Source organism: Panicum virgatum, chromosome 1N (genome assembly GCF_016808335.1).
Source record: "Panicum virgatum strain AP13 chromosome 1N, P.virgatum_v5, whole genome shotgun sequence".
Classification (NCBI taxonomy): Eukaryota; Viridiplantae; Streptophyta; class Magnoliopsida; order Poales; family Poaceae; genus Panicum; species Panicum virgatum.
This window is the reverse complement of record NC_053145.1, coordinates 51,958,018-52,029,222: the sequence shown is the minus strand read 5'-3', so window position 1 is coordinate 52,029,222 and position 71,205 is coordinate 51,958,018. Positions and strand designations below refer to the sequence as shown.

Sequence of the window (71,205 nt, the reverse complement as noted above, 5' to 3'; positions counted from 1 at the left end):
CTGAAAGGTAGTCAAGATGCTGTCCTTACTGTTCTCTAGGGGCAGCAAAGCACAACGTGTTGCAGCAAGAGCATCTGCTCTTGTGCAGCCCCACAAAGACCAAGTATACCCACAAAAACCAAGTACACATACTTATCCATCACAGAGAATGTCATCCACAAATGCATTACTTTGACGAAGAGATAATGAGAATGTCATCATGAAATTCTTTTGTTGTAGATTGGCAGTCCGGATATTGTCAGTCCTGGCAACAGAGAGTGGCCTTAATCGTGGACAGTAACAGAACATGATTAGAGGGAGGGCACGCAGCAAAAGAAGCTAATTTGCAGGAATCGAAAGTGGAAATATGCAGCACTCGTTGGTCCTGTCAGCACCGACGACTGGAGTGGGGGCGACGGCATGCACATGGCCGCACGAGGCGATCGAGATTCGAGCGGGTGCGACGGCGTCGGTGAGGACACCAGCGAGCGGAGCGCCCTCCGTTTCGATCGATCGAGATGGCTCGACATGGGCGGCGACGGGACAACAGATCCTCATCTCCTCCAGAGATCCTGCTAAGGATCCTCCTCGCCCTCCTCCTTGCCCTGCCGTCTCCAAAACCAGCGCGTGATGCACCTCATCTCTGCGCCCCTTCTCAAGTTTGGGCCTGCGGTGCGTGGATTAGGGCGGCAGCGGTGGCGGAACGATCTGGAGAGGAGAGCAGTCGGGATCAGGAGGGGACGGGAGCGGATGGGCAGGAGGCTGGGGGGAGGGCGGGGTCGCGGTTGGGCGGTGGAGACGCAGTCGCGTTCGAGCAGATCGATCGGGCGTGACGGCGTCGGCAAGGGCGCCGGCGGGCGGAGCGACTACAGATTGATGGAGGCAGGGTCGCAGGAGCGGTCGAGTTCGAGCAGATCGGCGCGACGGTGTCGGCAAGGGCGCTCTGGTGGTCGTGGGGAAGGCAGTGTCGCGTGTGACGGCCTGGGACGGGGGAGTCGAGGTCGCGTGCGAGCGACGACAGGGAGCTGGTTAGGATGTGGGTGATGGACGGACGTACGGGATCGAAGTGTTTGGACTGAAGGGTGCAGATCATCGCACGACAGAGCCACCACGGGGAGGGGTCTAGGGTCGCAACAAAATTTTTTCTCCCAATTATTCTTTTTAGTAGTAGAGATTAACATTTACAAATATACGCATAACACATCGAATTGGTTAAAGCATCAACAATCAGATTGGATTTGCTGTTCCCAGATCTTGGAGGGGTCTAGGGTCGCAACAAAATTTTTTCTCCCAATTATTCTTTTTAGTAGTAGAGATTAACATTTACAAATATACACATAACACATCGAATTGGTTAAAGCATCAACAATCAGATTGGATTTGCTGTTCCCAGATCTTGGCATTGCCCTGATCGGATGCGCTTGTCTGGCTGGGCTGGAGCTGATTCCGTCCGCGCCTCCCAACGTCGCTCATCTTCTGTTAACGGAAAAGAGAGAATTATTTTTTTTTGTCTCCTCCATCCTCTCCCATCCCCTCTGCCCCTCTCTCCCCCTCCCCTGTCGCGCCCCAGCAACAACCCAAGCACGCGGCTCCGCCGGGTACGTCGCCGGCGGGGAGGAGGCACTCGTGCGGTTCCCCGGGGGCGAGGCGCTCACGGTCGCCGCCATCCTCGAGGCACCCAGGGAGGTCGTCGCCAAGTCGGCGCACAGCACGCTGTACCGTGCCGGACTCAGCGCCGGGGAGGCCGTCGCGCTGCTCCGCTTCGTGCGCCCCGCCTGCGCCGAGGAGGCCACCGCCACCGCGCGGGTGCTCGCAGCCGCGCGCCACCCGAACCTCGTGCAACACGGCCCCTCCCTCCCTCCCCCGGCACTGGTGGTGGCGAGGCACGGGCAGCCACGCGCGGCGCTGTGCGAGGCGAGGGAGGGTGGGCCGAGTGGCGCTGGCGGCGGCGCGAGCGGCCTACGCGGGCGGTGGCCCGCCCCGCTCCTCTGGGGCCGGGCTGCGGGGGCAGAGCAGAGAGCAGAGGACGACCGGGGGGAGCAGAGAGGGCGGGTGGGGGGGGGGCGGAAGTAGTAAGTAGCGGCCGCCGGCGAGGGCGCGCGCGTCGGAGGAGCAAGGGGGCTGCACGGCAGGGCTGGCGGCCGCGAGCGGCCTACGCGCGGCGGTGGCCCGCCCCCGCTCCCTCTGGCGGCCGGGCTGCGGCGGGGCAGAGCAGAGCAGAGGCCACGACCGGGGCGGAGCAGAGCGGCCGTGTCGGGGGCGGGGCGGAGTAGCGGCCGCCGGCGAGGGCGCGCGCGTCGGAGGAGCAAGGGGGCTGCACGGCAGGGAGCAGGGGGCGGCGTGGCTCCTTGCGACGCTCCCGGCGGCGGCGTACGGGATGTGGCCGGCGAGCGCGCGGCGGGATGGAGGTCGATGGCGGAGCTCGGTGGATCCCGGGTGGTTGGGAGGAGCGCAGATGCACGCATCCCACGCGTGAGCAGATGTTCGCTACCTAACGGCGTTGATTTTCAGTTCGACGGAACCAGCGCCGGCTAGCTCCAGCCCAGCCAGACAAGCGCAGCCGAACAGGTCTGGTAGGCTGGCCGCAGAAATGAATAGCGGAGGATGCTTGCCTGCTTGGTGCAGGCGCCTTTGCGTGGACTCAAGATGGCAACGGGTAGAAAAAACCCGCAAATCCGCGGACACTGAACCCGTTGGACGCGGATTCGGGTATGGGTTCGTACCCGCGGGCGCGGGTACGAATTCAAACCCGACGGGTATTTACTAACGGATTTCAAAATTTAATACCCGAACCCGCAAACCCGCATACCCGCTGACATGTGGGTCGAAATACATGAGTATATTGTATATATCAGAGTTTCTAGGGTTTCCCAGGCTCCCAGCCGCCACTCGTGACTCACCCACCCCGACTCCCCGAGTCCCCGACTCCCGGTCCCAGGCTCCCAGCCGCAAACCCCATCGCCCCCTCGGGCGCTCCGCGCTCGGCCTCCAGGGCCGCCGGCTCCCCTCCGGCTGCCGCTCTCCCCTCCGGTCGGCGTCTCCCTCTCCGGCCGGCGCTCTCCCTGGCGGGCTCGGCGTCTCGGCGGCCAGCAGTGTGTGTTCGACTCGGCGTCTCGGCGGCCAGCAGATCCCCTCCGGTCTGCGCTCCCCCTCCGGCCGGTGCTCCGCCAGGTTCTCCTCCAGCCACCGCTCCGCAAGTTTCCCTCCGGTCTGCGCTCCCCCTTTGGCCGCTGCTCCCCAGGCCCCAACGCCAGAAGCTTCTGCTCCTACACAGGCACAGCTCCGCCAGGCCCCGACGCCAGGACCAGAAGCTCCTGCACGTCCACAGGTACGTCCGTCACTCGCCCTCATGTATGTACTGCAGTGACAGCCGCATGCACTGATCTACTCTTGTGTACGCTAGATCTGCTCTTGTATATGCTTGATCTGCTCTTGTATATGCTTGATCTGCTCTTGTATATGCACTGATGTATGTATCTGCTCTTGTATATGCTTGATCTGCTCTTGACAACCGCATGCACTGATCTGCTCTTGTATATGCTTGATCTATTCGTATTGGCATGATCTGAACATGTTAATTGTTCTGCAGTTGTAATGGATAGTACACCTAGTAGCTCCCAAGTTCCAGGCTCCTAAGCATCAGGTGCTGTAGCAGCTGCAACTGATACAACAGAAGAAAATGTTGTGCACTGATACAACTGTAGCTTGCTGTTCAGAATTATATTTTCTATAAATTATGAACTTTACAACTGAACTATGCTTTGTTATGTGCAGGTTTATGTATGTGCCATACCCCCATACTGCATAAGCTATTTGTGATGCATTGCACAAGTGCCTCCAAAGCTGGGATATTGATCGGAGGGTATCAACTGTCACTCTTGACAATTGCAGCACCAATGATAGCATGATTGGGTTAATGGAGACAAGGCTTGGTGCAACTAATATGCTTTTGAGAGGAAAATGGCTGCATATGCGGTGCTGCGCACACATTCTCAACCTCATCGTCAAAGATGGCATGGAAGTCATTGCAAGTGCAGTTTCAAACATTCGAGACAGTATTGCTTACTGGGTTGCTACACCAAAGATGTATGAAAAGTTTGAGAAAACAGCACTAGATGAAAAGGTTGAATTGGTCAAAAAGTTGCAACTAGATTGTAAAACTAGATGGAACTCAACTTATATCATGCTTAAGATTGCTATACCCTATAGGAAGGTTTTCGAACGCTTGGGTGAGCTTGATAGGAACTATGTTTGTCCACCACCAAATGACTGGATATTTGCTAGTACAGTTTGTGATAAATTAGGATTATTCTATGACCTCACTGAGCTATTTTCCGGTACTAAATATGTGACAGCCAACCTTTTTTCCCTAAATTATGTGAGATCAAACTTAAAATCAAATCTTGGGAGCATGATGGGCATGAAAAATTAGGGAAATGTCTGCTGCCATGATAGAAAAATATGACAAGTATTGGACTGATATACATGGTCTTATGGCTGTTGCTGTCATTCTTGATCCACGTCTTAAGATGACAATGCTACATGCTTGCTATATTGCCCTTTTTGGTGAAGAAAATGCTGAAATTTATGTGGAAGAGGCTCATGAATTGCTATCTGATTTGATGAAACACTACCAAGTTAAAGAACATGATTATGTGGGTACATCATCTAGTGGTGCTAGTTCTTCAGTTGATGCAGCTGCTGTGTTATCAATTTTTAAAACTCTTGCTGCAAATAAGAAGACTAATAGCTATGTTCGAAGTAAGAATGAGCTAGATCGCTATTTGGATGAAGAAGCCCTGCCTCATGATGATAATTATTTTGATATCCTTGGTTGGTGGAAGTTGGAGGGAACCCGTTATCCTACTTTGAGGCAAATTGCTCGGGACATCCTAGCTATTCCAATCACAACAGTAGCTTCTGAATCAGCTTTTAGCACTAGTGGAAGGGTTTTGAGTGAGCATCGCAGCCGTCTTACTCCTAGGATATTGGAAGCTTTGATGTGTGGGCAAAGTTAGCTTCGTCACACTCTCCTAGGATATTGCATTGTATTTTTCATATTAGAACTATAAACTGCAGCTACTAATGTATTTGAAACTTGATTGTAGATGATGGTGATAGGGTCAATAGCTTTTGGTCTTGCCTTGAAGACATTCAGGAAGAAATGAAAGAAGATTCTTGCATCACTACTGCTGATTCCGACTGATATGATTTCCATTTGCTTGGTTCAACAGAACTTTTTATGTAATAATGGTGTTGAACAATAACTCTTGTATGGTTGTATGTTTTTCTTTGTGCATCAGACTATTTATTTGTTGGCTTGTACTTGTACTAGACTATTTATTTGTGGGCTTCTACTTGTATCAGACTATTACTTGTTGGCTTCTACTCTTCTATTTATTTGTTATTTTTTGCTGGCTGTTATATATTTGATTTTCCATAGTTTGCGGGTTCATGGGTGTGCCCGCGGGCATGCGGATATCCGCGGACAGCGGGTACGGGTATTGTTTTATGCCCGTAGCGGGTTGCGGGCGCGGGTGCGGGCGCGAGTTTTGGCTTGCGGGTGCGGGTTTATCAAACTCATATCCGCGCGGATTTTACCCGTTGCCATCTTGAGCGTGGACCGAAACGAAGCAACCTCTTGCGCTTCGCCCAACCAGCCCCTCCGTCCTTGTACTTGGGCACTTGCCTTGCGTCCAGTTGGCGGACCCAGCTTTTTGTCAATACTAGGGCCAAAATTCAACGGCCAAAACTAACCCATACGCATCACATATAAAATAACAGCTACAGTAAAAAGTCCAGATCGAAAAAAAACTTAAAATTAAAAGTTTGATAGTTTGATACAATACCTAGTCAAATAGCCAAGATTTGGTGCGTTCATTCGGTCACATCTTCCATTTCCTCATCGCTATCGGCACCTCCTGCACATGGACAAGATGAAAATATAAATTAAAATGTAATGAAATAACTAGAATTCCATAGTTCTTTTTTAATGTAAAAAAGTAATATACCAGAAATAGTGCTTAGTCTAGATAATTTCTTCATTTCTTGAAAATGATGTAAGATACCATCTTTTAGCTTCAGAAATACCAATTGGCAATTGCTCATGTCAGTGCAAATAATTTTTATATGTATTTGGGAATTGGGATTTCGGAGAGAAATTACCTGTCGAGCTGGCGGCTGCCTGACTCGGCAGTGGTGCAGCCCGCAGCCCAGCAGCGGCGCGCAGCGCAGCGGCGGCCGGTGGCCGCCGAGGCAGCGACCGACAGCGGCTGCTGCCTGCAGGCCCCACAGCGGAGCGCGAGACGGGAAGAGGGCGCGAGGGCCGCGGGGGACAACGCCGATGGTCGACGGGGGAGACGCGACGCCGATGGGGGACGACGGGTCGACGACGACGCATGCGTGCGGCGGCACGAGATCCAGGCGAGGGCGCGAGCGCGAGGCAGCGGCGCAGTGATGCGACTACGATTGCGGCAGCGTCGTGCTGCGTGCATCTTCTGGCCGCGTGTGCCCTGCTCACCTTGTTTTGTTGGGCCACTGGGCCAAAGATTGAGGAGGTTGCTATTTTTTTTGCCCACGACTAGGGCCATGGCACTTAGGGTTGGGCATTTTTTAACCGGAAAAACCAAACCGAACCGACCCGAACCGAACCAAATTGTTGGTTTTTCGGTTTATTCGGTTCGGTGTCTGTTTTTATTTTTGTCAGATTCGGTGGTCGGCTTCGGCTTCGGTTTTCAGGTTCCACCGAACCGAATCAACCGGACAACCGATTTGGGGGAGCGCAAAGCAAGCAACTACGCTGCGCGAGCGAGCAGCCGGCGCGGTGCGTGCGCGAGCGTCCGAGCGCAGCACAGGCGTCACGTGGGCCAGCAGCGGCAGCGGCTAGCAGGTGCACGGCCGCATGGGCCAGCAGGTGCCTGACTTCCTCCCGCATGCAGGCCAACAGCAGGAACGGAGGGCAACACATGGGCCGCATGCAGGCCAACAGCAGGAGCGGAGGGCAGCACATGGGCCAACGGCAGGAGCACAGCACGCGGTCCAGCGGCTGCCAGCAAGTAGAGAAGCATGCACGCAGCGACCAGCGAGAGGGATATACGTTCATGTGCTGTTCGGTGCCACCGATAAACCGAACCGAACAAATCGACAATTTCGGTTTCGGTTTTTGATATTTTGAAGCACCGAACGGTTTTCAGTTTTTTAGAACCGAATTTTTAGAAGACCGAAAAAACCGAACCGAACACAACCAAAAAACCGAATGCCCACCCCTAATGGCACTAGTGGCCTGGGTCGCAGGCCCGCCCCTGCTTGCGTCGCATTGTGCAGTCCAGCACTCGCACCTCCGGCAGGCCTTTTTTTATTTTTATATTTTTTAAATTTTTTTTACATAAATATAATTTTGGTTTCACAATTTACAGTTTTATACCCTTACCGCCCGGTAGGGGTAGGGACCTATATGTAATTAAAATTTAAGTGCTATCGCATGGAGGCCCCTACCGCCCGGTGGAGGGGCGGCAGGCTCCCCCCCCAATATAAAAGCTGAGGTCCCCCCACACCTGCATGTGCAGCAAACAACATCCATATAGGGAAAAAGGAGAGACGTGGAGTGAGGGAGGGAGTTACAACAACGAAGCCCTGCCGGATTCCGCACTTGTGATCTACAGGTAAGTTACGTATGAATCCATTAATATTGTAAAACAATTTAATTTAATTAACTTGAAACATAATGATCTTGAAATGCTAACTTGCTCGACATATCTGGCCATCCAAAGACTTAATTTTAATTAAACCAGTTTCTAAAACCATGGTACGGCTTCAATTATAACCACTAATCCGAACCCTAAGCGGTTACAATTATAAAAAACACTAATTATAGAATTAAAAATACAAAAAATTTAGAATGACAAAGTTGAGAAATATTGATTAACTGCGGTTCGGATCCAAAATCCGGCAGGGCTTTGCTGTTGCAATTCTCTCCCTCACCCCACGTCTCTCCTTTTTCCCTCTATGGATGTTGTTTGCTGCAAATGCATGTGTGGGGGGCTCTGCTTTTATATTGGGAGGGAGCCTGCTGCCCTCCTGCCGGGCGGTCGGCCTGCCTGCCGCCCCTCCACCGGGCGGTAGGAGCCTCCATGCGATAGAACTCAAATTTTAATTACATATAGGTCCCTACCGTCCGGCAGACGGGCAGTAGGCCCCCTGCCGCCCTCCTGCCGGGCGGTAGGGGTATAAAACTGTAAATTGTGGAACCAAAATTATATTTCTGTAAAAAATATTTTTAAAAAATATAAAAATAGAAAAAACGCCCTCCGGCAGTCATGCGAGGGTGCACGGTTAGAGTGAATCACGGAGAGAAGAGAGGAAGGGTGGGTGCGGCGGCCGCCACTCGCGTGTGGGTGAGGGAAAGTAAATTAGGGTTACTGCTCTTGTCTCATGAGTTTATATATGCACACGAGAGGGTAACGGGCTCTGTTGGGCCGTGTTATTGTTGCTGGGTCTAATGCGACGAAATTGATTTCGGGTCCCCACAAACACCCGCGAGGGGAAATTCATCCCCGCTCGAACCTGGTAAGAATTCGGGGCCTCGCCCCGTTGTCCCCGTGGGGCAATTTGATCCCCATCCCCGCCCCGTTCGGGTCGGGTCCCCGCGGGGATCCGCCCTCGTGGAGAAAATTGGCTGGATCCTATATATCTTCCGGAAGTTTTTTTCTTAGTCATCTTCCAATGTTTGAGATTCGTGCAAACCAATTATAATCCTTGGATCCCACTAAAACCCTAATCCCCACCTCCCACTTCCTTCTCCCTCCTCCCTCCCACTGCCCGCCGCCCCATGCCCCTGCCCGCCACCACCCACCGCCACCCACCGCCGGTTGCCGCGCCGCCGTGTCCCGCTGCCCCGACAACCGCACGTCGCCGTCCCGCGGCCGTGCGCCGCCGTCCCCACACTGTTGTGCGCCGTGCGCCGCTGCCGGTGCTGCGCCGCACTGGGCCGCCGCATGCGTCGCCGTCCCCAGCGCCGCCGCACCATATGCGCCGCCGTCTTCGGCCCCGCCGCCGGTGCTGCGCCGTACCGAGCCGCGCGCGCCGCCCAGTGCTGCGCTGGAGAAAATCCCGCCGGGGAAGACGTTCGCCGGAGAAGAAGTAGCTGCGAAGAAGAAGTTCTACATTTCGATTTTACCATTTCGACATTTTGTTATTCTAGTTTCAACAATTTGTCTTCACAGTTTCATCATTTTGATGTCAAATGTTGAACCTATTTAAGAAAAAATGTTGACTTAATTCTATTAAAATATTGAATATATTTGCAGTAGCTAATTGGGCCAAATGGGCTTTAAAGATGGATGGCTTACCTACCTTCCACAAGATGTATAAGAGCCCCCAGAAAATTGCCACCCTGACTGGCGTCGCCTCGTGAGGCGACGGCGTGGGCTCGTTGCCCCAGGTCATATCGACGGCCGCTCCCCCGTTGTATGACCTGGGTTCACCTTCCCGACCGGTCCGGCCAAACGGGAGGAGTCCGGTTCCGATATACCAGTCCGGTTTGCCCGGTAACCGATCGGAACCGGTCAAATTCAAATTTGAATTCAAAAGTCGCCGTGCAATTGGTTCGGACCGGTATACCGGTCGGTTTGATCGGTTTACCGGCCGGATTGACTGGTAACCGGTCGGTTTGACTGGTAACTGGCCAAATTCAATTTTTTATTTTTTGTTTAAATTCAAATGACTGCAAAATATACTAAATGAATGTTTGTATAACATGTTTTAGTCTAAATGAACCCTCCAATCCTTTTTTTACTATTTTTACATTGTATTTGTATAATTTTGTATGCACGCTTTTTTTTTATTTAACTTCAAATCCCCGCAATCTATACTAAATGAACAAATTTTTGAGAAAATTTGACACCATTAGATTCGTCTCACCTTGAAGTATTTTTATGAATTTTTTTAGAATTTTTCATTTTTTTGAATTTAAATTTAAATTTGAGCCGGTTTGGTACTGCTCCAAACCGGAACCGAGTCGGACCGTTTTGACGGGTAACGGGTTTGGTGAACCCTGTGTATGACTCGCTTCGACGCATCGATGACGTCTTCAGATCTCGTGTGGGCGGGAGGCTTTTTTTTGGCGCGCATGACTCTGCCGTCCTTCACCAGAGGACCACCAGGCTTCGACGCCGCCCAACCGGCCCCCCAGCGCTACCTCCTGGGGACAACCGACCGAGAGCCGGCCGGCCGGCCGCCACCGCGCCTTGGCCGCCGCCGACGACCGTCCTCTGAGCCGGCCACCTCCTGCGCCGGCCACCTTGCTGCCTCCCCGCATCCTCATGCTATGGCGGCGGCGGCCTGCAGCCATGCCCTCGCAGAGACGAGATCTTCAAGGGATGTCAAACCGCGGCGGCGGCCTGTGAACAGCAAGGAAACGAAGGGGAAGAGAGATGCGTGCGTTGGGCAAGGAAGCTGGAAAAGGATAAGTGAGACAGGTGAACTTCTCCACTCGGTGGGGATTTTTTTTTGTCTCCGTTTGGGGGATGGAAACGTGTGGACCAGAAACATTCCGGTTACCTGACAGCCTGAATAGTATTTTTATGTGAGCGCAAGTAGCAGCAGCGAGAGCAGTATAAATCGTGCGAATTATTTGAAGGTATTGTTCATCCTCTAATCTATGTAATAAAAGGCTACAAACATCAACTATGTACTAGATCACCATGAGTTTGTGTGTCAAAGGATGAATTAATCACCCTACAGACAGCTAAACAAATATTTCGTCCGTTTCAAATTATAAGTCATTCTAAGAATCTTGGAGAGTCAAACCATCTCAAAGTTTGATCAAAATTATAGAAAGAAACACAAAGTTTATGATATCAAATAGATATACTGCGAAAATATAGCTAACAAAAAATCTAAAATAATTAATTGGTATCATAAATATTATTGTCTTGTTATATAATTTTAGTCAAACTTGAAAAACTTTGACTCTCGAAGATTCTTGAAACAACTTATAATTTGGAACGGAGGGAGTAGCTCATTGTACAAGCTGTCTGTTTAGCTGTTAGTTTCTCTATCTTTGCTACTAAAAAGTTTGTGCTGTCCTCACCGAGTGTTTCTGCCGGCAGAACCACCGTGGGCCCCTCCTTGCTGACCCTGCCTCCCACCCCCGCGCCTCTCGCGTCCGATCGCCCGGCCTCCACCCTCCACCTTGCTGTAGCGAGCCGTGCCGCTTCGATGCCCTCCCCCTCCCCGTCGCTCCCACCGACGCCGACTCCCGCCGAGGCCGCGGAGACCGCGGATCCGAGGAGCCGATGCTCGAACAGGAGACCTGATGAATCCGGCCCAGGTGGGATTGGATGAAAAGCTCGACACACCGATCCGGATTCCTCGAATCCCACAATCTTAGCACCAGCATCCGAAATTACGAGGCACCGATCCGGCCTACAACGCCATTAGGGCCTCTTGTTGTGCCTCAGCAATCTTAGCACTGCACTCCGGCGCACCCACTCAGGAAAAGGCTCAATCGCCCCAAAAGACTAGTCCAATTGGGGAAGGGTGGCTCTCCCTTTTAAGGTGGCTTCCTCCTCCCAAGTTAAGTAAGGTGGGATTATGCGGCTCACACGGTCGCCGCCCGACTACAACTGGGCCACTTTTGGCCCATTTTTGTTGCGTCTTTGCCAGCGGGTAATAGTGGAGGATGTCCTCATCATTCCCACCCCCTTAACAAGGGACCAGCTCTGATACCAAATGATGAGTCCGGCCCAGGTGGGATTGGATGAAAAGCCCAACATACCGATTCGGATTCCTCGAATCCCGTAATCTTAGCACCAGCATCCGAAATTACGACGCACCGATCCGGCCTACAACGCCACTAGGGCCTCTTGTTGTGCCTCAGCAATCTTAGCACTGTACTCCGGCGCACCCACTCAGGAAAAGGCTCAATCGCCCCAAAAGACTAGTCCAATAGGGGAAGGGTGGCTCTCCCTTTTTAAGGTGGCTTCCTCATCCCAAGCTAAGCAAGGTGGAATTATGCGGCTCACACGGTCGGCGCCCGACTACAACTAGGCCACTTTTGGCCCATTTTTGTTGCATCTTTGCCAGCGGGTAATAGTGGAGGATGTCCTCATCAAGACCGCCCCATCCCGCCCTCGCGCCGTGCTTGGAAAGCACGGCGGCCCCGCGCCCGCTCCGCCGCGGCTCATCGGCAGAGGGAGCATGGTGTTAAGTATATGAAGGCCCATCACTATTGTAGGCCCATATGGCCCATGAGGACCCTATATATATGTCTTGTCCCTAATGGACAGATCATCTCATTTCACCCAAATCTCCAAGGTTAGTAACATGGGATCAGAGCAAGGATTAGGGTTAGGGTTAGACTAATCTAATCCCCCAAGATCCAAATTTTTCCCCTGCCTTGGGTTCTTTTCCACCGCGGCCGCCGTTTGCGGCTCACGGCCCGTCCGCTGCCAGTCGCGGCCTTCTACCGCGGCCGCCCATCCGCTGCACGTCGCGGCCATCCGCAGCGGCCGCTCGTCCACCGCCCGTCGCGGCCGTCCGCCGCGGCCGCCCGTCCGCCGCCCGTTGCAGCTCGTCCCGCCGCCGATTTGTCGCCGTCCGCGCCATCTGCGCGACTCCCGTCGGCGCCGTCCGCGCCATCTGTGCTCCGTCCGCGCCGTCCGCGGGCCTCCATCTGCCCGTCCGTCGTCCATCCGTCGCGGGCGTATGCCGCGCCTGTCGCGGCCTTTCTCCGCCCGCCCAGGACGCGCCTGGCGCCGCCTGTCACTGTCTCCTCCGCTGGTCGCGGACGCTGCGCCCCATCGCGCCCCGTCTCCATCTGCTCCGGCTGCAGCCTCTTCCTTTGTAGCTGCGGAGTTGCTTGTGGTGTTCGTCGCCTGTCTCCAACCTCCTCCAGTCGTGAGTCTGTTGTTCTACTGCTGTACACGTGTGGTCAGCTCTACTGCTCTGTTTTGCTGGTGATTTGCGCAGTTCCTGCTCTCTGTTCTTTCTGTTGCTGAAATTGATAACAGTAGCAAGTAATCCACTATGTCGGTCAGTGCAATTGTCATCAATATCACCCTAGATGGTCAGAATTATCCAGAGTAGGCTTTTTGTGTAGAGACTGCATTATGGGGCCATGGTTTGCTCTTTCATTTGACTGATGAACCTGTTGTGCTTAAGACTGATAACACTAATGCAGCAGAAGTAAAACAATGGCAGATTAATGATGGGAAAGTTATGGCTGCTATGGTCAATAGTGTTAAGCAATCTATGATTATGAGTCTCTCTAAGTTCCAAACAGCCAAAGCAATATGGTCTTCTCTGAAACAGCATTATGTTCAGGATAGTGGTGCTCTTTTACATAGTCTTATGCAGCAAACTCATGTTATTGAGTAGAATGATATGTCTATTGATGAGTACTTCACTGCTTTTGATCGTTTGATGGGCTCATTGACTTCCATGGTGCCTACCTGTACATCAGATTCATGTCCAACACACAATTTTATTGCCAAGTTCCTTACATATCATTTTGTCATGGGTGTACGAGAAGAATTTGACTCCATTCGTAAACGGTTACTCAATGATAGTTCTGATCTTACCATGGCTAAGGCGTTGTCTGATTTACTTGCTGAAGAGACTCGCCTTAAGTCTATGTCTGCTGCGCCTGTACCAGTATCTCATAGTGTGTTGGCAGCTTCTCAAAAGTACAACACTTCTAGAGGCACCTCTTCAGAGCCATGTAAGCATTGTGGCAAGACTACTCATACGGCAGAGAATTGTTTTTCTGCGCATCCAGAGAAGTTGGCTGATTTTCATGCACGTCGGGCTGCTCGTCTTGCTCGTGGTCGTGGTACAACACCTACTTCTAAAGGTTCAATGTCTGCTGCTGCTGCTTCACCTGTCAGTGCTGCTCCATCATCTTGGGTACTTGATTCAGGGGCATCTTTTCATGTGACATCAGATCGGACTCAGCTTACTAATTGCACACCAGTTGCTGATGGTGCTTCTATTCAGACAGCAGATGGTACATCTTGTTGCATCACTCATGAGGGTTCTCTTTGCACCTCTCACTTTTCTATACCTGATGTATCTTTTGTACCTCAGTTGTCTATGAACCTTCTTTCAGTTGGTTAAGTAGCAGATAATAATTGTTTTGCTAGATTTGATGACTCATCTTGCTTTATTCAGGATCATCGCACCGGGACAGTGATTGGGACTGGCCATCGCCGTAGAGGTTCTCCTAGCCTCTACGTTCTCGACACCCTGCGCCTTCCTCCGTCTTCCACTCAGTCTTCTGCTCGTGTGTCAGCCGCTGCATCATCCTCCACGTTGTCCTTCGCCAAGTGGCATCATCGTCTTGGTCATCTTTGTGGGTCTCGGTTGTCTACATTAATAAATAAAGGTTGTTTAGGTCATACATCTGTTGAGTCTAGTTTTCATTGTAAGGGATGCAAGCTTGGAAAACAGATACAACTTCCATATTTCTCTAGTGTTTCTCATTCAGCTAGACCTTTTGATCTTATTCACTCAGATGTATGGGGTCCTGCGCCTTTTGCTACAAAGGGCGGTCACAAATACTATGTCATTTTTATTGATGATTGTTGACGCTCCTTAGCGCCCCAATTTAGATACCGCAAGCACACGGATCGTGGTAGCTTTTCCTTAGAGTACTCCCCAAAGGTTTATCAATTCGTGGATCAACAAAGAACTACCTAAGGTTTTCCATCTAATCTAACGGATCTATTCTAACATGAAGCATGAATTGCACATATAGAGTAAACCTTTGATAGATATGAGTGTTGTGTAAAGGTTGATCTCATCCATGAACATAGGCGTAACCATAGCAAAACCAAAGACATGACTAGGCCTATCGTCATCTAGTTGTAGTTCAAGCTAACGAGCAAATAAATCATGCATATCAATCAATAGCATCCTTAAATCAAAACCTCCAATCCAACCCCTCGGGAACCCCTCTACTCAGGCCATGCCCAGTCACGACGCTCCCTTTGGACAAAAGCATCCCGAAGCACGCTAGACGTGTCGAACCCCCTTGGGTAGATCCGGTATGAACTCCTAGCCACCATAGCTACAAGAACACCCCATGCAATCTATCTCGAGAATAGATCTAGGAATAAGCGCACCCAAGGTAAGAACGAAATAAAAAAGGAGAGACATGATCGCTAATAGATTTGGAAGACATGATTATCATTACTCACATAATAGATGTGTTTGGATCATCACCGCCGTGTGCACACCATCGATGAATCGAACTAGCTCATGAACTCCGCCATGGCACAACCACGCAGGGAGGCCATGGCGGCTAGGGGCGGCCTAAGCCATCTCCTAGACAACTTCGAAGACTTGCGGTGGCCGTCGTCTCCCTCCGGTCTTGGCCCTAGGTTTTCGTCGAGTTCTGGGTGGATGGATGCCGCGAGTTGAATAAGGTGCGAGCTATTTATGGGAGCGCATTATCGCGCGACCTGTCGCGCGCTTTGGGACCGCGCGACCCCCCGCGCCCGCCCCTTTCCACCAGCGCGCAATCCCCAGGTCAGACATTTCCTTTCCCTTTCTGGTCCCGCCGCCGCAATACCAGGCCCGCGCGCTGGAAGGAGGGAGGCGCCCGCAGTAGCCACGGCGCGCCGCATCCCCCCATCGCCCCATCCACCGCGACTCGCCGCATCTCGCATCCATCCATCCAGCCCCCATCGCCGCATCTCGCCGACACGCACGGGAGGGCATCCGCAGCCGCAGCAGGACCCTCGCGACTTGTGTCCTCCCTCCCCGATATGCAACTCCTTCCTTGCAGGTTTGCAACTTTTTTTCGTGCTCTTTCCTTCTCATCTGCTCGATCTAATCCTTCTAAATCTGCGTAAATCTTCCCTATGATCTTCGAATTGTAGATAATTTTTTATGTCCATCTATATATTAGTGCAAATTTGTTGCAATCCACACAAGTTGCTAGCAGTTTTGGATGGTGCCTCTTGACTAATGATCAGTAAATAAACTATTAGGACATAATTTCATCTAATAGATCAACAGGATGGGTGCCCCCTTACAAGACTCTTCTGAACATATAGGTTTATGGATTGTAGTCCTGAGATGGCAACTTGTGTACATTTTTTTGTGGCAACTTGTGTTTCCTGAGACTGCAGCTTATGTAAATTTTGAGTTTTTTTGTATGGCAATTTGTGTTCATTTTTTGTGGCTACAAAAAGAAACTTGTATTGTGCTAATTAGTATTTGTGTGCCTTCCTATATACATTATGAGTTTCCTTGCATGACAACTTATACTTAATATTTGTGTTTTTTAGATGCAATATGACTTGTAGTGGGGTTTTTTATCTAAATTCTGCACCACTACAAGAGCATGATTTCCTTACAGCCCCTTCAGATCTTGAGTTGCAGCAAGTTTCTGGTGCAGATTTCCTACCGATGTGTGTTGCAGGTGGTGCAGGTGCACATGTGTCAAGCAGCAACTTGACTCTCCCTGTAATATCCAATGAAACCCTTCATCTGCCAAGCAACTCAGCTCCTCCTGAACTGGCAACTCAGCAGCTTAGCAACTCAGCATCAAAGGTGCTCCCGGCTGAATCTGGTGGTGTGACAGTTCCCACGGCTGAGACAACCGCAGATGGAGTTGATGTTGAGGATGGTGTTGAGGTTTTATCCACTCCGCAGGAACCTTTTGTAGGCATGTCTTTTAATACTTCTGATGCTGCCAAAGACTATTACAATTCCTATGCCTGTCATACTGGTTTCTCTATAAGAATCGACACATCCCGTGAGTCAAAGAAGGCCAATGAAAAGACAAAGTATATCTATGTTTGCCAGAAGGCTGGGGTCAACAAAAAAGAGAAGGTTGCTGATGATGGGCCAATAACTGAGAAAAAGATTGTGAGGCAAAGGCAGAGGGATTATGTAGACAGGACGCACTGCCCAGCTCGCATGATTGTGAGGAAGACATCCCCTAGATACTGGGAGGTTGTGAACTTTGAAAGGGAGCACAACCATGAGCGTTTAAGAAAATTCTCGCTCACAAAATACTTGAAGACCCACAGAGACATACCAGCTGAAGAGAAAGAGCTCATCAAGTTGCTCCATGGATGCTGCATCACGACAACTCGTGCTTACCAGATAATGGCTGAGTTGTATGGAGGTATTGAAAACTGTCCATACACCGAAGTTGATGCTAAAAATTTGCGTGTTGAGTACCGCGCTGAATATAGAGGTAAAGATGTGAAGGCGACGCTTGAGTACTTTGAAGAATTGAAGAAGGAAGATCCGGAATTCTATTATAGTTACACTCTTGATGAGTTTGACAGGGTTGAGAATCTGTTTTGGGTGGATGGTGCAGCAAGGAGAACTTATGAGCTATATAGTGATTGTTTGTCCTTTGACACTACTTATTTGACCAATGCCTACAACATGTCATGTGCTCCTTTCATAGGTATGTATGTCCAGCAAAAAAATGCTAGTTTGCCCATTGATGGTTTTCATTGATTGTTATTTATTGGAGTCCAGAAAAAATACTGGTTATCACACTGACTATAATGATGTCTTTGAATAATTTGCTACTTTGAGAAAGCACAAGTTGACACACTAGTTGCACATAAGTTGCCATCTTTATTCTGCACCAGTTGATAGTCTTCAGCTATGAAAAAAATACTAATAATTTGTATTGTGTTAACAGGGATTGACAGGAATGGCATAACAATCCAGCTGGGTTGCGGCTTTCTGAGGAATGAGAAGACTGAGGGTTTTGTCTGGCTGTTTACTGAATTCAAGAAAGCAATGGGCGGCAAGGATCCTGCAAATATAATAACTGATCAAGATATTGTGATGAAGGCTGCTATCGCAGAGGTATTTGTCAGTTCAGTTCATAGGAATTGCCGTTGGCACATTATGGAAAATGCTAGGAAGACAATGGGTGCTTTCTTGGATAGCAAGGGGGATGGTAAGCAAGAGTTGGCGGATGACTTCAAGGATTGTATTGACAATAGCTTCACGTCGGCAGAGTTTGAGCAGAAGTGGCAGGCTTTTCTGGATAAATATGAGCTCAACAATGATGAGAGGTTCCAACATTTGTATGACATGAGACATTGTTGGATCCCTGCGTATTTCATGCATTGTTTCTTCCCCTTCCTCCAAACAACAGCATGGAGTGAAGGCTTCAATGCTGTCCTGAAGCGCTATGTCAACCCAAAGAACTCGATACTCAACTTTGTGCAGCAATATAAGAAGATACAACAAAGGATTTTCAGCAAGCAAGATTTGCAAGAGGCGCCACAGCCACGAAGGTCCCACGCTACTTGACGGGGCACCCTATGGAGAATCAGATGAAGAAAGCGTATACAAGGAGGTTGTTCAATGTGTTTCTACACGAGCTGCAGCTAAGTTCGAGCTACTATGTTGTTCGTGTTGAAGGGGATGACTTGATAGATGTTGTTCCGTACAGGCGTTGCCCCGATCTGTTGTATGGGACACGGACATTCAGGGTCACGTCGTCCAGGGTGGAGGGCTTGTATAGCTGCACTTGTTGCAAGTTTGAGAGAGATGGAGTGCTTTGCTGCCACATATTGAAGGTTTTTGACGCCCTTGCAGTCCGCGAGGTGCCTGATCGGTACATTCTCCCTTGATGGTCAGTTGAGCCAGTGATTGATAGTGGGGTGGAAGTTGCCGCTAACGAGCCTCTTCAAGAAGCCCAAATTACAGACCACGGGAAGCATGTTATACGTTACAGCAGGATGTGCACAAAATTTAATAAGATTGTGAGACCTTTTATGGCTGATGACGAGGGGTATGGCATGGTATCAAAACAAGTGAGTGCTCTACAATCTAAGCTTGTTGCTTTGGGGAAAAGGAGAACGTCAAGTGTTCTTCCGGGGCTGGAGTGTGAACAAGTTGATATTGAACAACCCGCTGCGCCAAGGCCGCAGAACAAATCGCGCAAAAAAACAAGCTCATCAACCGGAGGGGGCGGGGATCCAAATCTGTCACAACATATACAAGTTTTCCATTGATGGTCAGAGGCAGATCCTGCGAAGATAAAATAATAAAGAACCCTTGAGATTTCCATTGATCTTTGTTGGCGCTCCTTAAGTACCCATTTTTTTATACAATTAAGAGATGTTTTGGTAAATTCTTCGGGATGATTCATGTACTAACCCGCCACTTGGCACCCGAACTTGACTGTTTTCGATTTTGTCCTAGATTTTGGAGCATGTTGTATTTTGGCAGGAAATTGGACATTTTCGGAGATGTTTCGACGAGACCCATGATCACGCAATAACACGAAGGAAGACGAAGGCCAAAGCCCAAGCAAAGGACCAAAGGCCATGACGACTAGAAGCCCGTTCATGCACATCCACCCTCCAATGAAGCCCAAAGGACAAAGCCCACAAGATGAGATCGAGATACTTCGGGGCTAAGCAAAGTAAATAGAGATTTAAGGAAGGATTCTCCGTCCTATCCTTTCCCTCGAAGAAATCTCGAAGATAACGACGTCCAACGGGGTGCAATCGTGAAAGGTATAAACTCCAGATGACTCCAGAAGACTTGGGGAGAAAGGAGGACGCGAGGCGGCAAGAAAATGGGCTCATAATTTTATTTTCATAGTTTTATTTTTATTCTGGATGAACTTTGAGTAAAACATAGGCTCATAATTTGTTGGTGGGCACCTCGAAAAAAGTGGGAGTCCAGGGGGCCGAAAAACCCCCTGGGCCGGCCGGCACAACACCCCTAGGCCGGCCGGCCTGAGCCTCCTCGTGCGTGACTCGGTCTTGATTTTTGGTAGGTACGAGATAAGGAAATTTTAAAACCGTGTCTTATAGATTTTGCATGCCAAATACGCAGAGATATTAGACTTCTCGTCCAAGTCTTTTCAGGACTTAAATAGAGGCGCGGTTTAGATCTATTCTCTCATACTTTTCAATCTACGCCACCACCTCGTGAGAGACATCAACAATGGCCGTTCCAGTGAGCGTAAGAGCCATGATTGTAGCAATGGAGATCAAGGAGAGGGGCATGGCATCCGACACCCCCACGCCAAACCAGCAGATGCCTAGCTCCATCTCGGCAACCGCTGCGCCGCCCCTCCTTGTCGAAGCAAAGCGATGTGAAGCGAAGGCCCCTCTGAAGAAATTTAACACCCAAGCACGGATGAGCGTCGGAGGGAAGGGCCTTCTGTGGTGCAAGAAGAAGCTAGCTCAAGCCTAAAGGGAGGTCGTCGTCATCAGCGACGAAGACGAGGGCGAGAAGCGACAAGACAAAGAGCCACCCGCACCTAGGCGTTCCTTGCGCCTTCTCGGAGTTAAAAGGAAAAACTACATAGAGCACACCCCGGAGCCGAAGGATTATGCGGGGGACAGCGATTGGGAGAGCTACATGAGCCCCGGTTCATGGGGCGCCACCGGTCGTGACTACGATGATGATTGGCCGGGGTGGGCCGAAGAGGAGAGAAGGGAGGAAGACGACCCCTCTGGAGGTGACAGCGGCAAGGAGAAGAAGAAGGACGACGATGAGCCCGAGGACGATGACCCCAACCACGGCGGCCATCACTTCGGGTGCTATTTCAAGTGCCGCAATGAAATCGTGGATCTCCACGCCGCCATCGATAGGTGTCACGATTGAATCGTGGCAATGGATCGAAGGATGGACGACATCGAGCGCTTGGTCGAAGGAGATTACAACTTCCTTCTCCGCAACATAAGGAAGTTATTCGGGATGGTCGGAGATCTACAAAAGCAAGGAGGAGGAGGGCGCCCTAGATGCAATTGCCCTAGGTGCCGTTGAGAACACCGACGAGCGTCACACCCGTCTTTTATATCATTGCGACGAGGACGCCGCATAATCTAAGCATGGGGGAGAGGTGTGACGGCTCGTAGATTGAATTTTGTTAGTCTTTGTTTAGTCGAAAGTTAATCGTGTGCATGTCTTTAATTTCGTTTGTGTGGGAGTCATAGTCTAGCGTTGTGTGCTTTATTTTTCGCATGTGTGAGAGTGAGTCTTAAATTAGTGTTGAGTCATGAAAACAAAATAAAAAGAGTCTTTGTTTTTTGTTGGATCGTGCAATTTTATTTATGCATTCAGTTTTACTTTATTTTCTTTAAAGCAATTGTTCACGAGTGTTGTCATGAAAATTAATTCTTATTTGTGGAGCTTAGTAAATTATTCGTCCATATTAATACCCACACTTGAGCTTTGATCTAGCGCTTGGTTTTGATTACGCTTGCGAATAAGGCATGATTGGAGGACTTTAATTTCATAAAAATAATAAAACCCTACAAACATAAGGTTGATCAAGTTCTTGGCAAGTTGAGAGTAAAAATCTTATCATCCACAAGCTATATTCGTTCTACCATAAGTATTGGATATACATTGAGTTGAGTTAGGATTTCTTTCTCCTGGGAGTTTTAATTTCGAGCAATGATCATGTCCGTATTTTTCATCTCTGAATTGCTAGCCCCGTCAATATTCGGTAATGAGAATTCCTCATTGGAACAACTCATTAAATCTATCGGATTCCAAAACCCGAACATGAGATTATCTTGTTTATTATCCTCTTCCTTGACCACAACCCAATTATGAGGATACGTTCTGTTCCTGCGCATGAGTTGTATAAAACATAATTTTGGGATGAAGAAAGGAAGGAGTACTGGAAAGACGGACCGAATCCGACCTAGGAAAGTCCCAGGCCGGCCGGCCTACAACCCTTGGGCCGGCCGGCCTAGTCCCCTCTGGCCTCGGCTCGGGCTCCAAAAATTCAGGGAGCTACTTTGGAGATTTGCGTATCTATGTTTTATAGAAAGTTTCCTATGAAAGGTTTCGGAAAAGAGAAGGAAAATTCGAGAGAAAGAAAGAAAAGAAAAGAAAAATAATAATAAGAAGAGAAGAAAAGAATAAATGAAGGGATTCTATGGTTAGAGATGTGCAAAGAGATATCACCTTGTTGTTTGAACAATATCTTCAATTCCAACCTTGTGCAATCCGACAATGAGGACGACGCTTGTGCCTTGAAGTCAATCTTTTTGTATGCCTTTGCACATGTCCACCATTCTAAATCTTCTTACCCTTGAACCTCTTACATTATGGAGAAACTCTCATGATCATTGGCTCGGAAGGTAAGCAATCATTAGAAGGTTTTCTTAACTTGACGATATATGTATATTCTTTGCTAGCCTCACCTATAGCCCCACTTTATACTTGAGAGACTTTTGGGAGATGAGAGTTTGCAAATAATAACAGGATAGCCACTTATATCAAGAGACATGAAAGGACTTGTGCAAGAATTTTTGGTCTAACCTTTGTTGCAGGGTATTTTGCTTCTAAAAACTAGAAAAAAAAAGAGAAGAAAGAAAAAAAACCCTCCAAGGATGGCAAGAAAAGCAAGTGTTGTTGATATTCAAGTTGCCGGTTAAAGGTAAGAGTCGTGGAGTCATATTGGATGAGTTTTTAAACGCCCATGATATGATTATCCTCGCTACTCCTCTGACCTTTGTTTGAAGAAATATTGTTAGACTTGTGTGCATAAGTAAATTTTGCAGTTTGAGAACTTTCGAGCAACCCATGGAAGGACTTGATGATTTGATTTGCTCGAGGACGAGCAAAAGCTAAACATGGGGGGAATGTTGGCGCTCCTTAAGTACCCATTTTGTTATACAATTAAGAGAGGTTTTGGTAAATTCTTCGGGATGATTCATGTACTAACCCGCCACTTGGCACCCGAACTTGACCATTTTCGATTTTGTCCTGGATTTTGGAGCATGTTGTATTTTGGCAGGAAATTGGACATTTTCGGAGATGTTTCGACGAGACCCATGATCATACAATAACACGAAGGAAGACAAAGGCCAAAGCCTAAGCAAAGGACCAAAGGCCATGACGACTAGAAGCCCGTTCATGCACATCCACCCTCCAATGAAGCCCAAAGGACAAAGCCCACAAGATGAGATCGAGATACTTCGGGGCTAAGCAAAGTAAATAGAGATTTAAGGAAGGATTCTCCGTCCTATCCTTTTCCTCAAAGAAATCTCGAAGATAACGATGTCCAACGGGGTGCAATCGTGAAAGGTATAAACTCCAGAAGACTCCAAAAGACTTGGGGAGAAAGGAGGACGCGAGGCGGCGAGAAAATGGGCTAGGCCGGCCGGCCTGGGCCCATTGTGCCGGCCGGCCCAGGCCCTTTACACGGAGTCTCGGCCTCCCCTTCGACCTAGGGTTTCCTGAGGCTATTTAAAGACCCCTCCCACAGGCTCACGCGGAGAGCATTCGGGGAGACGATGTCAAGGAGCAGAATCGAGTTAGACACAAGAGGAAGGTGACATCGGAGGCCTCATCGTCCCTCGGCGCCGCTGCAAGTTGGAGGACAGCAAGGGATCCATCCCTTGCCGGAGATTTCGTCACCATGATCGACTACGCTTCGCCTAGCTTCATGGGGTAAAGTCCTCGTTTGTTCATGGGGTTGTAAGGAGATCTTGAGTTGTAATTGCCAAATCCTTTATGAGATTGATCTATCACGATTCTTGTTGATGATGCTTTGATGCTTAATAGTTCGCGACTTGGCTTTGGGTTTGCTTTGCTCTTGCATGGTTTACTTAGATTACATCAACTATCGTGTTCTTGTTGATTCGTTACCGATTATCCTCATGTAGTGACAGTATGCGGGAGGGAAAGGTTTTGATCTTGGAACACACCTGTCATAGATTAGATCCGTTCTTCGTTACTTAGCGATTACATCTCTAGTGATCCTAGACCCTATGGACAAATGCTCTTCATATCTTGTGCACACACCTATCATTGCTCACCAATCCAGATTAGATTAGATTGGTTAGATTAGATCTATTTCGCACTCAAACACTCAATATAGATCTTCTACCAACGTCATTAGTGCTTAGTTAAGCATAGTAATACACTTGTTCCGTGGATTGATAAACCTTGGGGGAATACTCTAAGGGAAAAGCTACACGATCCGTGCGCTTGCGGTACGTAAATTGGCGCTCTAAGGAGCGTCAACAATCTTGCTACCAATATACAAGTTTTGATCCAACATATCATGTCAACATATTTACTTTGATTGCCTTTCATCGACTTGTACTCTATGTCATCATCTTGCTTGTTTGCGTTATCTACATCTTCAAATGTAACCTTCTTCTTGCTTTGCACTATCAAAGAAAAAAAATGTTTCTGTTAGAAAAACAAAACTATAAGAAGCATATGCGATGCTGTTAGTCATTACCTTCGTTCTTAGTAGCTCTTGGGTCAATTTGTGATGAATTGATATCATCTCCAAATCCATCGTTGTTCTCATCATCTTCGTCCCCCTCTATGTCGCAAGAGTCAAAGTTGGCATAATCTTCATCGCTGCTGGAGTCTTCTTCATCACTCCTAATCTCACCGAGTGATTCTTCCAGAATGTCGTTCTTCCTTTTAGTCCTAACCTCCCGGGTACCTTTAGAGGTACTGGGACCTGCTTGACCTCCTTCTGCATGTGCTTCTTGCTATTGTACCCCTTGGCACAACTTTTGTGTAAGGTTGACAGAAGCTTGATTGATTGCAATGCTGAACTCGCTCAGTGCACTTTTGAGGACCTCCCGATTCTGCAAAAAAGAAAAAAATTGCAAAAACATAAGGCAACAACGTAAAACATAAGATGGTTGGATTATATGAGAGAAATGCGGGAGAAAAATGATGCGTGATGATAGAAAAAAAGGATGGAGGGCAGAAACATACAACAATGACCGATTCCGGCATGTTTGAATCGATGAATTGTTGGATCCTTTCTGGTGGGATCATCGTTGTTCTTAAATGTTCTGGCTTTAGCTGTACAAAAAAAGGAGAAAAGGTGTGCATGAGTGAATAAAAAAAGGTTACTGGTTTAGAAAGGCAGTATATAACTTTGCATGTATAACTCTGTGACTCTGTACATGTGTATCCAACACATGTATAACTTGCTACTTACACATACAAGATATTTACAAAGTTACTAATTCCCACACATGCAGAAAGTTGGAGGGAAAAAGTTATTCGTGCATGAATCTTACTTGTAGTTTGCCGAACTGAGTCTCGGAGAGCTTATCCATGAGGCAGACTTTGGAGACGAGTTGTCCCGTCCACGCAGCGGCTCTTACTTCCAAGTCGTTGTTAACGATATCACCAACATCAAGTGAATCTAGATACAATATCTGCATGCACAAAAAAGAGCATATTGAACACCAAAAAAAAGGATAGTCAGGTCTTGAGAACAAAGAAAAAGGGAGACTGAAAAATGAAAAAGACAAGGAGTCAGGTCTTGATGCCCGTTTCACTATTGGCGCTGCGTGTTGTCCAGAAATTTTCAGAGTGCACAACCTTAAATGTTTTGGCCATACCCGCTTGTAGGAATCTCCGATTGACTTAATTCTTGATTCGTTGGAACAGGAACTTCATGGAGCTTTTGAATATCCAAAAATATGCTACTATTTGCTTTTGAGGTCGAGCTGGACACTGATGAGAACAATATCTTCTTGTGAATTCATCCGAAGATGTCAATGATCTCGATCATGTGGTCTTTGGAGTGTAGTGTCGTGCGTCCCTAGGCTTCAAGGTCATCACCATTGATTACCAATATCACGGCTTCAATGATGTGTCTTCTCTATTGTTCTTGCTTTACCCAAGGTGTCGGGATTGGAAGATGCTCCTGTGATTCGTGTTGATGATCCGAACGGTTTCCTTCCTTGATAGCATCACTCAATTAGAAGTATATCGAGCATTCCACTTGAGAAGATAGGTGGTGCCGCGGTTCTTCTAATCTTGTTGCCTCCAGCTTTGGTCAACTTCAAATCATCATCTTTTGCGTACACAGCCTTCCAATCATCCTTTGACATCGTCATCACCTTCTCGTTGGTTGTTACTGCCTCTGTCGTTGAATTCCCCTTCATCCAGTGCAGAACATGTACCAAACTTCTGCTCCATTACAAGGTACATCAAATTATCTTTCCAACAAGTAGTCATTTGCCCCAATTGGACTCCGGATAAAGAAGTTATGCTTGTTTTATTACGGCATTGCAATCTGTCCAAAGGGATTTCAGAACGCGCAGCGTTGAAAGATTTTACCATAACTCTTCACACCGATCTCCAAAGTTGACGGTTCTTGATCCATTGGAAAGAAGACTTGATGGAACTTCAAAATAATCTATTATTTTCTCATGGTACTTCTCTGATCTTGGACGAAAAACTCATCACAATAGTAACACTTCATAGATGATGATGATCGCACGATTTTCTTCGCGGACATGCTTCATACCTATTGCTTGAACAAACAATTCTTCCCAAAAACATTAGTCTTTAAAATCAATTGACACGGTGGCGTACCTTATTTATCATCTTTTTTTTTGGGGAGTGGGGACTCGATAGCGGATGCAGGGCCACTAATAAAAGTTAGCACCTACCACTAAAGAGCGAATCTTGATGTTGTTGCCGTCATGTCGATGTAGACGTTGTCGATGTTCCATGTCGAGGCTCCTCGATCATCTTGTCGCCAATTGTTGAAATTTGTTGAAGTGGATTATGGACTTCTCGAAGTCCAAGTTTGGTGTCTAGATTTTCCCACCTGCTTTCAAGGACACAAATAAGAAAATAAGGGTATATGCAATAACAAAAATTAGGGTTAGTCCAAAAAAAAACTAGATAGATCGCCCTAGGGTTCGAGTTGCCGATCCCCGGAATGGCGCCAGAAAAGCTTGTTGATGCTCCTTAGCTCCCCAATTTATGTACCGCAAGCGCACGGATCATGGTAGCTTTTCTCTTAGAGTACTCCCCCAAGGTTTATCAATTCGTGGATCGACAAAGAACTACCTAAGGTTTTCCATCTAATCTAACGGATCTATCCTAACATGAAGCATGAATTGCACATATAGAATAAACCTTTGATAGATATGAGTGTTGTGTAAATGTTGATCTCATCCATGAACATAGGCGTAACCATAGCAAAACCAAAGACATGACTAGGCCTATCGTCATCTAGTTGTAGTTCAAGCTAACGAGCAAATAAATCATGCATCTCAATCAATAGCATCCTTAAATCAAAACCTCCAATCCAACTGCTCGGGAACCCCTCTACTCAGTCCATGCCCTGTCACGACGCTCCCTTTGGACAAAAGCACCCCGAAGCATGCTAGACGTGTCGAACCCCCTTGGGTAGATCCGGTATGAACTCCTAGCCACCATAGCTACAAGAACACCCCATGCAATCTATCTCGAGAATAGATCTAGGAATAAGCGCACCCAAGGCAAGAACAAAATAAAAAAGGAGAGACATGATCGCTAATAGATTCGGAAGACATGATTATCATTACTCACATAATAGATGTGATTGGATCATCACCGCCGTGTGCACACCATCGATGAATCCAACTAGCTCATGAACTCCACCATGGCACAACCACGCAGGGAGGCCATGGCGGCTAGGGGCGGCCTAAGCCATCTCCTAGACAACTTCGAAGACTTGCGGCAGTCATCGTCTCCCTCCGGTCTTGGCCCTAGGTTTTCGTCGAGTTCTGGGTGGATGGATGCCGCGAGTTGAATAAGGTGCGAGCTATTTATGAGCCGAGGAAGCCACCGGGCGAAGGGAAGGCCGAACCGCCTCGGAAATGGGCTAGGCCGACCGGCTCATGGGCCTAGGCCGGCCGGCCTACCCTCTTTCGGGACCGCCTCGGTCTCATCTTTCGCGTGTAGACTCCTCGCATCTTCTAGAGTTTATGTCCTTCATGATTGCACCCTTTTGGACGTCGTTATATTGGAGATATCTTCGAGGAAAGGATAGGATAGGGAATCCTTTCTTAAATCTTCATTTGCTTTGCTTAATCCCGAAGTATCTTGATCTCATCTTCGTTGGCTTGGTCCTTTGGACTGTCTTGGAGGATGGATGTGCATGAATGAGCTTCGAATCAACATGGGCTTTGGTCCTTCCTTTGGGCTTTGGCCTTCGTCTTTCTTCGTGTTAGCGCTCGATCACGGGCCTCATCATTTCATGCTCAAAAATAAGCCAAAAACCTGCAAAAACGAAGTTCCTCCAAAATATATGTGCAAATGTGAAAATGACCAATAATTTGGTCGGGGTTAGGACGGTTAGTGATTTTGATATTAAATCCATGCCATTATAAAGGATAAACAAGGGATAAAATGGTTACTTAGCACCAACAATGATCATTCCCGTTATACATGGATTTTTTCTTATGAAACATCATTCCCAGTTGTGCTCCATATATCAGTCTTTTACTCGCATGATTCATACTCAGTTTTCCACTCCTATTAAAGTCTTTCGCTCCGACTCTGGTGGGGAGTATTTATCTGATGCTTTTTGCCAGTTATTGATATCTCAGGGTACCCTTGCTCAACTCTCATGCCCTGGTGCTCATGCTCAGAACGGTGTTGCGGAACGCAAACATCGTCATCTCGTAGAGACCGCTCAAACGCTTCTCATTTCCTCTTTCGTTCCCACTCATTTTTGGGGAGAAGCTGTTTCTACTGCGGTATATCTCATAAATAGGCAACCTTCATCCAAATTGTCTGGAAAATGCCCATGTGAAGTACTTTTTGGTACTCCTCCTAGCTATGATCATCTTCGGGTTTTTGGATGTACGTGCTATGTTCTGTTAGCACCCCGTGAGCGAACTAAGTTGACTGCACAGTCGGTTGAGTGTGTTTTTCTAGGATATAGTCCTGAGCATAAGGGTTATCGGTGTTATGACCCTTCAGCTCGTCGCGTACAGATTTCTCGTGATGTGACTTTTGTAGAGGATCGTCCTTTCTTCTACAACCCCTCTACTCAACCTTCGTACTCTCCTACAGAGTCCACATCATTTCTTAGTTTGCCCCATTTTCCATCCAGTGTTGATGCTACTCCACCACCGCCGCCACCACCACCACCTATTATATCCATTCCCGATTCCATAACCACTGCCCCTGTTGAGCCCCCATCAGCCCCACCCTCACTCCCACCTTCAAAACCTCCTATCACAAAAGTCTACACACATCGTCCCTCATAGCTTCCACCTAATCCGCTCTCCTCGGCTAGTCCTGACACTCCGGTTATTGATGATTCTAATAATATTGATGAGTCACATGTTATTTCTAATGAGTTACAGACAGGTCCACGGTATAATCTCCGTGATCGTGCGACTATTGGGCCCACCAACAAGTATGGTTTTTCACGTGTGAATGCTGTTGTTCATGAGCCATCCACTTATAAGGAAGCTTTTGGTGTTCTAGAATGGCAACTTGCTATGTCTGAGGAACTTGCTGCCCTTGATCGTACATGCACTTGGGATATTGTTCTATTACCATCACATGCAGTTCCTATTACATGCAAGTGGGTATTCAAAATTAAGACCAAGTCAGATGGTTCCATTGAGCGATATAAAGCTCGTCTTGTTGCTTGGGGTTTTCAACAAACTCAAAGAAGAGATTATAATGAGACTTTTGCTCCTGTTGCTCATATGACCATAGTTCGTACTTTGATTGCAGTGGCTGCTGCATCTTCTTGGACTATCTCTCAGATGGATGTCAAAAATGCATTTCTTCATGGAGATTTGCATGAGGAAGTTTATATGCAGCCACCTCCCGGTGTTGATGTTCATTCAGGACATGTTTGTCGTCTCCGCCGTGCTCTTTATGGTCTTAAAAAAGCCTCTCGTGCTTGGTTTGAGCGCTTTGTCTCCGTCATATAGGCTGCTGGTTTTGCACCAAGTGATCATGATCCTGCTTTATTTATTCACCTCTCTCCACGTGGACGTACCTTACTTCTTCTCTATGTTGATGATATGTTGATTACTGGAGATGATTTGGATCATATTTCTCATGTCAAACAGCAGCTTGGTAAGGAGTTTTAGATATCTGATTTGGGTCCCCTCAGTTACCTCTTAGGGATTGAGGTTTTGCACTCTGCAAAGGGATATTATATTTCTCAATCCAAATACATTCAAGACCTCATCGCTCGTTCTGGAATCACTGACAATAGGACTGCTGCAACACCAATGGATCTTTACTTGCAGCTTCATCCTACTGATGGTACAGTTCTTGAGGATCCATCTCGATATAGGCACATTATGGGCAGTCTTGTTTATCTCACTGTTACAAGACCTGATATTGCTCATGCAGTTCATATCTTGAGTCAATTCGTGAGTGCTCCTACTTCTGTTCATTTTGGTCATTTGCTTCGTGTGCTGAGATACTTGAGAGGGACATCATCCCAGTGTTTGTTCTATGCTCGTGACAGTCCGCTTCAGCTCCATGCTTACTCGGACTCCACTTGGGCGAGTGATCCAACAGATTGTCGATCAGTCATAGGCTATTGTATTTTTCTTGGCTCTTCTCCTCTTACATGGAAGTCCAAGAAGCAAGCAGCCATATCTCGATCTAGTACAGATGCAGAACATCGAGCACTAGCAACCACCACTTCAGAGATTGTGTGGCTTCGTTGGTTATTGGCTGATTTTGGTATCTCCTGTGATGCTCCCACACCTCTCCTATGTGACAACACTGGAGCCATACAAATTGCTAATGATCCAGTCAAACATGAGTTAACAAAGCATATCGGTGTCGATGCCTCTTTTTCCCGGTCACATTGTCATCAGAAAACTATTGCTCTTCAGTATGTGCCCTCTGAACTACAAGTAGCAAGATTTTTTCACTAAAGCACAAACTCGAGAGCAACATCGGCTTCACTTGCTCAAACTCAATGCTTCAGATCCTCAACTTCCACCTTGAGTTTGAAGGGGGGTGTTAAGTATATGAAGGCCCATCACTATTGTAGGCCCATATGGCCCATGAGGACCCTATATATATATGTCTTGTCCCTAATGGACAGATCATCTCATTTCACCCAAATCTCCAAGGTTAGTAACACATGGGAGGGGGCGACGTGGACCTGCGGCTCACCGGCAGAGGGAGCAGAGGAGGCGGTGGCGAGCGCGGAGGCCACGCGGAGGCAGCAAGGAGGTGCGGCGAAGAGGCCGACGGATGGGGAAAGAGAGGCCGGCACCTCCACCGTTGGAGAGAGAGAGAGAGAGAGTAAAAGGGAGAGAAGACCAGAGGCGACGCGAGTGATGCGCGCGATGGGCACCCCCTCCTCCACGGCGAGCCGCGGCGGCCTCCTCCCCGCGGCAACCCACAGCCACCCGCCTCCACAACGCCGCCGGGGCGCGAGCCGCGAGTCAGCTAAGTTCGTCCGCCACGGCCGCTGCCACTAACCGTGCCCACCACGCCTCTCAACGTGCAGTGCTTTCCTTCCACAGCTCTCCCCTTCATATTGCCCCAGCGCCCCTGCCTCGCGACGGCCTGCCCCCTTTAGAATGGGGAGAGGCTAACCTATTTCCCTACTCTCCCCAAACACGGATCCGAGCACAAGCTGATCCTTTTTTGTTATGGTCTTTGATGATTCTTTTTTGTTTCATGTGTCACTTTGTTCTTGTTCTGGAATGAAAAGTAGCAAATAAAACATGTCATTGGTCTCAACAACTTAGGATCTGCGGTACTACAGTGTGCAGCAGCACATATAGTCAATTTCAGAGCCCTTTCGAAATTACCACGATTCCACAATGTCCTTTATCAAATTTCTGGCCATGTGCTATTTCTATCTTCCAGTTATTCTGGCTATAACTACTTGGTAATTTTAGCACATCACATAATGCTTAGCATATGAGATTGGTGTCTGGATGATGATATTTGCTCTGATTTTCTTTTTTTGCTTCCAATTCTTCATACAATCATATTATGCAAAACAATGTTGCAGGGTATCCCATGATCTGATTCTGATACAATGTTGCTCAGGTGTGCTTTCTACAATAAGTAGCATGTTGTTATTGGCAAGCAGCAATATTGGCTATTAAATAAGAGCTATTATAGTCAATATTATTCTTGGGATATCTTTTATTTATAAGTTGATGATGCTGTTATAAGTTTATTTATAAGAGCTATTATAGTCAAAATTATTTTGATTGTACACTGCCATCACTCTTCACTTGTATCTGATTCATTCAGAGTTCTATCTAGCAATTTGTGTTGAACTTCTATCAAATGTTGGCTTTATAAGTCGAATGGTTTCAGTTAAGTCATCTTTGTTGTTCCCTGCTGCTACCTTGGTCTTCTGTGTTTTGCTCCCCTCTGTGCATTTATTTTAGGGTCAATCCATGAGGGTTTCATGTATATTTGGTCCGAATTGGAGGCTTGGCTGGTTATATTTCACTTAGCTATAATATATTTAGTTTTTAGTGGTTATGATGTTGTTCAACCAATTTTTTTACTGTAAAGGAAGAACAAAATCTGTACCATCATACTCGGAGATCCTTAGTTTGAGGTAAAAATATAAACATTTTGCAATTGGTAATTGGACTTGTTTCCTGTGCATGAATTAAACTGGGCTACCTTTTACTACTTTAGAAATTAAAATAATAAAATGAATACTTCAGTCATGGAACATAAGCAACATACTGTAATGACGGTGCAATACATTATTTGGTTCTGAAATCTAAAAGAGATTGCCATGTGCAATTAATCAAACAGGTTCCGAGACTGATCAACCCTTTTGTTTTGGGATGGTATGTGAACTTGCAGCAGCTGGTACTGTACATCAACGTGTTTATCCTTTTATATAAGTATAAAATGCCTGAATGCCACCACCACCAATTTGTCCTTATATATCAGTATCCTGTTTTGTACCATTTTTTTATCCCTCATAGTCGAGTCAAGGTGAAAAGTTTGTTTTCTGTTTCAGTTTTGTAGCATGCATGTATAGTTCCTGTAAACTAGCTAGCTTCAATTGTTGGGGTTTGCTTGCACAAATTCTTGGAACATCATTAAATTGTTGGGGTTTGCTCCATTTCACGTGGTGCGTCCAGCTCCTGCTCGGCGAGGACAGCCAAGCAACACTCGACTTGGTCGGCGGCGGCCTCCTGTCCGGCGAAGCTCTTTTGCGGCAAGGGTGCCTATTGATTACCTTTTGGTTCGGTCTGCTTTCTTCTTCACGTGTTTTTGATTAGCTGTGGAGGTAACTTAGGATTAGCTTCAAAAATTAAATCCCTGCTTTGGAGCTACTTTGGTTCAGCTTGGGTTATGGAATTTGCAGAAAGTTTTGGCTGTGACCTATGCTTAGCTTAGAGAATTAGACCATGCATAAACTTTTATATAAAATGTAAATATCCAGTGAACTAATTTGGAATTAAAATTGATGCAGATCTCGCCAGCGAGGATGAAGAGGCGACGACCACCAACAAGGCAACAACTTTGCTTCTACCTGGCATCCGGTCGCTTGACTTGCAGCACTGAAGAGAACAGGGAAGAGGCTGCACCACAGTCAATGTTGCCTTCTGGGGCAACAGCATCCAGGAAAGCTTTGTACTGGGTGCCGCACCATGTGGTGATCGCACTAATGTGGTCCGTCAAGGACAGGCTATCTCTTATTCCATAGTGAGAATATACACTTAATTGTATGTATTTTGGCGTTGTTGATTATTTTGCTTACAAGTTGAAATTATTCGACTTATAATATTTTTTGTTGCCTATGATATATGTATTGTTGTGAATATTTTTATTGCCTGTAGCATGAACCTAGTGTGACAAAAAAAATAATAGCTGTCTGCACTATTGTACATGCGTCTGCACTGTTGTACATGCTCTGATGGAGATGGGGAGGCGGGCTGACCAGATCGAGATCGTGGCCATCCTCTCCTTCTCGGATGAGCGAAACCAAGCCTTGACCATGAGTCCTGAAGCTAAACGGCACAGCCGCACGGCGGCGAATGGCGGTGGCCACCATTGGGAGTGTCACAGCCTCCGTCACCTCAGACCCACCTGTCGTTGCCTCCAGCTGCCGTCCTCCGCTGAAGCACGGTGTAGGATCCTCCATCTAGAACAGAGGCGGTGGAGGCCTACCTGTTGCCGCTGCCCGCTGGCACGACATCGACGGCGGGCGTCGGCCGCCGGCGGTCGGAGGTGGAGGTCTCGGCCGTCCAGGTCAGAGGTTGCAAGTCAACCATGAAGATTGTGGTGTCGCTTGGTTTACTGCTCGATCCAGCCGCTAACTTTACATCCGACGACTACAAATATCCTGTTTCAGTGTGGACTCTAGTCAATAAATTTATTTTTCAAAAATAATCCTGATTTACATCGCGACTAGAGGTGCTAATTGATGATCTTTAGGTGCACCTCCAACTCTCTTTAGTTCAAAATTTTGTACTATTTCTTTAAAATGAGATCATATGTTAGAAAAGTAATACAAAACTTTGAACTAAAGAGGTTTGGAGGTGCATCTAAGGCTCACCAATTAACACCCCTAATCGTGACTAATTTGGATCGTGATTCTAATGTTTTATGTAAAACACCCTGATGGCCATGGCCAGGCCGCTTTTGCCTCCGACGGTTCATGGAGATGCGTGTACTACCCGTGGCCAAGAATCGAGATCAAGGTGTGAGATCATACAAGAAGCAACGCAAATTCGGTAGCAGGGCAGGGCAGAGTACCCTGTCACCCCAAGATCATCGTGTTCTCCCTTTTCAGAAACAAAACAGTATCCATGTCTTACACGGCATCAACACATATAACTGCCTCTCCTCACTAACCCTCCGGGCCCACTAACAACAACTCACGCCTATTACAGATTACGTCTTCTCCTTACTCAGACGCTGAATGCTGAGGCATGACAGCTTCCCCCGCCAAAGAACTGGCTTGACCCCAAGCCATGGCATATGGAAAACGAGCTTGAATCACGTAGAAATCTTCCCACATAGCTGAAGTTGCTGGGACATTGGACCACTTGACCAGAACTTGTGGCATTATATTGTTGTGTTTCCCTTCTTCCCCAGACGACGAGCCAGTACTTGTTCAGGAACCACATCCATCGCCTGCAAATCTAACTGAGAAGGAAGATCAGAATAAACTGGTGTAAAATCAGGGTGGAATGATTTGAGTTGGGACACATGGAATGTAGGGTGAATGAGACTGTCTGACGGCAGCTCCAACTTATAAGCGGTGGCACCCACATGCTCCAGAACAAAGAACGGCCCATAATATTTGAATGCCAGCTTTGGAAATGGTCGATTCACAAGAGAAGACTGAGCATAAGGTTGAAGTTTCAGTAGAACCTGATCACCCACTTGAAATTATAAATCAGACCGATGACGATCAGCTTTTTGTTTCATGCGAAGCTGAGCTTGAGCTAGCTGTTCACGCAGAAGACTAGACTGCAACTGTCCGTCAGTGACAAATTCAGCAATGGAAGCTGGAGAGGAAACTGTAGTATCAACTAAAGCACCGACCATCAGATCATATCCATAAAGGGCCTTGAATGGAGTACAACCAAGTGAGGAGTGAAAGGTAGTATTGTACCAGAATTCAGCTTGAGGGAGCCAGGACTTCCATTGGCGAGGAGAAGCACTGATGGCACAACGAAGATACATTTCCAGACACTGATTTACCCTTTCTGTTTGGCCGTCGGTCTGCGGGTGGTAAGCTATACTGAGCTTGAGCTGAACTCCTTCCAACTTGAACAATTCAGACCAAACGTGACTGGTGACAATCTTGTCCCTGTCTGACACCATAGACTGGGCATCCCATGTAGCTTAATGACATTATCATACAAGACTTTGGCAATAGACAGTGCTGTAAATGGATGTTTCAGAGCCATAAAATGTGCATATTTGGTGAAACGGTCCACCACTACCAAGAGCACATTGTAACAATCCACTTTAGGCAATCCTTCAACAAAATCTAATGAGATGTCGCGCCAAGCCCCTTCAGGAACAGGAAGCGGTTGTAATAGCCCAGCTGGATGAGAGTGACTGTGTTTGGCTTGTTGGCAGATGCTACATTGTTGGACAAAGTTGATGACATCCCTCTTGAGACCTTTCCAAGCAAACATCTTGTTAACTATATGGAAAGTTGCTTTCTGGCCTGAATGTCCCCCTACTGGACTAGCATGCAAAGCAACTATAATTCTGGTCTGTGTGGCTGAATTTTGCACTACCCACACTTTGCCATGGTGCCTGATCACTCCCTGATCAAGCGAAAAGCCTTGAGCATTAGGACTGGATAAAGTCAGCTGGGTCAACAATGTTTGTGCTGCCTTATCAGTCACATAGGAATCAACACTTCCTGAAGCCACTGAGGTTGGACCACTGACACTGCCTGAATGGCCATCATGTGTCCTACTCGTGACAATGCATCAGCAGCTAGGCTCTCCTTGCCTTTCCTGTACACCACTCTGAACTGGAGGCCCATCAAACGTGTCATTGCCTTATGTTGTAACTCAGAGTGTAGGTTTTGCTCATTGAGATATGCTAAACTTTTATGATCTGTTCTTATGATAAATTCCTGGCGCTGGAGGTCCTGACGCCACTTCTCGACAGCCATAACAAGGCCAAAAATTCCTTCTCATAAATAGATTTGTTCTTGTGGGAGTCTCCAAGAGCCTTACTAAGAAAAGCAATGGGTCTGTCCCTCTGCATTAGAACTGCTCCAATCCCAACATCAAAAGCATCTGTTTCCACTACAAAACTTTCTGTGAAATCAGGTAAAGCTAAGACAGGGGCTGTTACCATAGCTTGCTTCAACTGTTCAAAAGCCACCTGAGCCTCTGCAGACCAGTGGAACTATTTCTTCTGCAGTAACTGGGTTAGAGGTTTAGCTAAACATCCATATCCTTTTACAAACCTCCTATAGTAGCCAGTAAGTCCAAGAAAGGCCCTCACATCAGTGACAGATGTGGGCATAGGCCAATCCAACATTGCCTTGATCTTATCCTAGGCTGTAGCCACCCCTTGGCCTGAGATAATATGACCGAAGTATTCAACTTCAGTCTGGGCAAAAGAACACTTAGTTCTCTTCATGTACAGCTTATGTGTCCTGAGGGCCTGCAGTACTTGTGCCAAATGTTCTACATGAGTATCCAGATTAGGACTATAGATGAGTATGTCATCTAGAAACACCATGACAAATTTCCTTAGAAATGGGGCCAAGACTTCATTCATGACACATTGAAATGTTGCAGGAGCGTCGGTAAGACCAAAGGGCATTACTTTAAATTGATAGTGTCCATGGTGAGTTTTAAAAGCTGTTTTGAACTCATCTTATTGCTTCATTCTGACTTGGTGGTACCCAAATTTCATGTCCAGCTTGGTAAAATAGGAACTGCCAGCTAGCTCTACAATAATCTCCTCAATTAAAGGCATGGGAAACTTGTTCTTTATGGTAAGGTCATTCGGTCTCCTATAGTCTACACAAAACCTCCAGGTACTATCTTTTTTTTGAATTAGCAGTACTGGTGAAGCAAAAGGGCTTGTGCTCGGCACAATCAAGCCAGCAGCTAACATATCCCTCACTTGTCTTTCAATTTCATCCTTGTGCAAAGGAGAATATCTGTAAGGTTGAGCATTGACTGGCACAACATTTGGAAGTAAAGGAATGGCATGATCATACACTCTCACAAGAGGTAAAGTCTTTGGGTCCTCAAACACATCTTGATACTTCTCCAATAACTGGTTTACTTTTTGATAGTCACATCTACTTTGTGTGGACTGTTCATGTTTGACTAGCACCATAGCCCAAATGTCATTGCCCTTCCACCATTTGTAAACTGTAGCAGCTGACAGTGGGGTAAGTTCTCTGGATGGAGGTTTAATTCCTTGCAACTTGACCATAGTGTCCCCTTGCATAAACTGAATGGTTTTGGTGTCCCAATCACAAGTCATTGGACTGTTAAGTTGCAGCCAATCAAATCCCAGGATAGCATCAAATGCTCCTATATCCAACACTTTCATGTCAGTGCAGAGAGTGAAACCATCACACCACCAAGTCAGTTGTGGTACCCAGGAATCAGACACCAGCACTTGCCCATTGGCCAATTTAACTTTAGTAGGTTCAGTGGGTAATGGTGAGATCCCAACCTGCTGTAAGAAATGGGCACTGACAAAGCTATGTGTACTGCCACTATCTACCAAAGTGAGCATGACTTTGTTTTTGACCAATGCTCTGAATTTCAGAGCCTGCCCTTCTGCAGTTCCAGCCAAGGCATTAATGGATAAATGGCCAAACTCATTGGTTAAAGAGTCCTCTAATTCCAGTTGTGCTACTACCTCCTCAGACAATGGTGCCTCTAAATCATTGTCTATCAAAGCATTCACTTGAGCTTTTGGGCGTTGTGGACACACAATAGCATGAGAAGGATCATATTTGGCACCACAATAGTAACACAGGTTGTTGGCCTTTCTATAATTAAGGAGCTGTCTCTCTTGCCCCAAAGTTGACCCCCCCCAGTAGATTTGGAATCATGTTTCTGATGTGGAGAATGCTGTTTGGCAGGTAAAAACAGTTTGTGATGTTTCTGTTTCCCTTTTTCTAAGAATTGCTGCTGGACTTTAGCCAACTGAATAGCTCTATCCACAGTGAGAGGTAACTGAGACTGAACCACTGAAGCAATCTCATATTTCAGCCCTTTGATAAATTGGGAGACGGAAAATAATTCATCAAACCCCTCATGATGCATACAGATTTCATACTGTAAATTCTCAAAAGCAATAGCATACTGGTCCACAGTAGATGTTTGGGTGAGATCCAACAATTCTTCTAAAGCATCTCTATAACTAGAGGCTCCAAACTTTTCTTCCACAGCCTCAATGAAAGTAGACCAAGCTGTTAAACCATGTCTTTTCTTGTAAACTTGTAACCATTTTGCTGCATTGTCATCCATGTGCAGAGATGCAAAAAGTAGCTTTCATGGCAGAAGGAACATTGTATAACTAAAAATAGTCCTCAAACTTAGATTTCCAGATGCGTGGGTTAACACCATCAAATCGGGGAAAAGACAGCTTAGGAACATTCGGTTTCAGACGAGTAGTATGATCTGTGGAATGAAACGTGCGACCTCTATCCTGTCCGGAGCAGCGGCTGTCCATGGGCGACGTGTTGCGGATGATCGAGAGTGTGCTGGTGGACCAGTCGCCGGCACCCGAGGAGGACAGGGATGTCTCGGTGGTGTCGCCGTCCGTCGGCGTCACCACGGACGACGGAGGAGATGGCCGGCTTAGCTACTAGCTCAGGCTGATCTTGTGTTACCGTATGCTATGTATGATTTCGGAGTTTCGGTAGTATAGTAGTGTGTGATGATATGTATTTGGAATCAGGCCGATTTGGAAGAGCCGGATCTTGCATGCAGTTGGCACTCTCTGTTTCAGTTCTTGGTATTCACTCCTCTCCTAATTCCGTTCGAGTGATAGTATCGGTGTTCTCTTTCCTTTTTCCTTTGAGAATACAGAATTAGTACTACTATACAGGATGATTAGTGAAATGTCTTCTCTTTGAAATCCTGAAAGCATGGCTCGCTGATTCCTGATATTGACTCAGCCTATATTATTTCTGATTTTTCCTTACTTTTCTAATTTATTTCTGATTTTTCCTTACTTTTCTAATTTATTTCTGATTTTCCTTACTTTTCTAATTTATTTTCAATTTTTTCTAATTTATTTCTGTTTTTTTTACTTTTTAAAAAATATTTTCTATTTTTCCAAATTTCATTTCTCTTATCTCCTTATTCTTCAAAAACTCACGCAAGGTCCGGTCCTCCCACACGCACGCGCGGTACAAACTCCAGATATGGAACCTCTACTCTCCAGAAACGGGAAAATAATTTTTTTTCCATTTCAGTTAGTGTCGGTTAGATCTCTTTTCATCTAAAGTGGCATATGTGTCAAAAAAAAAAATCACACGATGACAAAGATGACCCATTTAATTTTTTAATGACATATATGGCACACTCAACTTTCTTTAACATGTATGTGAAAGACTCACGCCGTGTTTAGTTGCAAAAATTTTAGGGTGTAAAACACTGTAGTACTTTCGTTTGTATTTGGTAATTATTGTCCCGTCATAGATTAATTAGACTTATTAGATTCGTCTCGTGATTTACAAGCAAACTATGTAATTAGTTTTTTATTTCGTGTAGATTTAATACTTCATGCATGCATTGAAAAATTCGATGTGACGGAGAATCTTGTAAAGTTTTGGAATTTTGGATGCAACTAAACAGGGCCTCAGAACTTGTCGTATGTCAAAGACTCAAAACTTGTCGACCCACCGAGAGCTCATACAGCGTAGTGTCAACTGTTCACAGACCAGTATCCATCCGTTCACATCCGCCGCGTCTCTCTCGCTCCCGCGCGGCCACCGGCGAAGTCGCCGCGCGGCCGCGTCCGTCACCTCTCTCCACCGAGAGCCACCTCGCACTCGCAGTGTCCCGCGCACTTCTCCTTCCCGATCGCACTCTTCCCTCAAAGCCCCGTGGCCGATGCCGCCATAGCCAAAACCCTAAAGTCCTAAACCCCACGAAACAATCATGGATGGGCTCGTGTCGGCGGCGCTGGAGGAGGTGTGCGCGCGCCTCGCGCCGGGGATCCCCGTTGCGGACCTGTGGCCCGCGCTCCGCGGCTCGCTCGATGTCGCGGGCCTCCCGCTCGGCCCGCCCGTCAAGCGCGCCCTGTGGGCCCGCCTCCTCGCGCTCGACGTCGTCAGCCTCGTGGAGGGGGACGGGGACGGGGCGCCCGTCGCGGCCGGGGACCCCGTGGAGAAGGACGTGGAGGAGGCCGAGCGGCGGGGCGTGCGGCTGGTGGCGAGCGCGGCAATCAGGGACAACTTCCTCGGGATGTACGAACGGAGGTTCGCGAAAACGGAGCTGAGTGCCGTCCAGAAGGCGGCATTGGAGTGTGTTGCGGCAAGCAGGTTCGATCCGCCATGGGTTTTGCCGTTTTGGGCAAATATGATTGTCACGCCTTTCATTTCAGTTTCATTTATTAGTCTCAGTAGCTAGGTTATTTGTGACTTGCAATCTCAGTTCTATGGAATGGAAGATTATGAATATTAATTCACTTAATTTACCTAGGTTACCTGCAAAGGATAATTTGTGTGTATGTATTTATTTGAAGCCATAGATCACGTTACCTTTCTACATCCATACACACTACATAGAAATTTCTTCGAAATTAAGTAGTGATTATAGTATTTCTTTGCCTTCTATAGTTTTTCCCCAACCAATGCTTATCCCCTTTTGTTTCTTTTCTTTTGGCTGGTCTCTGTTCAATTGATGTTAGTTTCTTTTTGTTCAATTATTTCCGTGTGCTTAGTTTCCAAATGGTCCACAAAATATGACATGTAGGGAGCCTAACATTTATATATCTGATTTAAGGTGGCTCAGAAATCAGAGTTGTTAGCATGGTGCGATATGCTTATGAACACTGTCAGTTGTTTCATTCATCCACAAATTAGCATATCTCAGTTGTTTCATTCATCCTCAAATTAGCATAGCTGACACCGTCCAACAGAATGGTCATCTGCCTTTCTTGCATGTTTGTACTATTTCCAGTTTTTAATCTCGCCTTTTACTATTTTGTTTGCAGTTTCTCACATCTTTGCTTTTGTTACAGGACTTCCGGTGTAACGCAGAATGAGCTTTGCAAAAATTTTAAAATGAAAGGAAACAATTTCCATTTTATTGTAAAAAGTCTTGAATCACAACGGTTAATAGTTAGACAATCAACTATCATAAAGATGAAAGACCATGGAGCTGATAGGGAAGATGCCTCACAGAATAAACAGGTTATCAATACCAATTCAATATATCTCTCCCGATATGCAAAAGACTTAAACATGACTTCACAACAAAGAATTGAGATTACAAAGCCAGAGCTACTAGGGAGCAATGAAGAGACCAATGTAGATGCTTTGCAAGAAGATGGGACTTCTGGTGCTAATTCCAAGAATGATATATCTGTTCATGATTATCTTCCAGCAATGAAAGCCATATGTGATAAACTTGAAGAAGCTAGCGGAAAGGTTAATTGCGCTCACATTTTCCCTATTGAAGCTCTACTGGTATTTGCTTTAGATTTTCCAGTTTGCTAATTTGCACAATTATTTCCCCTAGGCTCTTGTTGTATCAGATATAAAAGTAGATCTTGACTACAGGATGGCATATGGGCACAGAGCATGGAGAAATGTAAGCCTGTTTGAAATTACTTACGGAGTGTTTGGTTTGAGGAAACAACTTATCCTATATATTTTGATCAACCCACAATTTTGAAGGGATGCCATCATTACTCATTTTGTACTCGGTATGTGCTTATGAGGGATGGTAGATGACGTGGTGATGAGTGAATCAATCCTATTCCTCATACCAAACAAGTGGATTATGTTTGGATGTTCATTCAACATTCTGCTCCTCAAACCAAACACACCATTAGTTTACGTAATCTATGATGGTACTTCCCCTCATTTTGTTACTGAGATGGCCTATTCCTCCCAGGTATTGCATAGGCTAAGAGACGCACAACTTGTTGAAATATTTGATGCCCAAGTTGATGATAAGGTGATGTTCTTCTTTGTTGCTGTTTTGCATTTTCACTTGCTACTTAATGCCACTTTCTACTTTTTTGGGGTTCATTCTCCCTGTTCCTGGTGCTCCCTGTCAGGATTGAAATGTTTAAACCTGTAACTCAAAACTGTCAGGCTTTTAGAGTATAATTTGTCGTAGGATTTCCAGTTAACCCGAGTACTGTATACTAGCATGATTCCGTACCCTGTTTAGATGCTACCTTAAACTTTGCATATATTTTTGTACTGAAGAGGCAACGAGCTGCAATTCCATTTCTGATTAAGCAAGATTGAAAGAGTACACAAGGTGCAAGAGCTGAGACTTTGTACATTTCAACCTAAATACATGGAATGTTATACCAGAGACCTAAATGAGAGAGAAAGCATCATCACACTCATCTTGTCCACCCTCCTAGCTTACTTCTTTTACAACAACTACTTTCAGAACTGCAACAAATCTGATGCAAGATAGTAGATTAGCTGGTTAGGCTTATAACCACATAGATGATTCAGTCAGTACTGCACCATGCCTGCTTTAATATTTTATTTTTCTGTTTCACATGCATTATTAAGCAACGAGCTATAATGTTATTTCCCTTTTTTCAGGTTGTCCGCTGTTTACGTCTGCTGAAAAAATTTGATCCAAATGAGTTTCAGCCGAAAAGTACAGTGTCAAATTACAAATTTGGCAAAAAAGGTCAGGCAACTGATCAAGTTCTGGAACTTCCATTAGAGAACTGTATATATGATATGATCAGTGCCGAAGGGACAAAAGGTATAACACTTGTTGAGGTACTTCTCGGAAACCTTGCATTGGTGCAACTCTGTGGTATTATATGTTTTTGATTGATGATGTTCTACACTCCTTAGCATATATTGGTGCTTCTATTTTTATTGTTATTGCAATTGTGTTTCGTCTCTAGTTGTACATGTTCTTTTTCACCTACTATTCTCTTTGATACTTTATTATGGTTACTGCCTAAAACCAGATTGAAGATATTTGTTTTGCTTGGTTATCGAGTTGTGGTTATGTTATTTATAGATATGGAAACATGAATAATTTCCCATGCAAACATAGAGAAGATCCTGAGGACATAAATAGCATTCTTGCTGACTCACAGACTCAGTATGCTTCCTAGTGAAAAAGTAGATCCATGAGCAAAAGCTGCTGTCTTGAAGCCCACAATTTATTGATAATAGTTATCAGTATCTAGAGAAGCTTGAATACACATCATTATGGGATACAGTTTGGTATTTGCTTGTGTCAATCTGATGTGTGATGATATTTTTCTTATTTATATCTTGAAATTAGTATATTGTCATGTACAATTTCCCATTAGATTGGCAAACGTCTTGGACACAACAATTCCAAAAGGCTCCATAAACGAGTATCATCCATGCTCAAAAAATTCAATTTAACTTGGGAAGCAGAAGTTCCAGACAAGACATCACAGTACCGAGTTTGGACTTCAAAAAACTTCTCACTCTACAAATCTGGTACTGCTCTGCAAAATTTTGGGGTGCTATCAGAAGATTGTGATGATGGTTCGGATTTGTGGTCCCTAGTTCCATCGAAAGAATTGGATCCTTCTAGCCCACATGACAATTTACTCTTGCTTGAACATGAGAGCCACGATGAACCAATTGGACATCATATCCAGAACGACCTTAATGCTTCTGCTGGAGCTTGTCAATTAGTTGAAGAAGGTACAATGACGTAGATTGCATAATTATCTGTTTATTTTTGTTATCTTCCGTGGTTAATATTTCTGGGATTGCCACGCTGCAGTAAGAGCTTGCAGTGTCCTGATTAAACAATGTCCTTTTTCGACTTTAAGATTACTAATGCATCCAGAGATTTTATGTTTTTTTAATTCAAGGAGGCAAGGAAACTTAAAAGCAAATGTCTGACCGAATGCACCCATAATTGAGCAATATGATCCATTTCAAATCCTGCATATCTTGTTTTCCGCCAAGAATCCTATTCAAAATTCCAAATCATAATTTTTTTCTCCAGTGTCCAGTGAATAAAAGAGTGAGCAAGTTCCCTAAAAAAAAATCCAAATCATAACGAAGGGCGTGTTCTTTGGTTGGTTATTAGATTCACAAGTATAGAAGTTATTTGGGCAACCAATATTTATCTGTGTTAATTTTTTCAAGTAATATGGTGTGTTGAGTTTGCAAACTGTTACCTCTCTTTAGTCTTTGTGTAAATTAGGTTGGAGACAAAATATTATTCAACTCAATGTTAGTGATCACATGCTTTTCTTCTAGATAAACTTCCTTTGGGTCAGAGGAAGAGGCGACGGAGCCGTCCATTAACTTCTGATGATCAACGCCATAGAAGGATTCTGCACATGTTAAAGGTATCTTCCCAAGTATTTATTTTTCAATCAAGATTATTCATGATTCGTCAAATGCAAATGTGCTGTAATGTAAATTTATGGTAGTTCAATATTGATTATAGCATGCGATTTACTCTACAGTTTGTTCTCTATATTTGATGCACTGCCTGTTTCATGTTTCAGTTGCTGGTATTATTAAGTAGTAGTAGTAGTAGTACTAGTACTACTTGTTTACTTTTGTATCCATAATTTGAAACTGCAGAAACAAGTTGGGTGATAGTTTTTGAGTTTTTGGGTGTGTTGCCTTTAAGCCAGTATGTTTTACTAATTTTTTTTGGGGGGTTGAAGTAGACTATGATTCAAGATAAATAGCCCTTACTTTTGCATATGGCAGGGTGAAGCAGTACCTATAATCCCCTCTAGTGTTTCATATTTTTCTTCCAAATACCTATTTTTACTGTTCTATACCATTATGGAATGTTTAAGGGACTGCATATTTATGACCATGCATATTTTTGTGGTCAACATGAGACAAAATCCTAATCTTATGATTGTTGTCTTTGATGAATTTCCACATGCATTCTTTCCCTTGTTACCCTAGGCAGTAGTGCAATACTCCCTCCATTCGCAAATATATGATGCTTCAAAAACTGTCCAGTCAAGCCTCCAACTTTGATAAACTAATCAAATAAACGGTATGAGTTGGTCGTTTGGAAATGGTGTCATTGGATTCACCATATGATATGTTTTAGCAATGTATAATAGTTTTACAATTCTACTATCGTTTTCATATAAAATAACGTCCAAAGTTGCATATTGGAAGCCGCCTTCTATATTTTTCAACAGAGGGAGTGATAGTGACTACTAAGATAATTCTCTTTTATTGTTTGTTTCCGATGAGCACCTTTCTGTTTTCTATGTCCTTTTGTGTGCTCATCTTCATGTTAGTCCTTGGTGTGCCTTCAGCATGTCTAATCGCATTTATCATTATGTTTGCCTTTTTTTCTTTTGGGCCCTTGCAGAAGAAGAAATTTGTGCTAAAGGTGGAGTTGCATAAATGGTTAGAGCGGCTTGAAAAGAAAGATGGAAAAATAATGGATAGGAAGACATTGACTCGCACGTTGAATAAGCTTCAGAAAGAGGGAAGTTGTAAATGTATCAAAGTTAGTGTTCCTTTGGTTACAAACTATACTCGCAGTCGTCTCATTGATGTAGTACTGCATTCTTCTGTTGGAGACTTGTCACCTGAACTTGTGGAACAGTTTAGGATCAGACAAAGGAACTTTGATACTGAATCTCGCGCAGTTGCAGCAGCTAAAGTGAAGCAAAATCAACATACGACTGCCATAACTGGTCTGAGGATTTCACGAAGAGTTAATGTTTATAAACCATTACTCTTAGAAGCTATGTATGCTAATGGATTCATTGGTGCAAAGATGATTCGGGCAAAGCTTTTCCATAAATTTCTGTGGGCATATGTTAATGCTTCTCCAGATTGGTGCAATGCGTTTGGTTGTGTCAAAGAAGGGCATTACGATAAGAGCTTTAATCAATCAAACCTGTTATTTTCAATGGAAGCAGCTACGAAAGAAATGCCTCTTGAACTCTTTCTACAAGTTGTTGGATCAGCAAAGAAAATTGATAACATGATAACTTGGTGTAGGCTTGGAAAAACACTTTCAGAAATTCCTACCCAGGAATACAACCAGCTTATGGATACTCATGCCAAGGGTCGACTCTCACGTTTAATAAATATTTTAGACAAGCTCAAGGTAATGCACTTGATGTTCATTTCTAATATTGTAGTTAACTTTATGATAATCTAGAATCCTAGGTGCGATCCTAAAAACTTTTACCGAGCACAAATCCGAAATGCTATTCATTCTGTACGTACAAGCTAATACTTGCTACATATGTAAGATGGTGGATACTTCTACATTGTTCAATATTTAATTGCATAGGCGACTAGGCTGCAGCAGACTGATGAAGACTTTTGTGGCTATGTTTGACAGTTGGTTCAGTTTGCCAAAGAATTAATAGAAGATGCTGGTGTATCTTCAGATGCCATTCCTACACATTCGATGGAGCTCAAGCCTTACATTGAAGAACCTATACCGAGAATTATTCCGTCGTCCCAACTGAACAATCATAGAAAAATTCGGCATGATTTTGTGCTCTTGAAGCAGGAGTTCGTTAATGCCTATTGGGAAACATTGGAGTGTTGTTATTTGACTGCTGGCTTGGCTGAGCCATTGAGTGCCTTCCCTGGCTGTTCTGTTCCTGAGGTTTGTCACATTTGTCGTACATCATTAAGCATAGGATTATTACCTAATGCTCTCCCTCCATTCTGACTAAATGTACTTAGAACTTGAATGCTCAAACTCCTCAACTTCGACAGCTAATATATAGATAAATAGTTAGATTTACAACTATGAAAAGAAATACTTGACTGATCTATGCATGTTTGTTGTGGGGTTGGATAATCTTACTGGAACCGTGGTGGACATTAATGGTACAAGGGAAAATGATACCTGGAGGGACATATAGAGAAGAGAGAGGCAAATAACTTCTTACTTGCTTTATTTGTGGACCGCTAGCACTGCTCCTTATGCATAGAAGAAGGCCAGCTGAAACAAATCAATCTTAACCACTAAAGAGAAACTCTTATCACAACAAACCAATCTTATTGTACTGAACCTAACTCTTAAACAAATAGCCAGCATTCTATATCTAACAAGCTTACTCAGCTTGAATCAAGCTAGCCTGCTTGTGGTGCCTAGCTTAAGTGTGGTCCCACATAACAATGTTGCATTTAAATGGACAACTCTTGACTGTATCTTTGTTGCTAGTTCACAGCCTCCCGCTTCTGCCATCAGGGTTTGATTTCAGTACCCTACATATCTGCTACGCTGTTGCTTTTAATTGACAAGTCATTTTTCATGACCAATTGCTGCAGTGCTGTTCCCAAAAATCTCACTACTGTTAGCGATATTCAAAACACTAATTTCAAGGATCTTGATACTGTCATAGTATTTGCTCTATTTCTTGCCTGTACCTTTTGAGTTTTGACAATCCATATTCGGCTCTGCAACTGCAAGCATATTCATTGTTTGTTACTTGAGTCATTCTACTATCTATTACTGAACCCCATTATATCACTGGAAGCAATACTAGCTGGAAGTGGCTAACTTATTGATCTGTCTCTTCGATCAGAGATTTTATTTACATTGTATTGTATAATGTATGATGCTCTATTCCATGTAGGTTTCTCATCCTCGTTCATGGAGTTCACTTAGAGTCATGACTACCGAACAACGACTGGAATTGCAACAGCGTATAATGAGTGTCACTGAGAAGGGTAAAATTCCTTTTAAAGACTGTGTTAGAATAGCAAGGGAATTGAATCTCTCTGTAGAGCAGGTATGTGTAATGTGTTTGTGATCTTCCCTATTTTCATTTATTGATCTGAAGTACTATATAATTTGATCTCATTTTGCATTTCTGTATTTCTTTAATCAAGCTACGAAAGTTCTTGTGTGCTCGTTTATGATTTCTCCATGATATGAAAACCGAAACCTGCAAGATTCAGAAGTCATAGAATAAAAAAATTTGAAAAATCAGGTGCATCTTGCTGCAATTATGCTTTTTCTCATCAAGTGCTCTTTTCATCAATATGAATAAGTCAACCATGCAGACAAACTAAGGAGATCCAAATATGGAATAACTTAAAGCTACTCCCTTCATCATTTTACTGGCCATTTCATATATGAACAATGTCTCCAGTGTATTGCTTGACCATTACTTTTTCCTGAACAATTACTGGCCAAATATAGAGTCGATCTGAAGTATTTTTCCTGACAAATCTACTAATACTACTTTTATGTGACAAATTTTAATACTTGTTCATATATTGGAGATCAAAATTTTGACTGCACACATTTGTAGATGACATATATGAGCATGGAGTTTTAAATGGCATGATACAACCACCAAAATTCTCTTACAGCAATGTAGGAGTCGAGGTTGGAAATATTGCAATAACCAATTTTTCCATTTCCTGGATGAACAAACATTGTGGCAGACATTGTGACATGTGTACATGACACTTCACAAGGAAACAGATAAATAATGCGAGACAGAGGGTTTACTACTTTGCATAGTATCATTATCCTGTTCTCTCTCCCTTTTAGGTGCTCTATCTGTCCTTACTGATTGGCATTTATATCTGTTTATTCTGTATATGGTTCCTTTTCAGTGTACCGATCAACACGATTGTTTTCTTATGTAGGTGCTTCGCCTTTCATATGAAAGGCAATCTCGGCTTCGTGAACAGCCCAGCATTACTGCTAAACAAAAGCAGCAAAAAGTTAGATCTGGATTGAATTCTGAGAAAAGAAAGAGATCTGCTGATGAGATCACCCTGAAGGTTTTCAAACGAAAAGTACAGGCTTGTGGATCTGTTGAACAAATATCGGACCAGTCTACTCTTGATGAGGAAGTACCAGAGACAATCTCTTCATCACCCACGGACCAAACAAACCAAAGTGATCAGCCAGTGTCCAGAATTGGCAGTACTTCTACACACCATGCAGATGAAGATAAGGAAAGCAGTCCAGTGATCAGTCGATCTACTATCCTAAGAAAAAGCTGCATGAGAAGTAAAAGATTCTTGTGGACGTACGAATCCGATAGGTATTATTTTTTCGGTGTGCCCATTCTGGTTTCAAAATTTATTTCCAAACCTCAATACTGGAATTAAAGGTTATGCGTGACAGTCCTGATTTTTTATTATTATTTGCAGAAAACTGCTGATGATATACATCAGAATGCGTGCAATACTTGGAGCAAGATATTATCGTGTAGCTTGGAACTCTCTCTCTGACCTTCCAGCTCCACCGAATACATGTCGTAGAAGGATGGCAATACTATTGAAGGGAAATGAAAACATAAGAGGAGCTGTGATGTGCATATGTAATCTTCTTGGGAAACGTTATACTAGATACCTTGAAAAGGAAAGGAGATCAAAAAAGAGAAGATTGCTTTCTCAGATTTCAGAAAGTAGTAATGAAACCAGTTTGGATTCAGATTCTGAGCAATTCAATTGGGATGACTTCGAAGTTCCAGAAATAAAGAGTGCACTTGATGAAGTCCTTGAATTAATTCGGACAGAAAAAGTGGACCAGACCAAGAGAGTTGGGGCCAAGAATGAAAAGAACAATAATAATGATAATGATGTCACGAAGAACACAATAAGTTCGCAGGAACTATCGGTAAGTAATTTCTACATTTAAGATCATATATATAATGATTTTCCACTTAAGAATAATCATTACTTTTTAATAATGATTTTCCGCTTCAGAATAATCAGTTTACACGAGGTAAAACAAAAACAAGAACTCCAGTTCCAGAAAGTGGATTCTGTGATCAGGAAAAAATCTGCAGAGACTCAAATGAAGTCCAACCAAGTGAAAGCATGGATGTTTGCTGCAAACCTCAAGAAAAGATCATTAAGAATCACAGAAATAAGATTATTGAAAGAGGTGTACGGAAATCATTGCCCGTTGCAAATGCATTGGAGCTTTTGAAGCTAGTATTCCTCAGCAGATCATCTGGATCAGATGTACAAGCTTCACTAGCAGCAACACTGCAGCTTTATTCAGAGAGCGAGATTTTTACTGCCGTTTCCCTTCTTAAAGAAAAAAATTTCTTGGTTAGTATTTGAAACTTATGATTCCTTTGGTATATTTGTTCTCCATTACACTGTGCCCGACTTAGATATTTTGAAATGTGATTGGCATTAGGGGTATGTTTGGTGTATGACCCATGTGAGCCTCACCAAATTTTGGGTCTTCTGAACTCGAGGTCCCGGGTGATGCCAAGACATAGGCAAAGTTTGAATGTTTGGTTTGTAGCCATACCAATTTGTGGGCAATGCCAAAACTGGTAAAGTAGTATTTGGATTGTAGCCGTGCCAAAGTTTGTCCAATACAGTGAATGTGACATGGGATCCCATACTATTTAATTTTCTCTCGTCAAAATATAGCCAAGCGGGTCTTGTTTTGTAGTTTTTATTACAAAGAATATTATGATGCAAACAGACCATAAAACAGTTACGCCATCCTCATAAGATAAATTCATTTCAAGTGTTATAACACAAAACTTAAAAAGTCTATGCAACCAACCAGAACAACAGAACCTGCCACATCACCCATGGGAGCTCCACAGGCCGCGAAGCAAAAAACTCATCATGTTCTCTTCCTCCATTTTGAGCATTGTTGCTGCTGCCAAATTTTCCATGGTAACACCAAACTTTGGTGCCAATCCAAAGTTCCAACAGCAGCCAGTTTTTGTAATAGCAAACTTTAGCAAGGGTTATTTTGGCTGTGAACAAAACAGCCCCTAATTCATACAGAATGACAAAATAGATGGCTATATGCTGAACTAAGACTTACTCGAAGTTAAGCTTGATTTAATACCCAGTCCGTTTTTTTGGTTTTATCTTGCAGTGAACTGTGATCTATGTTAGGTTTTCTCAGTGCTGACACTTTGATACCAAAATACACTTATGCTCTTATTATAGGTATCCTTTGGCTTTTTTTCCTTATGGTATAAGCAGTCGAACCACTTTAAAGATTCTTCTACGAATTTCTTAGGTTGTGATGAAAGAATATATATTTTTTTCCTATTAAGCATCTTTGTTCATGCTATTTGAAATAATGCTATGGAGGATATGGGATATTTAATTCTTACCTATCAAATAGTGAAACTGGATGTTACTCTTTTTAAGTGGCTCGTGATTCACAGCTGCAGTTATTCTTGTACGCCCATTCATGTTTCCCCCTCATTTCACAGGTTACTGGGAGTGGTGGGAAGCCGTACACCCTTTCTTCAAAGTTCTTAACCAATGCTTGTACTTCACCCTTCCCATTTGGTTCAGGAAAAAAGGCTTCTGAATTTTCTAATTGGCTTATAACGCAGCAAAAGAATGCTACAGCCAATGGAGTTTATCTGTATCCAGATATACAATGTGGAGAAATTGTTCATCTTTTTTCTCTGCTTTTGTCGGGAAAGCTAAATATTTTACCTTTCTTGCCTAGTGATGGAGTTGGCGAGGCTGATGAGCCTAACAGCTCTACCGCAGACACAGGCAGGTTGGTTGACAGTAGTCAGAAGCGCAAGGCTGATATGATGAAACAGAAAAGAGAAAAGGCTAAGAAACAAAAGCCTTTGCCAAAGATAGAAAGCGACTTTTGCTACCGCCGGGAGAAAGGATTTCCTGCAATCCAAGTTGGTCTAGATCTTGAGAGAATTCAAACAAGCAATCACATGCAAGAATTACACGATAAAGAATGCCTTGTTTTTACTTCAAGCAGGGCAATGATTAATGAGGATGTTGATTTGCGTGCAGAAAGGCACAGCATGCCATCATTTTCAAATCACTCAAATTCATATAGGCATTTATTATCTGAATCTCAGTTGGAAAACTCTTATAGTGGATGGCCTTGGGATGCTATGAAAAAATATGCGGAAGAGTTACCATCAATATCTGATCACCAAAATGAATCATTCACATGGTCTTCTGATCTGTTCAGGAGTTCATTTTGTGTTATTCATCAAGCTGGGGAACAAGGAGTTACTTTGAGAGAATTGTCACAGGCACTGCATCCATTAGGTACATGATACGCTTACACACATATAGTTTTCATAGTTTCTTAATGACAACCATTGTTAGTGTCTTTTTTGTTCTTAACTGTGCAGCCATGCAATTGGTCTACAGAATTGTTGATATTCTCAAAAGATTTCAGCTGGCCATTGAGGTAATGTTAGTCCTGTAGGTGTGGTTTAAATGCTACTGTCGTTTCCTCTGGTTATAAATGCATTATAAGCATGTTTCTCTATTTATGCTGCTTTTTTTTGTCATTTTTTCAATTCACTTATACTCCATTAGCTAATGGGTGGGATTCATTCAATTGCTTCATAGGTCAATGCATATGATGGTGTTCAGATCGTGGACTCGTTACATTTGTCAAAGTATCACATAACTGCACTTGCAGAATGCAATCCTTGCAGCTGCTCAGGTCCTCCAACTTCTCAAGTTGTGGATAATGGAGACCCTAAAAATCTACCGAAAGAGAAACATAGCATGCCTATTAATTTTCCTGGGCCTATAAAAATGCTTGGTGATGGGCACACGGTGACCATAATTAACGTTCAAACCAAGTTGAGCTCACCTCATATTTACAGCAAAAATCCTGGGGATGACGAAAGGCAATCTACTCCTATAGAGTACAACAAGGAGAGTAGTTGCTATCATGATTGCGGAGGGCATATTTATCAGCCTATATTACCTTGGATAAATGGTGATGGTAGCACTAATAGCACTGTCTATGAAGGTTTAAGTCGCCGAGTAATTGGTTATGTCATGCACTATCCTGGAGTAATGGAGGTGTGTTTGCTTTTCTTTATACTTTTTTTATTCAACAGGAAATTTATGTTTTGCTTGCTTGTGTGGTCTGCAATAAGTTTTCCATTACGCTGGGTGACATTGTTGGCCACAATATCCTTTATTTACGAAAACAAAATTCATTTTTGAGAAGAGTTTAGGTAGGTAGTATCTAGCGAAGGCACCCAGATTGAATTTTAAACAATTCTAGGAGCGTACATGTTTGATATTTGAATTTGCATTAATTAATTTCAGCCCTGAGTTTCAAATTCAGGATATCAAAATCAAGTTCCACACATGTTATTACTGTCTTTGGAATTATTCCAATTTTACAATGTGATGTTTGAATGCTCGAATGTCTGGAATATAAAAAAATCACTTTGGTTTCAAAACTGTGATGGGAGTAATCTACTCATATTAGGAAACTGGCAAAAATAAAAGAACTAATATAATGCTTAAGGATCCGAGATGTAGTACCCTGTACAGTTTAGCTGGAGGCCCACCTTTTTCCAATACAGTGCTTGGTATTTTTGTACCTCGGTCAGTTTACGAGTGCTACTAATCTTTTACCACTTAATTTGTTGACAAATACTAGGCAGCATCCTTGTATATTGCATGCTCTTGAAAGATTTTACTTTCGTGATGGAGATGTAGTTAGTTATGAAGAGCATTTTGGTCACACTGTATAAATATAGTGGGCCCTTCGGTAACTCATATTTGCTCAAAGTTGAAAAATATTCGTGAATGGGAGATTGTAGACGTATTATCTATACATGCTCTTACATGGACCATATGGACCATATGTTAGTTTTTTATGTTGACTTCAGTAGGAACAAATCATAGTGCAAGCTTCTGGACAATTTGAAATTATGTACCTTGTACTCCCTTCTCCATTGGACACTGCTCCTGTAAGCTTGTGCTTCATCCTGAAAACCTTGGCTCTACTGTTATAGAATTTTCTGGTGATGCATGTAAATGTTTACAACCCAATTATAGACTTGTCATGTGATATAGCTCGTTGGTCTTCATCAGGATATCCTTTCAGTGTTGTCACTGAAAAATGACTCATTCACAAACATTCATAGGTTATTGTTTCATTATTTAAGTTTTTAAGATAAAATAAAGCATTTGCCATTATCGACATTGTTATTTTAAGTGTTCTAATTGTGTGATTTGCTCTTATTGTCTTCTTTGAACGTGATTTGCTGTTATTGTCTTACAGGAAGATCTTGTCCATCGGATGGATGTATTGAATCCTCAGGTATCTGGCCCATTCTCTTTCCTGTACTTTCTTTTTACTGGTCTTGCAGAAGAGATGCCAACCAAATTTCATCTGATAGAAGAAACTCGCAATACAAACATGTTGTGACTCGCCGAAATGCTGCTTTCCTGCTTGATTGGTTTTGCAATCCCTTTTTGCAGACTTGCCGGACCCTGTTGGATAAGCTGGCACTCGATGGGCACCTTCACGTTCGGGTGTTTGAAGAGCCTATGCCTACAGCTCCGACCATGCTGCGGGCCCTGTTCAATCAGGACCCCAGTAAAGAACGACTCAAGTGTAGAAAGCGGTACTTCGCTAATCCAATGAGCACATCCCGGCTGTAAGAGGGTATGGATTTTGTTCCAAGTTCACAGTCGTGAGCGGGTCATTGGAGGAATGATTAAATGTTAGCCTCTCCGGAAGTGCACTATCCTTGGTGCTTACAAAACTGGGCCATCGCATTGTCCAGGTCAAACTTTCGATAATTTTTTTTTTTGACATCGTGTTCGTGCTCTTTATTCACCAAACGCTGAATCGACAAGATTGCGATCCATCAAGTGTTTTACAAAACTTGGGAGGGGATCAGACCATACTGCAGGTTGATCCGGGTCCCTCTGTAAACCAGCACAAGCTAGCTCATGAGCACAAACATTACAACTCCGAGACACTTGCGAAAAGCTAATTGTAACAAAATGCAAGGAGAGAAGCACACGAATTTCTCTGAACACCACCCCTCCCGGCGGCGCCTGATCGAAATTGCCGGAAGTAACAGCCACAACCAGGTTAGCTGAATCGGTTTCTATGGCCACACGGGAGATGCCAACATCCATCGCCGCCTTCAGTGCCTCCAGACAAGCTTCTCCTTCAGCTATCAAAGCATCATGCACCCACTTCAGACGGCCTGAACCTGCTAAGACACCATGGCCATTACAGTCCCTGACCACGAAGCCCCAGGCTCCAACTTTCTCTGCTTCTCAGAAGGCTCCATCCGTATTTATTTTCTGTACATCCGACGGAGGAGGTTCCCATTTTCCTTTGGCTCTCCGGCCTTGGTACACAGCCTGCATTGGCTTATCCTCCAGCTGATAAGAGCAGTTGGCAAAAGTTACAGCTCGGCGAGTAACCTCTTCGACTGAGAAACATCCCTCTCCAGCATTGGCCTTGTTCCGGCTCATCCACCAGGCCCATAACAGACAGATGACAAGCCTCCTTTTCTCCTGATTCAGCCGTAAGACCAACTCCACCACCTCTCGAGCAGAAAGCATGTTGAGTAACTGTAATCTCACATCCTCCAGATTGAGGCCCTGCCAACACTTCTTCACATACTTGCATTTAAGAAAACAATGGCTGCCATCTTCATCTAACCGGTTGCACACTGGGCACCGTGTGTCTATGTCCATCCCTCTTCGTACAATGTTCATGCGTATTGGCAGGCTGTTGTGGGCGAAACGCCAGAAAAACTGTCTAATTTTGGGTATGCAGTCCAGTTTCCAAATCTTCCCCCAGAGATCATTTGCTTCTTGATCGCCCAGAGCACTGGAGGAACCAACCTGCTTCACCTTTTGTTGCTCTCTTTTATCTTCCAGAACATGATAGGCAGATATCGTTGAGAAAATGCCTCTAAGATCAAAGTGCCACGCCACTATATCATCATATCCCGGCTTGATTGGAATAGATAAAATATTCTGTGCATCCTCGGGCCAAAACACTTCACAGATAAGCTCCTCATCCCAATCTCCCGTAACAGGTGAGATAAGATCAGATACTTTGGTCAGGACAGTTCTCCCTCTTGGTGTTATCGGTCTTCTTGTAATCTTGTTTGGGATCCAAGGATCAGACCAAATATTAATTTTGGTGCCATCACCTACTCGCCAAATCAGACCATCATTCAGTGCCTTCAACCCACGAATGAGACTTCTCCAGGAATATGAGAGTCCCGTTTTTTCTTTCACATCCAACAAATCCCCATTAGGATAATACTTAGCTCGCAGAACCTGGGCACACAGTGAGTCCGGCTCCATTAATAGGCGCCATCCCTGCCGAGCCAACATTGCCAAGTTGAACAGATGCAAATCTCTATAACCCATTCCACCCTTTTTCTTCCTACTACAAAGCCGTTCCCACGAGAGCCAATGCACCTTGTTCTCATTTTCCTGCTGAGCCCACCAAAAATGACAGATCATTCTTCTAATATCATCACACAGTGATTTTGTTAAAGTCAAAACAAGACATGGCATAGGTTGGTATAGCTTGAGCTACAGCCTTTATCAACACATCCTTTCCAGCATTAGACAAGCATTTCTCCTTCCATCCTTGGATTCTCCTCCAAACTCTTTGTTTCAAGTAAGCAAAAGTTTGTGTCTTGGATCTACCCGTATAAACAGGAAGCCCAAGGTATTTCTCATTTCTTGCTTCTGAATCAATTTCAAGATCTCTCATAAGGTTTCTCTTCATTTCAGCTGGCGTATTCTTACTGAACATAATAGATGACTTATCTTTATTTATTATCTGCCCCAAGTAGTCCTCATACAAAGATAGAACATTTCGCAGATGTTCCGCATTCCCATTGTCAATTTTAAAAAGGAGAAGGGAATCATTCGCAAACAAAAGATGGTTGATACTCGGTTCACCTTGGCGCACACAAACTCCAGCTGTTTCATCCTGTCTTTCGGCTTCATTCAGCAGACACGAGAATGCCTCGGCACAGATTAGAAAGAGATACGGGGAGATAGATCCGATCATTAGTACCAATTGCGGAACAGTTAATTGAAAGATAGATCCGGTACTAATGACACTTTTTTCCATGAGTGATCAGGTCCCCCCACCCTAAACCCTAGCCACACAGTCCTCACAGTAGCTTTCGTGTGTCACGTTGCCGACGTGGATCACAATTTAGTTGGCAAGAATCCATTGATATAGCTCTCCACCAACCTCACTTTCGGAGGAATTCTCATCTTCCAAAGCACTTTAATTTCTATCAATACCCAATAACTTACAAGTCTTCTTCCATAGTTCATGAGCACTATGTATAGTCAGTTCATGGGCACTAATGACGTACTGGCAGGTCAATAGCTGTAGTGCTGAGTTATTAAGCTGCCGTCGTGTTCACATGGAACGTGGAGTGGTCGATCACGAACGACCCACTAGTCAACTAGTCAACCCGTAAGTTTCAAAATAAGGGGCTGCCACATTTATGCCCTGCAGTTCTCATGCTCTTTATTCAACACATGTCACCGTGCCCGATATACTATGAAAAAACATCCAATGGAGGAGTGAGTTCCTGGAGTCCTGATGTGTCTTGCGCAATCTCTCTCTGTTCCAAATGCCAGCTCTTAATAACCATGCTAATACTTTGTGCAATATGCATGCCGCAAAATGTTACAGGTTATATTACTTCATAGCAGCCGTGACCGTGAGCATATGGCCTCCTGGAACCTCTGAATAAGCGCAGAAACCTTACATGCATTTACACAAAGAGTAATGGTATACAAGTGATATGCTCTAGAACACACTGTGTATACATGGAGAACACAGCTATGTGACATGATCACTTAATATGCGACTTGTTTCTCAGATAAATGATTGACAAAAATCAGCTTCTTTCATCACTCTTCGTTCTCAGTTAGTTTCACCCGTATTATAATACTCTGGATCTAAGTAGCTGAATGTTCCTTGGACAATTTGTCACCACATGAGTCTCATGACGTCACAGACCCTAAGGCACCAAAGTCTGAAACATACGTGCCATTCATACATGAGCAATGACATCTCATCTTCTAGGCAACAACAAAAAAGTTTCAGTGCAGTGGTTGCAGTGTACGATTTGAGAAAAAAAATAGCAATCTCGGCTGTGTTTAGTTCCACCGAAAAACACTGTAGCGTCAGAAAAAAACACTGTTGCTCACTGTAGCATGTTTTGTTTGTTTGTGTTAAACATTGTCCTACCATGACCTAACTAGACTCAAAAGATTCGTCTCGCAACGTACATCAAAACTATGCAATTAGTTTTTTTATTTAACTACATTTAGTACTTCATACATGGGTTATTTGTTATATTTAATGTTTCGATGTGATAGGGGATGTGATGGAAAGTTTGGAAAATTTGGAAATTTTGTGGGAACTAAACACACCCCTCATTGATTACTGGTATATTTATTGCTCAACTGTTTTGGAATTGGCCGGAAAGGCTTAGCTTAGCTGATGAACAGGAGCTTACGCGAAGTGCAAGTAAAAATGCTCCGGTTCCACCAGTAAAATTATGGAACTTAAAGAGGCATATTTAGTATATATGCAAGTTGATTTTGGTTTGAGTCCAATTTTCCTAACAAACATTTTGTTTTGCAGCCACCTTATTAGCTATATTTTTTATGTTTTTCAAAGTCTACCCTGGTAAACTCTCTCACTGCTCACCGTGCACCGTCGCCCTCGAAGGTGGCCTGCAGGTATTAGCTTTTTCAAAAACAAAGGTGGCCTGGTATTCAGTGTTTCAAAGACTTTTTGTGGGACCGAAGCCGGCGACCAGAGGGGAGTGAATGGGAGCCGATCAAAATTTCTTCCGAAATTCAAACCGTCGGCCTATATCCCGAAAATCACTCAAACCCTCAAGCGTTCTGGCCAAAGTTTGGAATAGCTATGGAAAAACTAAACCAACACAAAAGGCCTCGAACGAGCGAGCGAAAACACAAAGCAAATCGGAAGCGAATCGGAAAAACTGCAGAACTGATCTGCCTGGACCGGTCTGACCGGTGCGCTGGACCGGTCTAACCGGTCTTGCCTACCGGTCTGACCGGTAGCACCCAGAAAACCCCCGAGAAATTGCATTCAAACGTTGAATCTCGAGCAAACGACCACGAAAATCGATGAAACTTGGGGGATTGCTTTGCCCCTACCCCGTGAACATATCCCCAAAAGATCTCGTCCTAAAGATTAAGGAATCGTGAGAATTATGGGGGAGATCAAAAGGGATTGGTGCTTTCTCAAGAACTCAAGAACAGCAATTCGGGTGCACTCGCGATTCCAGGAGATTTAGCACTTGGCTAGAGAGATCAGAATCGCCACAAAGAGTCCAGCAAACCACGAATCAAAGAATTTGTCTCCTCCAAATACTAAATACACCAAAAGAGGAGAATTCAAGTCCAAAGCGCGAAAGAGGAGGGGGAGGACGAGAACTCAGCACACAAGAGTGAACTCATCAGATTCAAAAGCCCTGAGGGCACGAGGAGGATAGGGCCTCCTTTCCCAAACAAATCCAATCCAAGATCTCAACAATCCATGATCAAAACCTACTCTAAAGAGAGGAACAGAGGGAGGGAGACACAGGGGCGGCGGCCTGGAGAAACAGAGAGTCCACGAACAGATTACAAAAGCCGCAATTAACCTAACACAAGTGAAGGGGTATTTATACCCACGGGACCGGTCAGACTGGTACGCTGGACCGGTTAGACCGGTTGGTTAGACCGGTCAGACCGGTGCCAGGGACCGGTCAGACCGATTGGCCTGCAGCACCCCCTGTACACGATCTCATCCGACGGCCGAGGTTCTTTTTTCGAAACGAAGTCTTCTCCGCGATGCCGCCGTCTTGATGGAGATCCAGTCCGCGGTTTTGGAGGGTCCGCGAAACCCGGGTAGGTGGCCGGTTTTGAGAAAACCGCCAAAACCTCACGCGCGGGAAGATTCCCGCCTCCGCGCCGTGGCCCTAGATGCCGTTCCCGCCTCGGCTTCCTGACGGCCCTAGACGCCGCCCGACGCCTGTCACCTCCTCGCCCGCAGCGAGGCCCTAGACGCCGTCGACGCCCGTCGCCTCCGTCAGTCCCGAGACTGACGCCCGTCACCTCCACGACTTGGCGTCTTCAACCGCCGTCCGCCTCCTTGGTTTTGTGGCGCAAACCAAGAAACCCGCCTTCCGTCGCCGCTTGCGCCCTCGATCCAGGAGTGGACACCACAGTTGCCGCCCGGTCCGAGCTCCGGTCCCGGCTGCCCTTCACCGCCGTCCATCGCACGGTCCATCGGCCACAGCACCTCCATGGCAGCTCCCCGTCGACACTCGACGCCCGTGTACCTGCAATCCAAAGACCAAGCACACGATCACACCGCACGGTTGACAATTCACTCATCACAAGCAGGATAGAGTACTCTCGTTCCTCAATCCCCCCCTTGATGAGTGCATTGTCAACACACCACAGACGAACCTAGAGAAGTGAAACCAAAGAAGAACAAAGAAGAACGAAAGAGAAGAACTCAAGCAAGTGACAAAAAGCTCAGAAAGGCAAGAACAGTCACTTACTCAAGCAGAGATCGATCCCCTAAGACAAGGGCAAAAGCTCGACGCAATCGATCAAAAGCCACAACATGACTCCTCAAAGACAGAGGTAACGCTCGTCGCAGTCATGCAAGAAGCAGAGGGAAAACGAGAAAACCAGGAGCCAAAACCAAAGCAGAAACTCCCCAAGCAAAATTTTTCCCTCTCACAAGTGCAACTCTCCCAAAATGATGCACTCTCAAAGCCCTGTGCACAACAAGTTTTTCAAAAAATCAAACAAGTCTCCCCCTTGTTCGATCACTTCTCTCAAAATTCTCCCCCTTGTTGGCACATGCACACATCAAGGCTACCAAAGACCTAGAGCTCCCCCTGAAGCTGAGACTCCCCCTGAACAGATGCTATGCAATGAATGCAATGCAGGAGGTGTAAGTGAAAGCATTCAGGGACACAAAGATATGAGCAACATCTAGTCACAAGCACGTGTGCATCCATAAACAAGACCTGCATCTAGCTCAACAGGGTATATCAAATCAGTCTAGAGCTAGGCAAGTTCAGTTTAGGAGAAATAAAAACATCACCCATGATCTAGTACTAGCAAGTAGGGAATGGAAAGCAGTGCTACTCAAACTCATACAGGTGAGCCAAAACAGCCAAAACAAGTTGCCAACATTCATTTTTCAACCAAATTTATCTCAATCAATTCTTAATGCCAGGGGTTGAAAGCTTATCATGCTTTACTTAGCAACGAGGCCAAGCCTATGCCAACAGACAATCAGAAGCTTAAAGCACTCGTTTCAGTCATGCACAGCCTTGCCCGGGTTCTCACAAGTGCAAAGTGAGCCGTCCCGAAAGCTCGATCAGTGCGACAAGCAATCCCACCTGGATCTTGTCAATCCATTTCAAGAATAGTTCAAGCAATTTTATCAGATTTAGATCATTTCATGTATGAATTACTGAACGAAAAGGCACACTAGCATGAATAAGATAGCAAAGCACATCAACACGCCCTAACATGCTAGTAGCCAAGACAAGGTGATCATGTTTTCAGATTTTCAAATCAAAATAGCTTTAACTCAGATGATGTCATATACACAATAGAGCAATCTATACATGATCAAGTTTATCAACTCACACTAGCAGGCACTAGAAGATCATAGCAATGTATTCAAGAATGCTAGTGCAAGTGAGATAATGCAAAATGCAAACATGTACAATGCATATGCACAATGCAACTACCAAACCTAGAAAACCAAGAGAAGCAAATAAAATCTACAAAGCTAACCAATGAAAAGTCAGCAAATACAACGGCTCAAAGACACACAGGATTAGACCAAATGGATCCAACTGAGTACCATGGAAAAGGCAACAATCAGAAAACCACAAGTCCATCCTGAGAGGAAAACGTACAAGCCGAACGCTCACATACCTCGATGAAGATCCCGCTGGACCTAGAGCATAGCAAGCTCGAGGTCACCTCCCCTGCGTCCTCAGCGGGTCCACCTTCTGCTCGAACAGGTTCTTGTAGAGGTGAACGATCGTAGTGGAAGTAGTGGTACTGGATCGTCCTCCTGAGCTGAGGTAGTCGAAACAGAAGGGGCCGGAGCCTGCAGCCGGCGCAGTAACTCCGGATCATCATCGGCACCTGAGGTAGAGCTCCCCCTCAACAAGTGATACCTAGCACAAGAGAAGCTAGGACACAAGAAAATAGCAAACACCAAAAATCCAGAGCAAAACTCAAGCAAACGATTAGGTGTTAGTCAAGCTACATGCAAAAGTATACCAAAAGACACTCTAGAACATATCAAGACAAAAGATATTCCTTGAAAAGTCTAAAGGCACTCAACAACATGAACCAAGGCAGCAAGACTATATGAAGAAGATACTTGAGCTAGCAACCAGACCTAAGGAGCACAAGCTACACAAGCATGAGGGGAACTGAACAAAGCACACACCCTGAGCTAGAAAGAGTCATGACAATATGAAAACCACAAAAACTAGCATACAAAGTAGCTAGTCCACCATAGCACAAGTACAGACCTAGCAAGCAGAGCAAGTATGAGATAAAGAATCTACAACAAGTCACAAGCAGAAAGTGTACAAAGAACTCAAAGAGCAAACTCAAATGTACATATGATACACAAACCAACACGGACTATCCACCAGCCTTGGAGAACCATCAAGTCTTGATCAAACCTGCATAAGACCAAGATCCATGGAGCACTTGTTCTCCAGGCCTCCAACCTGCATCACCATCGAGACAAAGGAGGAGCAAACGTCTCGACACTGGGGTTAGCAAAGTGAGAAGCAAACCAGTGACGAGCCATTTGCTCTACAGAAGGGTAACCAAAGTCAGGAAAAGCGTATCCCCTGTCCCGTCTACTGCGAGGCTGACGATCACCACCGCGAGGAAAGCGTGGAGTCTCAAAACCTCCTCCAAAGCCTCGGTCCCGTGGTCCATAGCCGTACTGAAAACAACCAGGAGCATGACCGGCAAAGCGACCACCTGCTGGAGCACGGTAACCACCACCGCCTCCCTGACCTACACCTACACGGCGCGCCCTAGCATCCCGCCTATCACCACGCCGAGAAGATCATGCACCCGAGCAGAGTACATGTCCGCGTTCAGTCTCTCCTGCTCTCTCCTCACAGCCCGCTTCCTCCTGAAGCAAAACTCCTCCAGGTGACCTTCCCTGTCACAGAACTCGCAGTGGTACCTCACCTCACGGTTGGGAGGTGGAGGCCTAGCCTGCGGACGGGGAGGAGTAGCCCTCTTCTTCTGGGCAACCTGGGCTGTGGCAGCAGGGAGCGTGTCGAGAGAGTTCCTCAGCTCATTGGGCTTTGGAACCCAAACCTGCTTCTGCGGAGGTGCTTTCGGTGGTTCTTTAAGCACACCATCCGCGGGGTCAACAAGCGAAGGCTGTGTACTCGTGCTAGCAGTGTTTCCAGCAGCCTTGCCAATCTTACCATACAACCTGTCAAAGTCTGACTTCGTGTATGTGTAACCGACCCCAAACCCATCACCACGCTTGAACTGCTTAATCATCATGCCCAACTGCGGCTCACTGCTAGAAACCCAACTCAGAATCGCCCTAAGATAGGTATTCTCATTCTCCAGGTTGGCTTTCTCTACCGCAAGACTATCCAAATCAGAGATCAAACCAGGGCAAACAGAGCAGTCAATAGGTGGGCTAGACTCTACGACCTTAGTCTTTCCAAAAGACTTGATCAAAGCGTTCTTCTCCTCTAGCTCCAACCTAAGCGTGGGACAAAGCTTACAAGCGCCAAGCAAAGCAGGTCTAGATCTAAGCTCCTCTAGTTCACAAACAATAGTAGCAAACTTGGACTGCAAAGAAGCTAGATCAGACTTGAAAATAGGACACTCCTCACATTCAAACACATCGCTAACAATAGGAGCATCCTTAACCAGTTCTAGTTCATGCTTGGCCTTAGCGAGCTCATGAGACACGTCAGCAAGCGAAATCTTAGCAGCATCTAAGTTCACGACGTTCTCATCATGCTTGGCACGGAGAGCAACAAGATCGTTCATGTGAGATATGCAGCCAGCGCACTCATCCTCACTAGACTTCTCCCTAGCACAAGCCAGCTCAGCCCTAAGCTTTCTACGCTCTCTAGCTGCTTCCTTAAGCAGCCTCTTCTGGTTGTCGAGAGCGGCGTACAACTCCCTAACCTCTGTATCAAGCAGGTCGACCGTGGAGTTTACCTCTGAATCGCTCTCGGATCCAGGAGAAGAGCCGGAGTGCGTCGGTGTAGCATGTCCACCCGAAGACGCACGAGCACCATCGGCTTCGCTCGCCATGGTGCAGAAGCTCTTGCGTCGACCGGCCGCCAAGCAAAGGCCGATGAAGCCGGTGGCTTCCTTGTCCCGCTTCTTCTTCTTCTTGTCGTCGTCGTCGGAGGTCGGTGAAGAAGATTGGTCGGTGTCGGAGCTCTTGTCGAGGTCGCTGAGCTGCGCCAGGAAGGCCTTCTCCCGCTTCTTGGCCTTGTACTGGAAGCGCTTCTTGAGCGACTCCTTGTCGAAGCGTCCTCCCCGGTCACGACTGCGGTGCTTGTGGCGCCGACGCTCCTTGTTGGAGCCTCCCTCGTCGCGGTCGCGGTGGCAGTAGTAGTCGAATGAGTTGTTCTGGCCACCGCCGGACTTCTTGGGGCAATCGGCGATGTAGTGGTTCAGGTCGCCACAGTTGTAGCACCCGGGGTTCTTCTTCCTCTGCCTGTTGTGGTAGACGCGCTGGAACTTGCTGATGAGAAGGCACAAGTCGTCGTCGCCCAGCGTCTCCAGCTGCTCATCTGAAACAGAAGGCAAAGAGGTAAGAGAAAAGCCAAGAGCAGAGTTAGCGTTAGAGCTCGATCCACCTGGGCCAGTCACAAGAGCGACGCTCTTGGAAGGAGGGGCACCATTGAGCTTGGCTCGTGTCTGGTTATCCACCTCCGTGGCCTTGAGCTTGCTGAAAAGCTCGTTCACGGTTAGAGTCTCATAGCCTGCAGACTCAATGATCGTGTTCACCTTGAGATCCCACACAGAGCGGTCAAGTGCATAGAGCAACTTGAGAGCCTTCTCGTGCTCTGTGTAATCAAGGGAACCAGCAGATCTGTTCGCATTGACCTTGTTCACAATCGACTGAAAACAACTAAACATCAGGTCAATGCTCTCACCCGGCTCCTGTGTGAAGTTCTCGTACTCACGCCGGTGAGTCTCGAACAGTCTGGCCTTCACTTGAGGTGTACCCTCGTGGTAGTTCTCAAGGCACGTCCAAATTTTGTGGGCTTCCTGAAAACCCTGGACGCGTGAGAACTCCGCACGAGAAACGCCAGCGAACAAGGCATTGACAGCCTTGGCGTTAGCCTCGTGCTGGGTCACCTGAAGAGGCGTGGTCCGAACAGCCAGCACCACGTAAAGCTGGTTCGTGGTAATCTCCCAGACATCGGCTCCCATGCTCTGCAGGAAGGCTCTCATGCGAACCTTCCAGTAGGCATAATCCTCACCGGAAAACACCGGGATCTTACCAAGACTCGCCATGGTCGCTGAGTGGTTTTCGAACCGGTTAAGGTATTGAAAACCTCAACCAAGCTCTGATACCAATTGTGGGACCGAAGCCGGCGACCAGAGGGGGGGTGAATGGGAGCCGATCAAAATTTCTTCCGAAATTCAAACCGTCGGCCTATATCCCGAAAATCACCCAAACCCTCAAGAGTTCTGGCCAAAGTTTGGAATAGCTATGGAAAAACTAAACCAACACAAAAGGCCTCGAACGAGCGAGCGAAAACACAAAGCAAATCGGAAGCGAATCGGGAAAACTGCAGAACTGATCTGCCTGGACCGGTCTGACCGGTGCGCTGGACCGGTCTGACCGGTGCGCTGGACCGGTCTAACCGGTCTTGCCTACCGGTCTGACCGGTAGCACCCAGAAAACCCCCGAGAAATTGGATTCAAACGTTGAATCTCGAGCAAACGACCACGAAAATCGATGAAACTTGGGGGATTGCTTCGCCCCTACCCCGTGAACATATCCCCAAAAGATCTCGTCCTAAAGATCAAGGAATCGTGAGAATTATGGGGGAGATCAAAAGGGATTGGGGTTTTCTCAAGAACTCAAGAACAGCAATTCAGGTGCTCTCGCGATTTCAGGACATTTAGCACTTGGCTAGAGAGATCAGAATCGCCACAAAGAGTCCAGCAAACCACGAATCAAAGAACTTGTCTCCTCCAAACACTAAATACACCAAAAGAGGAGAATTCAAGTCCAAAGCGCGAAAGAGGAGGGGGAGGACGAGAACTCAGCACACAAGAGTGAACTCATCAGATTCAAAAGCCCTGAGGGCACGAGGAGGATAGGGCCTCCTTTCCCAAACAAATCCAATCCAAGATCTCAACAATCCATGATCAAAACCTACTCTAAAGAGAGGAACAGAGGGAGGGAGACACAGGGGCGGCGGCCTGGAGAAACAGAGAGTCCACGAACAGATTACAAAAGCCGCAATTAACCTAACACAAGTGAAGGGGTATTTATACTCACGGGACCGGTCAGACCGGTACGCTGGACCGGTCAGACCGGTTGGTTAGACCGGTCAGACCGGTGCCAGGGACCGGTCAGACCGGTTGGCCTGCAGCACCCCCTGTACACGATCTCATCCGACGGCCGAGGTTCTTTCTTCCAAACGAAGTATTCTCCGCGATGCCGCCGTCTTGATGGAGATCCAGTCCGCGGTTTTGGAGGGTCCGCGAAACCCGGGTAGGTGGCCGGTTTTGAGAAAACCGCCAAAACCTCACGCGCGGGAAGATTCCCGCCTCCGCGCCGTGGCGCTAGACGCCGTTCCCGCCTCGGCTTCCTGATGGCCCTAGACGCCGCCCGACGCCCGTCACCTCCTCGCCCGCGGCGAGGCCCTAGACGCCATCGACGCCCGTCGCCTCCGTCAGTCCCGAGACCGACGCCCGTCACCTCCACGACTTGGCGTCTTCAACCGCCGTCCGCCTCCTTGGTTTTGTGGCGCAAACCAAGAAACCCGCCTTCCGTCGCCGCTTGCGCCCTCGATCCAGGAGTGGACGCCACAGTTGCCGCCCGGTCCGAGCTCCGGTCCCGGCTGCCCTTCACCGCCGTCCACCGCACGGTCCATCGGCCACAGCACCTCCACGGCAGCTCCCCGTCAACACTCGACGGCCGTGTACCTGCAATCCAAAGACCAAGCGCACGATTACACCGCACGGTTGACAATTCACTCATCACAAGCAGGATAGAGTACTCTCGTTCCTCACTTTTCATCTTGCAGATCGCGCACTGAGATGGATAATTGGATACCGAACTTCCAGAGGCGACCGCAAGGTTGGACGAGCCAAGCGTGACGGACCCGGCCGGCGGCCGACGACTGCGGTCTGCGGGTCAGCGACTCTGCTCATCAGGGACGCCTTTATAGTTTATACAGCATCTACGCATAACGCATGCACGGAACCTGCTTTGTGTTGCTGAATTGTGTAGGCGTAGTTCGTTCCTCGTAAACCCAAACACCATCACTGCACCACGCTGACAAGCTGATTGGCGTAGCGATGACCTCGGCCAGAGTGATAGCTTGCGCCATGGCTTCCGTGCTAGCGTGCTTGGCTGCCATGCCGCCTGCATCCGCAGCCACGGGAGACGGAGGGATACTGCATATCCCTTCGGCCGCCTCACTAGCTCACTGCCCTTCCAGCTGCGGCGACGTCAACATCTCCTACCCCTTCGGTATAGAGGCCGGCTGCTTCCGGCAAGGCTTCGAGGTTTCCTGCAACCACACCTCTCAACCTCCAAAATTGTTTCTGGGTAACAGCACAACTCAGATCACTTACATAGATGAGGATGAATCGGTTGAGAGCCCTATGTTCTGCAACATCATCTTGGGATCAGGTACAAACAACTATAGTATATCCTGGGAAGCCCCGGCTAAGGGTGTAACTATCCCCCGCGAGTATAATACTTTCTACGTCCTTGGCTGTGATTTCGATGTCAACTTGTTTGATCATGTGGGGAACCCTATCGGCTCCTGCATGAGTAGGTGCCGCGGCAAGGTACTGCCAAATCAAGGGTCTTGTAATAATACTGGTTGTTGTTCCATCAGTTTACAACAGGACATCTCAGGTTTTCAGGCAACAATTGTTCGGGCTGATGGTATGGCAGCACGATCAGATTCTATGCACTCTGGCATCATGGCTTTAATGTCTTCACAATATTACGAGGGCAATACCACTTATCTTTTCTCAAGCTGGACAAATACAAGCAATATTCCTGGTGGTTTCCTTGAGGTTGCGATCATAGACCAACCAAGCTGCCAAAGAGCTCAAATGAACAACGCTAGTTATGCTTGTGCAACCAACACCTATTGTGCAGACGCATCATATGGAGGTTACGCCTGTAACTGCAACAATGGTTATGGCAAAGCCAATAATCCTTACCTTTTGGAAGGATGCCCGCCGCAAGGACAAGGTTCTCTCCCTGTTTGCTTTCCTCTAAAACCTGAAATATTTAACTTCAATTCTCTTGTTCTTACTCTCCGTTAATCTATTATGGAGCAGATTACAACCCCAGACCTAAAGAACAATGCCTGATGTCATGTGGAAACATGAACATTCCCTTCCCCTTCGGGCTCGAAGATGGTTGCTTTGGAAATGAAAGATTCCGGCTTAATTGTACAGCAGCAGGTGAGACGCTTTTTAGCATAGAAGGTGCATGGTATCACGTGACTGGTGTGTCAGTAGAAGATGGGAATCTGACAGTTAGGAACATGCTAAACAATGCAAGCGCGGAAGAAGTGATAATAACTAATACCGGCAACGAAGAAGCACTAGAAATCACGGGTCCTTTGGAAAATCAACTTGTTTTTTCTTTGGAATATGACATTATTATAAAGTGGGCAGTGATCAATTCAACTTGTCAGCAAGCCATGCAAAATAATACCAACTACGCATGCCGCAGTGGAAACAGTTCGTGCTTACACGTAACGCACGGGAAAATATTTATGGGGTACCGTTGTAATTGTTCTTCCGGCTTCGAAGGAAATCCATACATAATGGATGGCTGCATAGGTTCGCTCCTCCACTTTGCCCTCATGTGTGGACTACAGACTTCAAACACTGCTCATGTTTGGATAATGAAAACTTTATTTGCTTCAAGATATTAAATCAAGATGATAGACCTTAAAACACTCCCAGCCTCTAGTAATGTCTAAAAACTTCGATTAATCTGACATAGTAGTTGCATTTTGTAGACATTACAAATTAGATCATGAAAACGTAAAGAGAGGTGCATCTGTTTTAGTTGCTACTTCCTTCATTACAAATTATAGGTCGTTTTGACTTTTCTAGATATACAATTATATATATATATATAGGTGCATAGGAAATGCTATATATCTAGATAAGTTAAGTTGACCTATACTTTGGAAAGGAAGGACCAGTTTGTAGCTATCGCCCCTTCACCACCATCATATGCTAAATGATCAATGGATATTATCTACAGACATTGATGAATGCTCACTGCCAAACAACTGCAGTGGCATATGCCAAAACTTTCCCGGAAGCTATACATGCACAAGCTGCCCTCGTGAAAAAGAATTTGATCCGACAAAGAAACAGTGTGTTACTTCTGCAAAGAACCGCAATCTTGTCCTTGGTAAGTCATAGCAAAGCAATCCCGGCCCCTTGCAGTTACAACTAGCAAACTTTCACGTGCTTGTCTATACACTGGACGCAGGTATTGCCATTGGAATCGGTTGTGGCATTGGCTCTATAATTTTTGCATTCAGTGTAATTTTACTTGCCAATAAGTGGAAGAAAGGCATGCAAAAGAGAATTCGAAGAGCATACTTCAACAAAAATCAGGGTTTACTGTTGCAACAACTAATTTCAGAAGAAAATGCCACAAGCAAAACAAAGATATTCTCCTTGGATGAACTAGAGGAAGCCACAAACAACTTTGACCCTACTCGTATCCTTGGCCGTGGAGGACATGGCACAGTTTACAAAGGGATTCTATCTGACCAACGTGTGGTGGCCATCAAGAAATCTAAAATTGTGGAGCAAATAGAGATAGATCAATTTATCAATGAAGTTGCTATCTTGTCTCAAATTATACACCGCAATATCGTGAAGCTATTTGGTTGTTGTCTTGAATCAGAGGTGCCCTTGCTTGTATATGAGTTCATATCCAATGGTACACTCTATGACCTCCTTCACCTTGATGTTAGTTCCAAGTGCTTGCTAACATGGGATGACCGCATTAGGATTGTGGTAGAAGCATCAGGAGCACTTTCATATCTGCACTCTGCAGCTGCCATACCAATTTTTCTCAGAGATGTGAAGTCCTCCAACATACTGCTAGATGATAACTTCACCACCAAGGTTTCTGACTTCGGTGCTTCAAGATCTCTTTCACTTGATGAGACTCATGTGGTTACAATTGTCCAAGGAACATTCGGTTACTTGGATCCAGAGTATTACCATACTGGCCAACTAACTGAGAAAAGTGATGTATATAGTTTTGGAGTAATACTTGTTGAACTTTTGACAAGAAAGAAACCAATTTTTATCAATGATTTAGGTGCAAAACAAAGCCTATCCTTTTACTTCGTTGAAGGACATCAGGAAGGGTCTCTTTTAGGAATACTGGATTCACAAGTTTTGGAAGAGACAGACCAGGAAGAGATTAATGAAATTGCCTCACTCACAGAAGCATGCTTAAGGGTTAAAGGAGCAGAGCGACCAACTATGAAAGAAGTAGAGATGAGGTTGCAATTCCTAAGAACAAAAAGGCTAAGAAAAAGACATTGTTTACATGAAAAAGATGGAGATATTGAGCCTTTGTTATGCCCAGAAGCTAAGAACCCACATGAACATATGAATATTGTCAATGCTGCCCATATAACACATCAAGGGATGTCAGGGTGCTACAGTCTGGAGCAAGAATTTGCATCTTCATTTGAAATGCCACACTAACTATGTCTGTGCAAGATAACCACCAAGCGCTTTCTTAGGCATTGAACACATCTAGGATACCATTTCATGTAGTA

At 45.4% G+C, this 71,205-nt stretch overlaps 3 protein-coding genes and 2 long non-coding RNA genes across 6 annotated transcripts in view; 4 read left to right on the top strand and 1 right to left on the bottom strand.

Annotated features, from left to right (window-relative positions):
• The first annotated feature begins 3,766 nt into the window (after window positions 1-3,766).
• LOC120656546 lies at window positions 3,767-5,318 on the top strand. The gene is made up of 2 exons (XR_005667943.1): window positions 3,767-4,065; window positions 5,088-5,318. It is a non-coding gene; the product is annotated as an uncharacterized LOC120656546 (long non-coding RNA).
• An 11,074-nt stretch (window positions 5,319-16,392) lies between these two features.
• On the top strand, window positions 16,393-18,575 carry LOC120653644 (protein FAR1-RELATED SEQUENCE 5-like). The gene is made up of 2 exons (XM_039931343.1): window positions 16,393-17,407; window positions 17,651-18,575. The coding sequence occupies exons 1-2, from the start codon at window positions 16,393-16,395 to the stop codon at window positions 18,271-18,273; spliced, it is 1,638 nt and encodes a 545-aa protein (XP_039787277.1). The 3' UTR covers window positions 18,274-18,575.
• A 5,911-nt stretch (window positions 18,576-24,486) lies between these two features.
• On the bottom strand, window positions 24,487-25,139 carry LOC120654159. The gene is made up of 3 exons (XR_005667009.1): window positions 24,999-25,139; window positions 24,688-24,777; window positions 24,487-24,554 (listed from the first exon to the last, which is right to left on the bottom strand). It is a non-coding gene; the product is annotated as an uncharacterized LOC120654159 (long non-coding RNA).
• Window positions 25,140-40,067: 14,928 nt separating this feature from the next.
• On the top strand, window positions 40,068-54,948 carry LOC120656545. Of its 2 annotated transcripts, none has more exons than XR_005667942.1 (18): window positions 40,068-40,699; window positions 41,401-41,809; window positions 41,901-41,972; window positions 42,279-42,341; window positions 42,953-43,138; window positions 43,687-44,053; window positions 44,621-44,712; window positions 45,714-46,463; window positions 46,704-46,976; window positions 47,956-48,111; window positions 48,980-49,383; window positions 49,493-49,961; window positions 50,051-50,401; window positions 51,544-52,363; window positions 52,424-52,508; window positions 52,673-53,137; window positions 54,357-54,395; window positions 54,557-54,948. XR_005667942.1 is itself a non-coding variant. In XM_039934668.1 (18 exons), the coding sequence occupies exons 1-18, from the start codon at window positions 40,317-40,319 to the stop codon at window positions 54,737-54,739; spliced, it is 5,541 nt and encodes a 1,846-aa protein (XP_039790602.1). In that variant the 5' UTR covers window positions 40,069-40,316; the 3' UTR covers window positions 54,740-54,948. The 2 variants fall into 2 exon arrangements, 1 of the variants encoding a protein (XP_039790602.1); XM_039934668.1 differs by having other exon boundaries at window positions 40,069-40,699; window positions 52,450-52,508.
• A 12,541-nt stretch (window positions 54,949-67,489) lies between these two features.
• Window positions 67,490-71,205, top strand: part of LOC120656542 (wall-associated receptor kinase 3-like) — a 3,883-nt gene continuing 167 nt past the window's right edge. Inside the window, exons 1-4 of the mRNA XM_039934667.1 lie at window positions 67,490-68,624; window positions 68,714-69,223; window positions 69,657-69,809; window positions 69,891-71,205. The exon at window positions 69,891-71,205 is cut by the window's right edge and continues 167 nt beyond it. Of these exons, the coding sequence (XP_039790601.1) occupies window positions 67,712-68,624; window positions 68,714-69,223; window positions 69,657-69,809; window positions 69,891-71,131 (2,817 nt within the window). The 5' untranslated portion in view covers window positions 67,490-67,711 and the 3' untranslated portion in view covers window positions 71,132-71,205. The remainder of the gene's footprint in view (window positions 68,625-68,713; window positions 69,224-69,656; window positions 69,810-69,890) is intronic.

Excerpts from the sequence above, each read along its gene's own strand:
- LOC120653644 (XM_039931343.1), top strand. The coding sequence starts at position 16,393 with ATGTGTGTTGCAGGTGGTGCAGGTGCACATGTGTCAAGCAGCAACTTG. Across the intron at positions 17,408-17,650 it reads GTCATGTGCTCCTTTCATAG|GGATTGACAGGAATGGCATA; the intron begins GTATGTATGTCC and ends TTGTGTTAACAG.
- LOC120656545 (XM_039934668.1), top strand. The coding sequence starts at position 40,317 with ATGGATGGGCTCGTGTCGGCGGCGCTGGAGGAGGTGTGCGCGCGCCTC. Across the intron at positions 41,810-41,900 it reads TTGAAGAAGCTAGCGGAAAG|GCTCTTGTTGTATCAGATAT; the intron begins GTTAATTGCGCT and ends TATTTCCCCTAG. Across the intron at positions 52,509-52,672 it reads GATTTCAGCTGGCCATTGAG|GTCAATGCATATGATGGTGT; the intron begins GTAATGTTAGTC and ends ATTGCTTCATAG.